Source organism: Heptranchias perlo, chromosome 34, assembly GCF_035084215.1.
Source record: "Heptranchias perlo isolate sHepPer1 chromosome 34, sHepPer1.hap1, whole genome shotgun sequence".
Classification (NCBI taxonomy): domain Eukaryota; kingdom Metazoa; phylum Chordata; class Chondrichthyes; order Hexanchiformes; family Hexanchidae; genus Heptranchias; species Heptranchias perlo.
Window position 1 is genome coordinate 9,019,511 of NC_090358.1, and position 60,948 is coordinate 9,080,458.

Consider the following 60,948-nt stretch of genomic DNA (forward strand, 5'->3'; position numbering starts at 1 on the left):
ACTTCTGATGTTGGCAAATACAACAGAAATGGAAAAATTCCTCGCTCCCGCAGCTGCTATGCTGAAGTTGTTCATTCTTCCTGACGTACAGTTCCATGAACACTGGTCACCCCTGCAATTAATCGTCCCAAGTGGCCAGTCTTCATCAGTGAGCCAAGACTGCGAATGATGGCAGGCTACTCAACTATAGGGGGCATGACAGCTGAGCCCAATTCTATCTGTACTTCATTTCCATATATGCAGTTTCCAGCAGGTGTCACCGGTCAGTGATCGGGGAGGGAACCCTAGCTGATTTTCCTGGCCCCCAACCCTAGGGCCCTGATGTCACCCCAGTTGGGTTCAGCTAACTCAGTTCAATATAAATTTACTTCACCATTTAAAAAAAAATTAATCCAAGATCAAATGTGTCCATTTTTCTTCCACTTGCCTTCCTCTTCACACGGCCACACGCAAACCACAGGAAAACCCCATTCCACAGGCCCATGTTGCTTGCAGGTAGCGCAGGCATGCAAGACTGAGCCAAGCAGGACCCCCCTCCCAACATGAACACCTATCCACCACTTGGCGCCTCCCTTCGGCAACAGGGCTGAGATTAGGTGCTCGGTGCCAGTGCCAGGACCAGGCCCACCTCCCAACGCCCTGTGGCTACGCCATCAATTTTCTGTACAAAAATTGGACTGTTTAAAGATTTCAGGAACAATTGAAAAATGTCTGTGGATGGAGAGGGCTCCGTGGGCCTAAAGGCCTTTTCCCATCCCATGCTACCAGTCTCCTTATATTAAAAAATGGGGTAGATATTGAGCAATATTGGAATGTGCCAGAAAAACAATTCCCCCAAAGGATAGTGAACATATGGAACAAGCTCCCAAAGATTGGAGTTGATTTGCTGTCTGTTGGGAAGTGGGATTAAGAATTGAAGAGCTTTAATAACACTACTTGATTTTTTTTTTTCAGAGGACAAAGAAAGAAATTTCTGTTCCTTCAAGTAGGGGATCAACACTGATGGAAGAGGGAAGTCCTTGATAGAAAAATCAGACATGGACTCTGGATAGAGTGGGACTGATGGGTCGAACGGCCTTTCCTCGCGTTCGATATTCTTTCTTTAGCTGGTCATCAGAAAATGACTGGAGCTGTTCTAAGCTTGTTTCAGCTGGTAGCTCGCACACCTCTGACTTAGATTTCAAAGCCCCATTTCAGGCCTTGAGCACATAATCTAGGCTGACATTCCAGTCCATGGTGAAGGACTGCTGCATTGTTGGAAGTGCCATCCTTCGAGGTGGTGTTAAACTGAGGCCACATAACCCTGTTCCAGTGGTTCAGGTGGGCGTCAAAGATCCCATGTCACGATTTGAAGAATAGCTGGGAGGTCCCCCAGTATCCTGGTCAACATTTCTCCCTCAACCAGCACCACCAAAAACTGATTGACTGATCATTCATTATCTCGTTGCTGTGTGCGGGATCTTACTGTCTGAAAAATGGCGGTTGCATGTACCTACATTAGAAATGTCACTGCCCTTTATTGTATGTATGTTTTGAGACATGTCTAAGAGATGTGATAGGGTGCGATATCAATGCAAGTCTTTCTTTCCTAAACATTTACTGTAATCGATCTACCTAACTAAATGACAAAACCCCTTCAATCCTCTGATCACAGTGGTAATTTGTTGTCCCTTTAAAAAATGACTCACAAATTATGACACTCGGTTTCTAACATTTTCTTATGTCTTTTGGATGAGATGTTAAACCGAGGCCCAGTCTGCTCTCTCAGGTGGACGTAAAAGATCCCATGGCACTATTTGAAGAAGAGACAGGGGGTCCTGGCCGATATTTATCCCTCAACCAACATCGCCAAAAAAATGATTATCTGATCATTATCCACATTGCCGTTTGTGGGACCTTGCTGTGCGCAAATTGGCTGCCACGTTTCCTACATTACAACAGTGACTACACTTCAAAAAGCAATTCATTGGCTGTAAAGTGCTTTGGGATGTCCTGAGGTCATGCGAGGTGTTATATAAATGCAAGTCTTTCTTTTTTAAACTACCTATGGTCTTCAAATTGTCGATGAATTGAAATTGTGTGTGTGATATACCTCAACGAAGGGTCGAGGAAAGCTGGCATTGAAAAAGAAAACTTGAAGGCCTTCATATTGGTCTATCAAACAAATCAGGATTATTGCTATGATACAGAGTTTCAGAACTGATATTGAGACACAGAAAGCCAGAAAACATTGTTTTAATCCCCTTTAATTGTTTGCACCAATAATAAAAAAAAAGTCGAGTTAGTCCTTACCTAAATCAGAGATTACAGTGAGTGGAGGACTGTTCGTTGTGCTCTACACACAATACTTCATTTTTTTGTTAGAAGATTTAGAGCATGCAAGTTGTCTGAAATTCAGCACAAGAAGGGTTAGTCCAAAAAGGAACTTCTTTTAATTTCTGTTGTCCTCGTTGGAAAGGCCTTAATTCCTTGTCGGACCTTACGACTCCGTTCCATAGGCACAGGACATTCCCATGATGCTTTATACCAGTCATGCATGCTCCATTGATTAATAAAGTTAGCTTTATTGAGTTTTGTTGGATTTTTTTTTGGTGGAGCGAAGGGTTAGCTGAAATGATGTGACTTGCCTCATTTGCAGGATAAACTAGGCCAATATTATTTACAATCAGAAAAGCCAAGAAACATAGACCATAAAAAGAAACCTTGCTTTACTCCTACTTAACACAAACCCGCAACCTGTAACTGATGATCAGTCATCGACCGGAAACATTAACTCTGTTTCTCTCTCCACAGATGCTGCCTGACCTGCTGAGTATTTTCAGCATTTTCTGTTTTTATAACCCTGTAACTACACCAAGTCTAGAAAAAACACCAGGACGCACAGACATTGGAATTGGATATAAAAGGAAACATTTGCAGGGCTATGGGGAGAAAACAAGGGAGTGGGGTTAATTGGCTAGCTCTTTCAAAGAGCCGACATGGGCACGATGGGCTGAATGGCCTCCTTCTGTGCTGTACGATTCTATGATTCAAAAGTTTTATTTGGAATCCTACTTCAGTCAAGCAAGGACTTTGATCTTAAATTACAATCTGCTGCATGCATCTACTAGTCATTGTTGTAAAATAGCCAATGTTTTCACCAAAGTCCTCCCAAGCTCCCACTGTCAAGCATACACACATTCAGTTGATCATGGTTCCCTTGTTTTTCCAATGGCCTGAGTCAATCGCTGTCCCTGTTTCCACCCTCACCCCCCACTCCCCGATTCCCAGCCACACACACTGACTTAGAACATAAGAAAGAATAGAATGAGACACGGCCATTCAGCCTATCAATCCCGCTCCTCCCACAGACCCTATATAATCTACCCTATCATGGACTCTACCCATATAATCTCCTTCTCCGTGTACAATCTGCCTTATCATGGACTCTACCTCAACAATTTAGTTTTCCTCATAGCCTATGTACAATCTATCCTGTCATTCACTCTACCCCATCCATTTACTTTCCTGAGGCAAAATTCTGTATAAATACTCGCTGACCCCCAAAGGTAATCAGGCAAAACCCCAGAAGCTCATCCATCCTCACATCTTTATTATTCAACTGTGGCCAGCTGTGCTTCACAGATAACAATCCCCCAGCCCCAGCTGAGAGGATCATCGTCCCATGGAGTATTTGATCATTGGGTATTGGCGGCATTAACCTAACATAAAAGCACCTTGAGAAAGTCCCAGGGATCTTACTGTGTATCCAGACATGGACTTCCAGCTTTCCCATTGCCAGTTTAATTTTGCTATTGGGATACACACTCCCTGTACTTGCACTGGTTCAATATCACTCTACTCTACAAATTGCTTCAAACTTTTATATGGACTTAACAGTACAGTATAGAGATTATGACATGGAAAATATAAATGTCATGTCAATGAATCAAGGAGTTAAAATTCTCAGCTAGCAAACTAAGCTACAGACAACCAACATCGAATCTATAGGAGAACTAAGGTGCAAGAAGGTAACAGGTGACCCAAGTTAATAAGTAAGTCAATAAATACCTAAAGGTCACCTGGAAGAACCGTACCTTGTTTTACTAGGGTTTGCCCACAGGCACATTCACAAGACTTTGTGTGTTAAAATCTCATGTATAATTTTAAGGAGCATTTCTGAATGCACATTGTTACCAACATTAATGGTGCACAAACTCTCCTGGTGCGGTACATACGGTCATTCTCAAGTAAGCAGTGCTGACACAGCGAGTGCTCTTGTTTCCCCCACGCTCTCTGATTCCCTGACAGAACAGGGTTGAACTACATACTGGCTATTGAGTAACAAATGCATATGCAAGCTGGCAAAAATATCACCTCCAGGTGTGTCTTATAAGAAGTGTTTAATGTCTCTCTGTGATCATTAAAATGGTGTATGATTAGAACTAACCTCTTCACTAACCCTGTTTTTTAAAAAAATTAGTTGAAGGCGATGCCTTTGTAAGTTGTGACAGCTGTAAACTTGTTTGGAGTTTCCTGCTCTTTGTTATGACTTTGGGTGGGGGGGATGGGAGACTGTAACCTGCCAAACCTTCAATGGGCTCCATTTGTTCTGTCTTTAGTCTCAGGATGTCATTTACATCCATTGCTATCAAACTGACCAGGTGCCCTTCTGCAGACGTTCAGTCTGGACCTGTAGGCCCTATCTGAGGCTGCTCTGACCATCACTGTACACCGCAGTCTTTGGCAGGTGCAGCTGCATGATCTTCCCACTTTAAGATGCACAAATTGTTACAAAGCCGTTCATAATCCCTGAGAAACTCACTGTACAACAAGACGGTTCCACATATTTTGCCCAGTGTCTTGCACATAAAGTGTACCCCAATGCAAGAGGGATAACTAACCCTTAAGGGTCTTAGTAGAGGAGATAATGGGGATAATTTTGACTTTATACGATAGTATAAAACAGGTGATATCAGATCAGCCGCCCGTTATATGTAGCTCCCAATTTTCCAATCCCATTGAAGTCAACAGAAATGAAAACCGGGAGAGGTGTACAAAAGGGCAGCTGATCCGATATCACCTGTTTCACACTCTCGCACAAAGTCAAAATTACCCCCAATAAGTTTAAATCTCAATTAGAGATTCCCCTCTATAATCCAAATCTACAAAGAAAAACCATACAGCTCAATATCTTGTTAATGATGTGGTATAGTGAAAAATCCTTTCTGCTCTGTTACATTAGAGAGAAAGCAGGCTAATATGGCAGCTGAGGTTTTCACTTATTAATCCGTTAGCATTACTCACTAACTTTTCTGTCAAGGGCCACAATCCCAATCGCTTAAGGTTCGTTCTCAAGGATGATGGACCAAGCAGTGATGGGACACAGGTCTGTGCCTTCGATTTCCCACAGGGTGAGCTCCTGATTTCAATCACACTGCTCCATCCAGTTATCAAGTGGTCAGGCACTTCCCCACAGGAAAAGGACCAACAGGCCCAATCGTTTTATTTGATTAGGGCTCTTTCACTCGCTGTATGGAAACTGAGGTAACCCTGCCTCCCAATAGCATTCCCTTGCCTTCTCTTGCTGGTGAGGAAGAGAAGGAGAGGAAGCAGCAGGGATTCCCATTAACGTCCCACAGCAGGGCAAACTGTGACTGGAGGTCCAGAGGCACAAGGGGGCAAGCAAGTCACTCAGGGCCACAGGTGAAGGGGAGCCACGCTACAAATATTATGGGTCCTGTCGCTTTAAAATATGGTCAATTGGTCTCTGCCAATGAAAGGTTATCATAAAGTGAAGCTGGCGTTCCAGTGTGTATAAACATACAGATCAGCGCGTAACACATATTGAATGTTGCTCTATTGCATGCAAGAAGCAAGTGTCTATTCATGGCATCCCAGCAGCTCCACACGGAGAGTGATTCGCTCGTGCCAGGTCTGAGGCAAGATCCGGACAAACTGTGCGTAGAATGGGGGATCAAATATGTTTCTCTTGTGGTTGTAGTTGTCATAGTTCCCCTGGAAAACCTACAGTAATAGTTTCAATAAACAAAGAAAATGTTAATTTTTATTCTGATTACAATATTTCATTCCCCCAATTTCCCCCCTCCCCCCCACCATCTTCTCCTCAAGCGGCCCTGGACTCGTCTGACCACTCCTCACGTGTGATCCTAGATTCCCTCTTTAAACCTCTCCGCCTCTCTCTCCTCCTTAAAACGCTCCTTAAAACCTACCTCTTTGAGCAAGCTTTTGGTCACCTGGCCTAATATCTCCTTATGCGGCTCGGTGTCAAATTTTGTTGGGCCCTTAGTCTGACATCTCATCAGAGGGACAGCTCCTCTGACAATGTGACAGTCCCTCAGCACTGAGCCATCAGCATAGATTACATGCACAAGTCCTGGTCTCCATATTACAAAAAGGATATAGTGGCACTGGAGACGGTGCAAAAAAGATTTACAAGGGTAATACCAGAACTAAGAGGTTATAACTACCAGGAAAGACTGAAGAGGCTGAGGCTCTTTTCTCTAGAAAAGAGAAGGCTGAGAAGTGACCTGATAGAGGTCTTTAAAATAATGAAGGGGTTCAATGGAGTAATCATAAAGATGTTTCCACTTGTGGGGTAGACCAAAACTAAGGGCCATAAATGTAAGATGGTCACTAATAATCCAATAAGGAATTCAAGAGAAACTTCTTTACTCAGAGAGTTGTGAGAATGTGGAATGTGATATCACATGGAATGGTTGAGGCAAATTGCAAAGATGAATTTAAGGGAAAGCTAGATAAGTACATGAGAGAGAAAGGAATAGAAGGATATGTCGATAGGGTGAGATAAAGGAGGCTCGTGTGGAGCATAAACACTGGCATAGACCTGTTGGGCCGAATGGCCTGTTTCTGTGCTGTAAATTCCATATAAAGTCCAGGAGAGGGGCATCAACTCACAATCTGCTCTCTGAGGTGAAACTACCAGTAACATTACAGCTTCCTTTGAAGTTCTTTTGAGTCTAGTTGGACCTTTTAGCACACAGCACCATAAATGCAAAGCACACCATATTGTTTACCTTGTCTGTCTTTGTGATGTTGTCCTGGTAAACAGTCCACAACTGTCCGTCATCGCTGTAGGCAATTTTAAAGGATTCTACATATTGAACTACTCCAAAATCTTTTGCTCCTTGGGTGATGATGCCAGTGACTTTTTTAGGAACCAAAAGATTAAGCTAGAAAAGATACAACAATCCGGATGACACAGTCAGATATCATAGAATGTAAGTCTGGATGATAATAAAAGCCCAATCGAGCTGAGTCCTTCCAAAAGATTGTGTCACAATTGCAAACTTGTGGACTCCATGCAAAATATTTCATTTCTCCCTCCAAATTTTACTCCAATACTCTGCTGCTCCTGAAGGTGCTTTAGTCCGGTTCTGTGGGTGGTGGAAACTCTCTGGTATCTCACTCAAAATGCAATTCTTCCTGTGTGAGCCTAGTAAATGAGTCTTGATGAGCTTATTTGGCCATGGGGGAGGGAACAGATTGGTCAACCTGACTCTGTCCACCCTGAACTCTTGTGGGAGGTGAACAGCCACAGAGGAAAGTGCCAGCTAGATACAACTTTGGGAGACAGAAAGATAATGATGCAAAAACTCAAGTATATCAATCCAACATTATAATCTATGCTAATCAACTCAAACCTGTGTATCCCACAAATGATACTCACATGGTCCTAAAAGGACCTGGAACTATTATGTTCCACACATATTTGGGTATTTATGGTTTTATTTATCCTAATAACTTTATCAGATTTTAAACGTTGGTGACAAATGATGGACTGTTGTTTCCATAGCAACGTGCATTTGAAGTTCACCACTGACTGAGATTTATCTTCCATTATTTCCAGTAGATCTGGGCATGAAACCAGATTATAGGAGGAACACAGGAAAAAGAGGAAGTTATTCAATCGATCGAGCCTGTTCCATCATTGAATTAGCCATGGCAGCTCCATCTTTTTAATCCCAATTCTCTGCCTTCTCTCCACATTACTTAATACCCTTACTTGCCAAGAAAGCACCTATCTCCCTTTTAAACACATCAATTGATTTGGCATTTCTGGCCTTCAGGGCAGTGCATTTCAGACTCTCGCAACCCTTTGTATGAAGACATTTTCCTGGATCCACATTTAACAAGCTCAGCTCGAATTCCAGTTGCATGTTGCAATAGCACCAGAATGTTCCTCCAGAGGGAGAAAAACCACCTACCCAATCCAGTCCCCCAATTTATTTGTTCTCTAAATCCTGAAAAAGTAGACTTGAACTTCAATCACATCCATTTAGTCAAGAAGTTTTAGGAGATACCTGAAGCCACTGCGATTGGTTGTTGAGCTCAGCAGTCCAGGCATTGGTTTTCCCTTGTTTGTCCAGACGTGCTAAGTACGGTGCCCAGGTGAAAGCTTTAATCCCCCACATTTTGTACGTACTGGAAGCAGTAATCTGCTTGTCTTCAATGAACCTTGACTTCATCCCAAGTGGCTCCGAGCAACCTGTTGTGTTTAAATAAACTGTAAACACAAATTTTTATGACAGAATGGGAAGTGCCTCCAAGTCAGTAAAATAAAATAAACCATCTTCTATTCTCTCCTACTATCTTGAAGCCCTTGGTTCCACAAGCATCATATAGCCTCCAATACCTTGTCAAGTGGCCATTCTTCATGTGTAAGACTAGACAGTGAGCTTTGGCCAGCTATTTTTCCCACAGAGTCATCACAACTATGCAGGAGCCTATTCTTACTTAATGTCATGCACATTTCAGCTGGAGTCACTGGACAGTGATCAGAAATAAGAACCCTGATTTTCCACCCTCTAAATCAATGGCACTGAGGCAAACCACGGTAGCCTAAGTACCACTCAGGCTGAAATCAGCTAACTCATTGAACCGAGGACTTTCCTAATCTGTTTCCCTCAGTCACACATTGACTTAACCAGGTCAGCCAGCTGAGCTGTTCATTATTTTCATGTTTAAAAAAAACCCAAATGGCTTTGCAGAACGTTCTGGTCAGACCCTGAAGAGCTGGGAAAGATCGTGCAAACACACTCAGGAAACTAAACAGAGTTTTTCTGGCTGCATTTTTCTCCTCATGGTTTTTTGCCCTTTCTCTTCTGAAGATGCTGATTGATTCCAAGTATATTGTCACAGGTGTTGCTGGGCAAATAGACCACCCAGTACGGTACTGAGCCGTACAGATCAGGAAGGTTTCAGATCTGACACCTGAGTTAGCTGGTCTCAACTGGGAGCAGGAAGTGAGAAAAATGGAGGCAAATAAAGCTTTTGTATCTCCTATCAGCATTCGGCACACAATCAGTCAAAGGGAAAACCAATGATTAAGCCAGAAATACAAATATTAACCAGCAAACACCAGCCCAGTATGTCACCATAGAAAACACCTCATTAGCCGCATGCAGTGCAGCTCCAATCATCCCTGATCGTCAAGTGCAGAGTCAGATCTTTAGTAACAGGCATCAGATTCACACAAAGATACCGGGAACTCAGCTTGTATTGAAAAATGAAATATTCCATTGTTTTAATCGAACAATCACAAAACTGAATGAATAATAGTACCACTTTCTGGCTAAATGTATTTTCAGCATATCGCATAGTAATGTATTAATATTAGGCTGATCCAGCCTCACCTCATTTAGATCACCTTTTATCTGATACATGTTATCTGTCCGACTAACAGAACTAAAGAATAACAGTCCATTTCAATCCTTGGTTACTGTAATACAGCTGCTTTCCACTGATAAATATGTGAGTAACCACCTTAGAGGTGCTGCATTGTGTCCCTACTTATCTGTTCACGGTTGGGTCCAGTCCTACAGTCGTTGAATAAGTCAAATTTTTATTACATGAGATTCCAGGATTTTTGCTGGTGTTTGGGGATCACATTTCATGATTCCAGCTGATTTCATACGCAAAACACAAACCAATGTTCTTACTAACAACCAAATGACCCACAAAATAGAAGGAGATAAGCTTGGTCTGATATTTCCACACAGAACAAGTGCCTGATCTTAGTCTGGCTTTCAAAGTTGGGTGTGAGGCGAAAGTGAGGAGACCCCTCACAGGGAACAAACAACACATGGTCAAAAGGCCAAGTCAACCCTGGGCACTATTTTGGACTTCCCCTACTTCTGTTTAGAAAACAGTATTGGAAAAAGCTTAGCAATCGGTTCTTTGTTGGTTCGAGAATGCTGAATAGTCACAAAGGGCAACATATAGAGCTGGGAAAAAAATAAAGTTGGAAATTGATAAAGCTATTAACTTAGCTCATCTGTGGTGGGTCAGCAGTAGGCACAACAACTGGATTCAGGCTCCTGACTGCGATCCAGTGACCCCCGTTGGATTGTGTGCTTCTGTGAACATTGGGTACGGACAGGACCTGCCTCAGTTATGATTGCCTCCATGTTTGAGTAGCCTGGTGACACTGTTCAGAATTACACTTGAAGAAAGGCCACTTAGCTGAGGTACTCGAGGGGTACTGGTATATGTGGAACCCTACTCCAACAAAGAATCAGCGCCTTCAGGAAAAAGGTAAAATTATTGCTGGGGGGACGGCAAGGTTTTACAATAATTAATGGGGAGAGGGGAATGACAAGGCTCACTGTATTTGATGGTGGGGTGGGGAGGACAAGGTTCACAGTACTTGATGGGGGAAGGGGGGGACAAGGCTCACAGTATTTGATGGTGGGAAGGACAAGGCTCATGGTACTTGATGGGGGAAGGGGGAACAAGGCTCACAGCAATTGCTCACTAAAGCTCTCTCATATATGCTACTTTTTTTCTGTTTGCCTGCCAGTTATTTCAAGTACCTTAATGTCAAATTAGCTGCTTCCAATTAGTAACCCAACACTCACTGTCAATAAGGATGTCAGTGATATTGTATAAACAGATTGGCAGACTTCCTCTGCTCTCCCACTCATCTCACTGCCTCGAGTAATGGGATATCCCATCCTTAACATCACATGGCAGATTCTGAGCAACTGAGAAAGAACAAATAAATAATATTAATGCTTGTGATTATGTAGCACCTTATCAGACGTCTCAAAACACTTCACATACTGTGATTTACTTTGAAGTGTAGTGACCTTTGTTATGTAAGCAAGCGCAGCAGCCACTCTGCACCAGCAATGAGATGAATGGATCAGTCAATCTGTTTGTTTTGATGGCATTGGTTGAGGGAGCAACGTTGCCCTGGACATTGAGAGAACAGCAACACGGGAACAGGCAGATGGGCCTAACTTAAGCAAAAGTGCTACCAACTCTTCCCACCTTCAGATATCTGAGCCAAACTAACCCACATTGAGGCCAAATTCACTAACTCCTTGAAAAAGGAATGGGGTAAATATCTAGTTGTAATGGGATTGGCGGTTATAAGATAAGGACAGACTGATAATCAAATACTTCACAATGGTCCTGTACTGCTGTGGCCTCTGGGGCAGAGAGCAGGTGTCCTTGGTGGTTGAATAGTGGAGATGCGAGGATGGGTGAATATTCTGCAGTTGTGTTGATTACCTTGATGGATAAGGGAGTATTTATACAGAACTTTCCCTTAGGATATTAAACAAGTGGGATAGAGGCCATGATAGGACAGATTGTATATGGTCTATGGAAGGAGATTAAATGGATAGAATAGAGTCCAGGGTAGGGTAGTTTATATATGGTCTGTGGAGGAATAACTCTGATGGCCTTTCCTCATTGCGGGCTTTCTCATGCTTGTATTGATAGCTGGGACAATGACACCAGTGCCCTAGACACTATTAAAAACAGTCAGAAACATTTCAAATCTTGAGTTGATCATTGACCCAATCAGTTTGGGGAGGGGGGGGGGACAGTAAAATAAACAATTTCAACAAACTGTATCCCAACAATCTTACTCTAACCAACAATCTCCTATTAACTAACCATGTCATTCTAACTAACGCCATGCTAACCAACAATCTCACTCTAACCAACAATCTCCCATTAACCAACCATGTAATTCTAACTAATGTCATAATAACTAACAGTCTCACTCTAACCAACAATCTCACACTAACCAACAATGTCACTCTAACTAACATCAAGCTAAGCAACAATCTCACTCTAACTAAATCATACTAATCAACAATCTCATGCTAGCCACATGCTTCATTATGTGTATAAACACCACCTCTAACCCAGGAAAGTGCATTGATATACAGGATGCTACAATGGTTTTCCCCCCTTGTCCCAAAACCCTCGTCAAAGCTGTTAACTGCATTGATACAACAACAGCTGGGCTATGATGGGAATGTTCCCCATTGCCCACCTCCCCCAAAGATTTTTTGGCATGAGATCAGTCTCCTCTTCCGTCCTTCTCCCACCCCCAGCACCAAATCCCAGAATCTGCCGGTTTTCATCAACGCCCCAATTGTTCCTGATCTAAGATTTACCGTTCAGTTCACATCCAATCAGCTCCATGCGCAGTGTGCAGGCTCTCTGACACACCACAGGAATTAGGCGGATGTATTGGGCAATGATGGGTGGGTCAATCAGATTCCTCTTCTGTTCGTTGTTATCCTGGTTTCCGGTAAATAACTGTGGGAACAAGAAAAGGAGGAAATTATGTCAATAAAAATGGCATTGCAATATTACCGAATTATAAAAATACACAACCTAATTGGGGAGAGGCTCTTGCATGTGTGTGCCAGGGAGGAGTACAGTGAGGCACAGTGAAGTTTTAGTTGTTATTTCCCCCCAAATGTCTCGCCTCCTCTCCTAAAGGTGCGGTCTCCTTACTGGGGTCCAGTTTCTCAGTCACTGGCTGCCCTATCTTATCTCAATCCCATGTGGCCATTTCTTTAATGTGACAACAACAACTTGCATTTATATAACATTCCAAGGCACTTCACAGGAGCAATAATCAAACAAAATTTGACACCAAGTCACATAAGGAGATATTAGGACAGGTGACCAAAAGCTTGGTCAAAGACCTAGGACAATGAGTGCTGGCAAGCATTTTGATCATGGGCAACATTACAGCCAAGCTTGACCACACCCTTAACCAACGACCAAGCACGCACACTGGCCAGCAGTAGTCATTAAACAGTGAATAGGAGTTTTCACCACTCTCGCCCAACAGCACTGAAGCCAATTGTAGAACCTCTACTACCACCCCACTGAAATCAGCTAACTCAGAAAAAAACAGCGATTAAACCTGGAATTTTCCTCACTTGAATGGCTCAGTAAAAGAAGAACGAACTTGCATTTATATAGCGCCTTTCACGATCTCAGGACGTTGCAAAGCACTTACAGCCAACAAAGTACTTTTTGAAGTGTAGTCACTGTCGTAATGTAGCAAACATGGCAGTCAAATTGCGCACAGCAAGGTCCCACAAACAGCAATGAGAAATTGACCAGATAATCTGTTTTAGTGATGTTGGTTGAGGGATAAATGTTGGCCAGGTAACCGGGCAGAATTCCCCTGCTCCTCTTTGAAATAATGCTTTGGAATCTTTTACGTCCACCTGAGAGAGCAGACGGGGCCTCGGTTTAACGTCTTGAGTGAAAGACCACACAAGGTAGCATTATTACCAAATGGGCCATCAGACAACAAACAACGTGTCCTTTATAACATTTAGGGTATTTGACTACTTATTGGTATTGGGATTCTGTATGGATGAAATCAAGTGAGCTGACTGGCCTTCATCCAAACTCAACTGTAATCTCATGAAATATATCCCTTTTAACTGTACAGATAGTGTTGCCAACTCTTGTTGGATTTATTCCTGGAGGTTTCATCACATGACCTCCCACTTCCAATGGCCCTGCATAGTCAAACAGCTTTTTTTCCCATTTCCAATATTTCTATAACTAATAAACAAAAGTATTCAAAGAATATATTAAAAAACAATTATTTTTAATGCCCCTATGATTTTTCTCCTGGGTTGCTCACAGCAGTGTCCAGGAGATTAATCTTCCATTGCTGCAGACTCCAGGGCAATCCTTGAGGGTTGGCAACCCAATGTATAAGTTACCCAAGGCTCTACTCATTAAGGCCTTTTAAGAATGCTTCTTTAACAAAGAACTCTGTAATTTGCACTTTACCATTTCTTCATTTTTTCCGCTGCCTATGAAGGTGATGAAGTTTACTCCGTCGAAGCTGTAAGCAATTTTAAACAATTTGATATATTCCGGTGCCCCCACTGCTAAGGCACCCTGTGTGATGACCCCGGTAATTCGCATCTTTCTCAAGAAATTCACCTGCAAAACAAAAACGTAACCTTTCACAAGAACAAAAAAAAAATCTTCCTTCAAAAACATCTAATTATGTTGCAACTTGACCTTTTTAATTCAATAGTCACAGGCCCACCTCACCCCCCCACCACACACACTTTTTGAAGTGCAAAAGTGGTAGATTCTCCCCCTCCCCCTGCGTAAAAGTGGACATTTCTGGACAAGTACAGAGTTGTGTAAAAGGAGAGATGAGGTAATGAGATGTGACGATAGTTAGTGCTGCTTGAGTGGCCATTTTGCAGCACTATAGAGGGAAAACTACAAGGGAATTCTGGATAAGTCCTGAAAACCTGTCTTCACCTCTCTCCTGGAAGTGTAAAAGAATGAAAGAAGTGCCCCTGGTTGCTCAGTGCGCAAATGCACCAACATTGTGGTGCTGAACCATACAGGCCAGGAAAGTCCCAGGTTCAAACATTGGTCAGTACTGAGTTAGCTGTTCTCAGCTGGCCAGCAGTGGGATATGATGATTGGCTTCAATGCCTCTGAGCTATAGAGGGGGGTAAATCCTGTGGGGTCCTAGCTCCAGTGACCCCTGCTGGGGGAAGGTTTCACAAGTGACAGACACTCTTTAGTATCTCACCCATGTGGCCATTCTTGATTTATGAGTCCAGATATGAGAGTTGGCAGATTCAGTGGTATCACTGTCAAGTCCACTTCTGTCCACACAACACACATGCTATAAACATGACACAGTGCAATGGCTGTACAGGGGTTTCCTGGCTTTAAGTGTACTCATTCCTTTGAAGAAATGCAGTAGTTGGGCAAATTAGAATCGCATTCATGAATGTCTAGGCTTAAAAGGCTGGATAAAAGCGAGACCAGACTTTAAAGTTAAGTTCTATGGCTTGACTGTGACATTAGATGATTGACGTCAGGATAAATCAAATATTATGTTACCTTTTAAATGGATGAGGAACTCATTCAGATCTAATACAGCAACAACTTATTGTCATATTCATGTAGTGAAACATTCCAAGGAACTTCACAAATGGGACTGGACACCAACCATGAGTTGGGATGAGCAGTGGGGTCAGTGACTAAATGCAAAGTCAAAAAGGGGCCTTTTGAAGGTGGGAAGAGATCTAGCAAGGCAGAAGGGTTTGGGAACTCCACAGTGCAAGTGTATGATGGCTGATGTCTCTGCTTTGGAAGCTGGGGTCAGGGGGTTGGGGGCATGGGGTGAGGATAGACGGACAGTAGATCAGAGTCAGATGAACAGAAGGTTCAAACTGAGACATAGGGCTTGATCAAACAAAAGCAACATACTGCGGATGCTGGAAATCTGAAATAAAAACAGAAAACGCTGGAAAACACTCAGCAGGTCAGGCAGCACCACCATGATGCCTTGCACCATCATCCCTTTTGTTATTTAATTACTCCTGCCCTTCATCCTATTACAGATTTCTCCCTTCATTCTTTCCTTCCCGCCCGCCCCTCCTTTTCCCTGGCTCTGTATTTGATTAAAAACAGTTCTCTAACATCTTCCAGTTCTGAAGAAAGGTCTTCGACGTGAAATGTTAACTCTATTTCTCTCTCCACAGATGCTGCCTGACCTGCTCAGGGTTTTCCAGCATTTTCTGTTGTTATTGCAGTACTCAAAGTGTAGTCTCATCAGAACACTATATAATTTGATCATGGCTTTCTCTGACTTGTATCCCATGGTGATATAGTTCAACATTCTAATGGCTTTGTTGATTGCTGCTCTGCAATGGTTGGACATTTTGAGCACCAAATCTACTAACATGCCTTGGTCAATTCAAGGGTTTCCTGTAATCCCATTAGTAGAAAGATTCTCTTAGACTCTTTACCTGAAACCAGGGGTTAAGGTCAAAGGTTGCCATACTCCAAGCATTCACAATTCCCTTGTTGTTGAGTCGTGCCAGCTCTGGGCGCCAGCGTTTCAGGCCCAGGAATCCCATGTGCATCGAGGAGGCGGTGATCTGGTGGTCGTCTATCGCTCCCCCCTCCATCCCCAACACAGTTGCACAGGCTGAAATGAGGAGGTCAAAGGAAACTGGTGAATAATTGAGAGCGAGACTTCTTAAAGTTATTGACAAACTCTGGCAAGGGGCCAAAGATCGTGGTACAGGACACCAGCAAATTTGAAAAGTTGGGGGGGGTGGTGGGGGAGAAGCAGGAAGCAGTACTGATTACGTGACACAAGCCTGGATTTGGAAAGCATGAAGATTGTAGGATAAAGGGAAGACTGAGGGAGGGAAGGAGTTCTGATGCTTTGAGAAAAAAAGTAAGTTGGAGTGGGAGACAGTGCGATGAGTCTGGATTTCAAAGCAAGATCGGACCTGGGATGTTCATGACCTGTACGATTCAGTGCCACACTGGGCAGGGCAGTCACCCAATGTCAGCCTTTTTTGCAAAAGAACTGATTGTTACCTGAATTTCCAGGCAGAAAGGACACACAAACCCAATGCTAACACAGAGTTTGTACTGGAGGGCAAGCTAACAACACAATGCTTGTGAGTTTTTCAGTCTGGCTCCTCTACATTCCAATCACTTGCAAAGTTAACAATCCATTGTCTCAGTAAACCCACACCCCAAGAGCAGGGCAGATTCCTTACTGATCGGACTTCTGAACCGAATCGTTCTCAGAAGGAAAACGTGCAGGTGAGAGAATTGCAGCCACTTACATTTATTTCTGTGTGTGTGGAGGCAATTCAGAGCCACAATAAACTAGGAGGAGAGGCAGCATTTACATCACCACACCTACTACAGTGGAGGAATGTTAAAAACATGGGCCCCACAAAGCAAAACTAAGTATGTAACCAACAAAAGAATTGTTTGTAGGGACTTTCAGTATGAGCTTTTCCAAGCTCCTCATTTCTCCTCTAGTTGTATTTTGTTTCTCCAAAATGTCTCCCCTCCTTTCCTGAAGACTGGGGTACAGTTCCACGGGTGCCAACTGTCTTCCAGTACCTCACTCAATTCCTCACACGTAAGATGAGCTGCTGAGTGGTCGCAGACTATTTGACAATGGAGGGCATCATAGCCGAGCTCAATCCTGTCCTCAACTGACATCCGCACATGCAGACTTTCCAGCAGGAGTCACTGGGTAACGATTAATGGGACCTACACAGGGACCTGAGCTGATTTTTTTCCTCTTCCCTAACTCAAGGGCATTGAAGCAGCAAACAAAATAGCACAAAGACATTTAGATCAATACAAGACAATTTTGGTGCTCATCTAGATGAGAGACATCAATACTGGGGAATGAAACACTTTCCATTTTAGGCACCCAGTGTCAGGATCAAATATTTCCAGGTCAAGTACAATACAAGCCAGTTACAGAGTGAAGCTCTCTCTACTCTGTCCCAACAATGTTCATCATAATATAGAATGGGGGGGAAATCACAGATCTCTGTGGAAGGGTGAGTTTGATGGGCTGAATGGCCTCATTCATTTGTACTTAACTTTGTGACAAGAGTGCCCCCAATTGCATCCAGTTCTATTTCTCACACAGGCCATCCTGAGTAAGATTGGCAATTTGTACCAGATGTCAGGCAGTTTTTGTGCTGAACACCCAGGCCAATTCCATGTAGCCAGTAGAGAGGGGAGACTGTCATCCCCTCTGTTTGGTATGGATTTGAAACCAGGTCCTAGAGATGAATAGAAAAGTATCCAACCCACTGCCCCTCCCAGTTCCCACCCAACATAAAGGTTATGAGCTGATGTGTAGCACAAACACTCACTGAGCTGGCAGCTTCTCCCTACATACGGCGAGGGGCAATTACATGAGTAATCTGCATCCAGATCCACACAGTGCCCTCCATTGTTACATGGCTGGGAAGCACAGTCATTGATATCTGAAAAAAAATTGAATATTTGTTAATATTATTTACTTTATTAAAAATACCGCAAACTGTGACCTTCCATCACCCACTCCCTTCACCCCACCATTGGTGACAGAGCCTTTAGACACTCAGCCCCACTAACTGGAATTCCCCTCCCTAAACCCCTCCATCTCGCCATTTCTCTCTCCAAATTTTAAAGCCTCCTTTAAACCAAGCTTTAGGTCAGAATCCCCTAATGCTCCCATCATATTTCAGCATCAGTTCCTTTTTATTTTTCCCTCTGTAAAGGCATTGGGCTGTTACTGGACTAGTAATCCAGAGGCCTGGACTAATAATCCAGAGAATATAGGTTGAAATCCCAATTTGGTACTTTGAAAATTTGAATTCCGGTTTAAAAATCTGGAAACAGTTGGTATCAGTAAAGAGTGACCATGAAGCTATTGGACTATCATAAAAAACCAAATGGTTCACTAGTGTCCTTTAGGGAAGAAAACCTGCTCTCCTTATCTGGTCATAGTATCATAGAATCGTTACAGCACAGAAGGAGGCCATTCGGCCCATCGAGCCTGTGCCAGCTCTTTGTAAGAGCAATCCAGTTAGTCCCATTCCCCTGCTCTTTCTCCGTAGCCCTGCAAATTTTGGTCCGGTCCATATGTGACTCCAGTCCCACACCAACGTGGTTGACTCTTAACTGCCCTCTGAAGTGCCCTAGTAAAACACTCAGTTGTATCAAAAATCTGGGCAACTAGGGATGGGCAATAAATACCGGCCTTGCCCACAGTATTAGGAGCACCACTTCTGTAGATCAGTATTCAACAAAGAGCTTGGTCTCGGTCTCGGTCTCTGCGCAGTAAATTAAATAAGCTACTCTTTGCTTAATTCCCTAAAAAAACAGTACAGGTTAATGTGCTTTGCGATTGCTGTAATATTTTCAGAGGCCATCAGAGCCACAAGACTCTTGGTTATCTTGCAGGAACCTAATTTTCTGACATTAGTTTTGATTCCATCATTCTCGAATCATTAGCTTTCAATCGCTTGTTAAATTGCTCAATGTTCAAATGTCTGGACCAGCAGCTTTCCAAGGAAAGTTTTAATCATCAAGTACAGGCCTGTTAAAACTAGACTGCATTGGTCCCGTGCCCATGTTGTTATAAGCGGAAACCTCTCTTCCAGACATCTCCCTCCCCAAAGTGCTCCATTGTTCTGTAATAAGTAATGTGCAGGATTAAACCAATGACAGCGTCTTTCATAAATTTAAAAGACTCATGGCTCACAAGGGTCCAATTACAAAGGTTTTACTCGAGTCAAGAAACTCCTGGAATGTGGGGTCACCTATTGCCGGGTTCCAATGATCCTATTCAGCTGCTTTTTTGAGGTGAGTGACCGAACAGTTTATAGCTGTCTACAATATGGCCTCAATAGAATACAGAGGGGTAGATGAGCAACAGTTTGTGTTGAGATTACTTATGTTAAGTCATGTTTCTCACTGACAGTCAACGCAATACAACATTTGTTATCCTATAAGTGTCAAGAATGATCGGGTGAAAAGCTGATGTTGCTTTTAATGAACTGGTCGCTGGATAATTTTTGGCATTTTGTGAGTGACCCCGCCAATTCCCGCCCAGTGTCTCCATATTTGACCTCATCTCTACTTGACAACAACTTCAAATCGTTTCTGTCAAGAGAGAATGTGAGTAAGAGAGAGAGAGAGAGAAAGAAAACGACAAACCTTCTGTCTCCCCACAGCACACATCAAATCCCTAGTTCACAGGTTGGACAATTACTCTGCACTTAGACCAGACAACTTGAAGTATAGGAGATCAGGCTGCAATGATCTAACCTCCAATTCATCCTCTTCTTCCCCAACTCTGACTCTAAGGCCCTGAACAGCACAACTAAGATCAAAAACTCAACCAGCAAAGCTGATAGCACTGGGAAAATACAGAGTGAGGTTTATATGCTACTAAAGAGTGAGGCAGATTGCAAAACCCGTTTAAACATGTGGATCAGTGTTTTTTTTTTAAGAGTGAGACAGGTCAAATAGATCACATTTTTAACAGTGAGTGATTTTCAACAGCTGGAGAATCAATTGCAAGAATCCAAAGCCCCACCAATCTCCACAACCAGCATGCAGGTGAAAAGTTATTATATTCCAATTAATACCATGGGGTACTTACACCCCATTCATACTGTGTCTCTCTGTGGTTGAATTTGCCCCAGTTATACTGCAGAGTGGATTCAGAGACCGGCGACAAACCCGAACAATTCACATACAAGTAGTTCTTTGATGTCGAGTTGCCACATGAAATGGACATTTTTGGAATAATGGCTCTACTCTGTTCTATACTGCCCCTCCCCCCTCCCTACACCTGACCCAGTCAGCTGGAAAAAGAGCAATGTAGTCAGAGGCCTAGGAAGTAGGGAGAGGCCTTGGCTGCAGTTCACCATCAGCTGCTCAAAAGTCACCATTGGGACCCCTTCTGGATGGGGATCTTCCCCTAATGTTGACAATAGGAAAATGTTGCCTGCCTGTGCAGGTAGGCCAAGAATTCAGACTTTCCGCAGAAAGTACAAATGGCAAGTGCTATTCATGCTTCGCCACCAGATGCAGGGAAGGAAGCCATTTCTCACTTGCCACAGTGCATCACAGAAATTGCGTATTTCAGGTACCTCATACTGTAAATACTTCCCTTCTCAGTTACCCAATTGAAAAGAAACAATATATACCCTGCAGGTGTCAACGAACTCCCTACAGATAATCTCTGATTGGTTACAGAGATTGTGTTACTCCCTCGGGGCAAGGAGGGAGCGGGAGGATCAGTAAGAGGCTTTTTGTGTAGTAGAAAGTAGAGCCATTTTTCCTACAGCTCCATTTGAAAAGAACAAAGGCCAACTTGTCATCAAAGAACTTCTCTTGGAGAACTATCAGACCTGAGGGACTCTAAAGGGATTCAGCTCGTCCCAGAATGAGGGTCACCTCATTCAGTATAAGTTATTTTGTTAACAGGTACTTTTGCCTTGATCCTAGGCTCCGGCTGTGGCCCTTGGGTGCGTTATCTCCATGCTCTGCTCTGCCATGTTTACCCAGTGTAGTGGGTCTGGCTGTCGAAATGCAAATTTGCTGCACTTGGCATGCATGGTCCCTTTTGCTCCCCTCTGCTCTTCCCTATCTCTGTAATCTCCTCCAGCCCTACCGCCTCCTGCCCCCTTACTCTCCATTCCTCTGACTCCAACCTCTTGTGTATCCCCCCTTCTTATGCCCCACCAGACAGCTGTGTCTTCAGCTGCCCAGGTACCGCACTCTAGAATTCCCTCCCTCAGCCCTTCCAGCTCACTCTCCTCCTTTAAGACCCTTCTTAAAGCTTGGTCAAAGATGTGAGTTTTAAGTTATCCATCTTAATATCTTCTTCTTTAGTTTGCCTCCTTATGCCTCTGTAAAGTGCCTTGGGACATTTTTCTATATTAAAGGCACTAACTAAATGCAAATTGTTGTTGTTCTGCAGACGCTATGAACAATGTGAGTACTGCATGCAGTAGTCAGGCCTGCTTGGAAATCTGATGTTCAGCCAGTCCCACTTCGATAAAATGGAAACAGAGAGACATGTACCCCGTTAACAACTTAACTGCAGCTGGATGCTGGTGAACCAAGAGATTCGTGTGACTCTGTGTGTGGGTTTGAGCATATGTGTATGAACACATGCACATATTCACATGTCTCTACATATGCATGCATATGAGTATGTGTGTATGTCTGTGCGTGGCACGTGTGAGCACACACGTGTGTATGTTTATGCATGTGTGTGCTTACACGTATGTATAGAGCTCTGTTTTCCCTGACATGAGAGCTGGGAGATGGGTATGCGACTTGTCAGTTGGTCCAACAGTGCGCTAAACTGGTGCCTGCAGTATAACCGCACCTTAAGTCCTAGCTCAGCTATTAGCCAGCGATCCCAGCAACAACCAACCCATTGGAACAGCTGCAGGCCATTCAGCCCCTCAAGCCTGTTCCGCCATTCAAATAGATCATGTATTTTAACTCCATCTGCCTGCCTTGGCTCCATATCCCTTAATACCCTTGCCGAACAAATATCTATCAATCTCAGTTTTGAAATTTTCAATTGACCCCCAGCCTCAACAACTTTTTGGGGGAGAGAGTTTCAGATTTCCATTACCCTTTGTGTGAAGAAGTGCTTCCGGACATCACCCCTGAAAGGCATACCTCTAATTTTAAAATTATGCGACCAAAGCTTCCAGCAGCAAGCAACCCACAAAGATTTTTTGTCTGGAACATTTTACAGATTCTTTTGACCATATTCTATGGGCTCTCTGAATTAAATTGTTTTCATAAGATGTTTTCATTCCTTTGCAAAACAGTAAGTCGCCCATGTGAATTCTGCTTTAATTTTTATAAAAGCGTTTTGGTCTCATAGCAAGTTTTTGTTTATTTGTATTCCAAATAAAGATTCATTTAAATACAAGGAGTCAGCTTGGTTTAGTCGGTAACTCCCTTACTTCAGACTTAACAGGCTGTTGGTATAATCTCCCCTCCAGGATTTGAGCACAAAAACGAGACTGACACTTCAGTGCAGTATTGAGGGTGTGCTGTACTGTGAGAGGTGCCACCCTTTGGGGAAGATGTTAAGCCAAGGTCCTGCCTGCGTTTTTTGGTGGATCAGTTATACTGCCCAGAAAGTCTCAGTTCAATCTCTGGTCTGTGCTGATGTTAACTGTTCTCAGCTGGGATGGCAGTAGGAGAGCTCAATTAGCCTTCTTGTCCCCAGGCTATGATGGGGGGAAAAAAAGCCAAGGTTCCTGCTCGTGATCACTACCCAGTGACCCCTGCTGAAAAATGCACGTGTGTGGACATTGGGTGAGGACGTGAGGAGATTTGGCTGTGATGCCGCCATGGTGAAATAGCTTATTATTATGGTGAAAGGTGTTAGCTGTGGCTCAGTGGTAGCACTTTTGCCTCAGAAGGTCGTGGGTTCAAGTCTCACTCCAGAGACTTGAGCACAAAATCTAGGCTAACACTCTAGTGCAGTGCTGAGGGAGTGCTGCACTATCGGAGGTGTCGTCTTCCGGATGAGACATTAAACCGAGGCCCTGTCTGCCTTCTTAGGTGGACATAAAAGATCCCATGGCACTATTTGGAAGAAGAGCAGTGGCGTTCTCCCTGGTGTCTTGGCCAATACTTATCCCTCAACCAACGTCACTAAAACTGTTTATCTGGTCATTATCACATTGCTGTTTGTGGGACCTTGCTGTGCACAAATTGGCTGCCGCACTGCCTACAATGCAACAGTGACTGCACTTCAAAAGTACTTCATTGGCTCTAAAGCACCTTGGGATGTCCTGAGGTCATGAAAGGCACTATAGAAAATGGAAGTGTGTGAATTTGATGTACACTGAGCCATTTTGTAGAAAAAGATGATTATTCACAAATTAAGTGAAATTATATTAGATTTAAAATGAATGGGGACGTGTTGAAAAGAAATGTCAGAAAAAATGCTGAGTGGGAGGATAATGAGATGTGAGGAAGCAGAATGCAGGGCCTGATGCTGAGACTCCACAGATAGCACTTTGCTAAGATTTTAATCCTGTCTCCAATGAGCAGGTGTTCTGGAATCTTGCCAGGTTGTTGAAAACCCTTTTCAAAGCGACTATACATTGAGAGCACGGTAATCTTCTTAAACCCAGAATTCTGTGTTTAGTAAACACCTAGCCACTCTTCAGGAGAAACACTCCTTCAGGCAGCTCATAGAAAGGCCCCAAGGCAAAAAACAGATCTAAAAAGGAAGGATGAAAACAACAGAGAATGCTGGAGATACACTACAGGTCCATCAGCACCTGAAAAGAGAAAAGGCGGGTTTATGTCGTGGGTGGAGACCTTTCATCAGAAATCCATCCAGTTCCGATCCCCACCCGAAATGGTAAACTGTCTTTATACAGATGCTGATGTACCTGCTGTGTATGTCCAGCATTTTGATTTCAGATTTCCACTATTGGCAGTTTTACTTTTTATAAAATGTCGGAAACTTTTCTTCTGATCGTCGACCAATGTCTGGAGCCACAGAGGATGAGCAAACAATTCCAGTTTGAAGAACAGCTCACCTGTCACCAGCTGGGAACTAGTCCAAATATTAAAGATAGAGGCAGAAATGGGAGTCCACCTGAATTTGTGACCATACTAGGACTGATTGTAACCAGATTTGACCGTACCAGGACTGTTGGTACTGGGTCTGATCGTACCAAGACTGGTGCCATATCTAGCCTTACCAGGACTGACCATACCAGGTATGACTGTACCAGGACTAATCGAAATAGGTCTGACAGTACTGGGTCTGAGTGTACCAGGACTGACTGTTCTTTCATAGATACTGTTGAGTTTCTTAATTGTGAAAGTATAAAACTGTGAAATAAAATATAGTTTTATTAAAATCAGTCTCACAGTGTTCATAAAACATCTCACCTTGAATTAACTATTTCCCCCACACAAGCTAACAATTTTCTTCCTTCACATTCATAAAGTGCTGACTCTCACTGGTGTACAATTCCACAGGCCCCTATAGCCCTCACCCAATTGCCATTCTCCATGTATGGGCCTAAACGTGAGTGTCGGCAGACTATACTGCCATAGGTAGGAGGGGTGCCCCAAGTTTCCTCAGTGATCCCGGCCCAAAGGAAGGAGGGATCCACCAGCCAGGATTCCTGCTCCTGATTGTTAAACAGTGACCCCCAATGCTAGGAACTATACCCAAGTGAACATGAAGTAAGGACAAGATTCAGGGTAGGATACACTGCTAACATTCACTGTCTGGTGTTGCACAGGAAGAACAGACCACTTGGGTGAGACACCAAAAGGTAGCCAGCACCTCCGTAATCATACCTAAACCTGAGTCAGTGTATTCAAGAGCAGAAGGGAGAAAATTGTAAAACTTGGCATTTACACTCAATCTGTGCCTTGCACCCAATAGAAAAGCACCATTTTTGTGCCCTTTTGCAATCAGCCCTAAGTACATTGCAATGCTTTGCAATATATCACTGCATAACTTCACCATACATTATTTCACAGTTTTACATTTTCAAAATTAAGGAACCCAACAGCTTTGCGTAAAAGAACGGTCTGACCCGGTACAATCAGACCCCGGTACAGTCAGTCACTTAAATAGTCAGGTCCAATATACAGTCAAACCCAGTGTGGTCAGACTCGCTGTGGTCATTCCTGATATGGTCAGACCCGATACACAGTTAAGACCCTGTGCAATCAGACCCCATAGGGTCTTTCCTGAGATGATCATACTCGGCAGCCTGTTTTACACCACGCCCGATTTTCTTTGGTGTAAAACAGGCTGCCGTTTCATTATCGGCCTGTTTTGTGCTACTGGCGTTGACCAATTTCACCCCCCAAGTGGCTGCATCAAGCAATCCCAGAGTAGGTTCAGCACAGGTTGGCTGCAGAGTAAAGCTCCCTCTACACTACGACCATCAAGCCTCCTTATGTCTGGATCAGCACAGGTCAGATACAGAATAAAGTTCCCTCTAAACCGCACCATGAAGCACTGCCAGGTCTGTTACAGCGCAGGTTAAGATGCATAGTGAAACTCTCTCTACACTGAACCAACAATGTGAGTCGGCCTCAAACTCAAGGCTAACATTTTCCCATTCCCCACACCAACTATCCTGTAGCCTCAGTGAGTTTGCCAATTTAGTACCAATTTATGGAGTTTTGTGCTGTGGTCCCACACCCATTAGCACCTGGATTGAAACTGCCCCAAACTCATTTCAGGTCAGACATTTACAACCAGCAGACAGAGAATTCTTTCATCCCATCAATCTGGGCTGGATTTCAAACTAAATCCCTGAGGTCAAACAACAAGTTTTTTCCTAATTCACCACACGACTCAGTTCCCCATGCACATTATAATATATATTAGGTGCAAGGGGTCACTTCCTAATGTTAAGAAGTCAAAGGAAAGCTCTTCTCCCCTCAGGACGAGTCATTTGTTAGCAGCTGCCCGTCAACTAGAGATGATTGGCTGGATTAATCCGGATTCTTGTGGTTGAGTTGGCTGCAGAGCCCGAGGAATCAAATCTGAAGTCTGCAATGGCCAAATCAAAGTGTCTCAACATGCTCTTTAGTGGGGAAAAATGTGCAGTAAGCTTGAATTCATCTTCACCCTACATTGTAAGATTTAGGTAGTGGAAGCTGAAATCCTGGAGGCTGCATACCAACTCCTATACAAGACTGCACTGGACAATGTGTCAGCCATGGCTCAGTTGGTAGCGCTCTTGCCTCTGAGTCAAAAGGTTGTGGGCTCAAGTCCCTAGGGACTTGAGCACAAAATCTAGCCTGACGCTCCAGTGCTGCACTGTTGGAGGTGCCATCGTTCCGATGAGATGATAAACTCCGAGTGCTCTCTCAGGTGGACATAAAAGATCCCACGGCACTATTTGAAGACGAGCAGGGGAGTTCTCCCTGTTATGCTGGCCAATATATATGCTCAACCAACACCTAAAAAAACAGATCATCTGGTCATTATTGCTGTTTGTGGGGCCTTGCTCTGTGCAAATTGGCTGCCTTGTTTCCTACATTACAAGAGTGATTCCATTTCAAAAAGTACTTCAATGGTTGTAAAGTGCTTTGGGACATCTTGAGGTCATAAAACGAGTTATATAAATGCAAGTCTTTTTTTAATGATAACCACCGCAAGATTTTATTTTTGTCTCCCCATTAACAAGACTGCCAGGAGTCAGATGAATGCATTTCTAAAACAAGGCTTCACATTCTTCTCTCTATCCCCACTAAAGTTCAGGTCATGTTGGATTTGCATTTGGCAACTCCAGCTACAGACCCAGTGATGCGGCCTGCAATATTGGCCCCAGTACTGTCCGGTTGGCCCCAGTACTGTCCGGGTGACTGAGTCCCACAGTATCAGCTCCTACACAACTGTGCTTTATGACTTTACATTAGCTAAATCAACAACAACTTGCAATTATTTAGCACCAATCACCACCTTAAACATCTATTCCCTGCACCATTGGCACACCGTTGCTGCAGTGTGTACTATCTATAGGATGCACTGCAGCAACTCACCAAGGCTTCTTCGACAGCTCCTCTCGAACCCTCGACCTCCGCCAGCTGGAAGGACAAGGGCAGCAGGTGCATGGGAACACCATCTCCTCCAAGTTCTCCCCAAGTCACACACCATCCCAACTTGGACATATATCACCGTTCCTTCATCTTCGCTGGGTCAAAACCCTGGAACACCCTACAGCATTTTTAGGAGTAGCTTCACCACATGGACAGCAGCAGTTCAAAAGGAAGGCCCGCCACCACCTTCTCAAGTAGGGATGGGCAATAAATGCTGGCCTTGCAAGCAACGCCCACATCCCGAGAATGAATAATCAAAAATAATATAGGGAATTGTCCTAAGACACTTTACAAAGAGGGACCAAATGCCAAGCTGGAGTTTGGGAGACAGCTATGGGGAGGCAACCAAAGGTGGTTGAAAATGTAGGATTTGTGACAACTTTTCAGAGTGAGGAGAAATATAGCAAGGCAGGGGCTTCAGAAAGGGAGTTCCAGAGTGCGGGAGAGTAATGGCTAGCGGCTCACCACTGAGGGTGGAACAGACAAAGTAAGGAGAATGCATAGAAAGCCAGATTTGGTAGGACGGAGGATTTTGGACTGCAGATGGTTGAAGAGATAGGATTGGGCAAGGCCATGGAGGGATTTATAGACAAAGAGGATGATTTGGAAATCAGAAAATGCTGGAATCACTCAGTAGGTCAGTCAGCACCCGTTGCAAGAACAGACAAGTTCACATTTCAGGTGTGGATCCTTCAAATGTGGACATGTCTGTTCTATCCACAAGTGTTGACTGAACCTGCTGAGTGTTTCCAGAGTTTTCTGCTTTTGTTTCAGATTTTCAGCATCTGCTTTTTTTTTGTTGTCTGTTTTAATGGTTTGGAAATCAATGAGGCGGGTGATGGAAAGCCAATAAAGTTTGCCACAGACAGTGGTGATGGACCAGAAGGACTTAATCTGGGATGGGATGTGCGCACGGCATTGAAATTTATGTAAGGTGGAGCTGGGGAGGCCATTGAGGAGAGTGTTAGAGCAGTCAAGCTTGCAGGTGTCAAAGACATGGATGAGGGTTTTGGTGGCAGTGAAGATCAGGCAGGAGAGAAGGCAGGCGATATTGTGGATCGGGAAATAGAGAGTCTTGGTGATGGATGAGGTTTGAAAGGCAGAGAGTTTTCACACTGGCAGATTCAACCTGAGTGAGCAGCCCGGAAGGGATTGGAGTAAGGGGCTACAGCGTGTAGTTTATGGGCAGAGGGCTGAGTTAGAGAAAGTTCCAACTCCTTCATAACTTGGACAGGCAGTCAGACAGCACAACAAAATTTATGAAGTCAAGGGTGATGGTGGAGAGGTAAAGCTGGGTATTGTCAGCATACATGTGGAAGCTGACCCCATGATTCCAAGAGGGAATAATGATACAGTGTTATTCATTTAATACGTGACAACCTAACCTATTTCCAGCATTGGGCTGACCATGAGAAATTTGTAACGTGATTGAAAATTTCAGAAATCGCACTTTGAGAACAATCTCTCCTTTATGTCCTTTTCAAACGATTCAGCTGTCTGGTTCTTCTGAAACTATTCTGGGATAAATCCAAGCCCCGAGCGATAGTGACTTCTCCTCTGGAGAGTTTCTTGCTGACTAGTCAGTGTTATCATGGGGCTGTCAGGAGACGCATTGATCACTCTGATCTAGTCCCAGGGTCGAGACTAAATCTCACAGACTCTACAATCAAGAACATTCTTTTATATTTACAAACAGAGATAATGCACAAGTCTGTAGCTCATTTAATTATAGGAATCAAACTTTTTAAAGTGTCGGATGCATAGCTGATTTCCCTTAAAATCAAATGATTCCTCCGCCCTTAGAGAATAATCAATCATAATAGGGATTATAGGGAACATTTTTCAAGGCTCATGAACCCTTGGTAGACTTGAGCACGGGTTAGAATTAGCGCTATAGCCCTATAGAGCCAATTCTGTGACCTGAGCTCCCATTTAGAAAGGCTCTGAATTAGGAGCAGAGCTGGCAAAATTACACTTTATATGCCACTAATCTAACAGATGGGTTCAAAGATCATCACAGACCACCAGAACAGAGCCCAGGTGTTTTACAACCAACTCCTAAACTCCAAGATTACATTATTGCCTTGTAATCAGTACATTTGCTCATTTCATGAGGAATTGAGGGCGGGACTATTCAATTCAGGGACTGTTTTTTTGCCAATAGAGGCTCACAATGTGGACACCAAGGCCATCGCACTCCATGTCAACGGCACACAATGACTGCACCAATAGTTTAACAGCAGTGACGTCGATAGATTCTCCACAGATAATAATTCCCAAATGAGTCACTTCACTTACTTGTTTGACAATGAATGCCCTGGAAGCCAGTGGGGCACTTGCACGTGTACTCACTGAAGACATCTCCTCTACGCTGAAGCGATATCAATTCACACACGCCACTGTTTTGACAGGGATTAGGGTGACAAGGCCCTGCAAGGTAACAAAGAAATAATAGTGGGTAGAAAGTTGTCATTTTAATTGATAGCCTGAAGTTAACCACTCAGCCAATTTGTTGCTAGGTGAAGTAAAATATTGTAGGCCCCAAGCACTTTGTAGTAGACCTCAAGCCATTTACTAGTTGACAATCTCCTATGCTTCATTGGAAGCTTTTCTCAGATTCCTCCCACCCTATAAAAACTGTCCAGCCAGTCCCTTGATGCTCTACAACATGGGCAGTGAACTCAGGAATACAATGGGGCCCAAGTCCATGATCCTGCTCTGCCACTTTAACAGTGACACAGACCAAGGTCATTCAGCCCATCATAGTCCCATTCCCTTGCCCTTTCCCCATACCCTTTTAAATTTTGCTTCTTCAAATTTTGATCCACTTCCCTTTTACAAACTATTATGAATTCTGCTTCCATCTCCGTGTTTGGTTCTAACAATCCTCTGTTTAAAGAGTTTCTCAAAATCTCTCTTTGTTCTTCTAGTGATGAAATTAAATTTATGCCTTTTTAGTCACTGACTCATCAACCAGTGGAGATAGCTTTCCCAGATTTGCCTCATCAAAACCCCTCATAATTTTGAACACCTCTGTCAGACCTCCTCGTAGCCTTCTTTGGTCTAGATCCTAAGCTCTGGTATTCCCTCCCTAAACCTCCCTACCTTTCTTCCTTGAGACGCTCCTTAAAACTTACCTCTTTGACCAAGCTTTTGGTCATCTGCCCTAATATCTCCTTATGTGGTTTGGTGTCAAATCTTGTCTGATAACGCTCCCGTGAAGCGCCTCGGGACATTTTACTATGTTAAAGGTGCTAATATAAATGCATGTTGTTTATTCTGGTGAGGTGGCAAGGAGAGGAGTTTTGGGAGAGCGTACAGGAACGGCGGCTGCAGGTTCTGCCAAAATTCCAAATAACGGCTGGGAGATTCCTCGTAGCTGCTCCTGCTCCGCCACTTCTTCAGAAGTGCGGCGGTAAACCGGAATACGTGCGTAAACGGGCTTTCCAGTGAAGTAACGCCAGTGGAGGGAGAGTAGCTCCGAGGAATTTCCCAGCCAACACGTTTACTCCCTCAATGTATCGGAGACTAAACACAGCACGCAGTGTGGTGCTGACCCATGCAAACGAGGAAGGTTCCTGGCTCCACCATAGGCCTGTGAAGAGGTAACAAATCGGAGCTGGGTTGGCGGTGGGGAACCACAACTAGGCCTTGGTTTTAACTCTGCCCACCTGGTGGAAACTGTGCTGGTACCACCCCTCCACGTTTTTAACTCCCGAGTTTTAGGGAGCATGGAGACCACCCGACGCAAGCAAGTGGGGGCCTCATAAATATTGAAATAGCAGGGACCGATGATGTGATTCGGAAAGTGTGTGCGTGGACTGTAAGTGAAAACTCGACTGGCCTCAGCTGGGGTGGTCGAATAGCAAACTGACACACTCAGGCTCACACATGAGGAATACTCACTTAGACAAGGTACTGAAGGTTCATCAGCATCAGGACAGGAGGGAAAAAACAGTCAGAATTTGGAGGGATTGTAGGGCAACAGCCTTCCTTTTGGGTTAATTACCAGAAAATAGTTGACCTTTCAAGAAAAGCAGCAACGTAAAGACAAGGGACAATGATTCACCTGGAGTGCAACCATCCGCCATTGTTGGCAAATGGCTTGTCATGTTGGACGAAGCAGGTTCTAGGCTAGAAAAATAGCTCTCAGACTCAATATTCAGCTATCGCCATATGCTCAGCTATCCACCTCGCTATGGAAGCTCTGCGCTCACACGCTGCAAGCACAAGAAGCAGAAAGCTCACTTACAACTAGTCAGCTCCAGAGTTGGAAGGTCTCCCTGGAACGAATTTTGCTCAGATTGTTGGAGGGCAAGAAGGCGGGCATCAGAATTGCCTGCCATTTTGAGAAATGCTTCTAGCAATTGCCGTATCGCTACGCTGGCAGCTAGCGTTCAGACACCGGCCGAAGAATGAAAAGGAGTGCAGCAAAACGGGTAAACAGCAGCCAAAGCGGTCAGTGCGCACACACCAAGCAGTAGCTACGATTGCCAAACACTCATTTTAGAGAGACTAAAAAAAAAAGAGGTTTTGGCGTCTTCTGCGAGAGTTCGAGAATCGCTTCGAACCCCACACAAGACTCGTGAAAGTCTGCAGGATGCAGCATGGCCGAGCTTTGAATTTCTGCCCAACAACATTGTTTCTGTTGTCAGAAATCACAGGCAGCTTACCTGAGGATTCGGAGTATGTAGTGACATCGTTATACCTTATGTCTTCCAACGTATACCCGGTAGATTCCTCTGCACCACTTCCTGTTTTGATTGCATTAATAAATTATATTAAAATAAAATAATGTGCGGGTGGAGGGGGGGAGAAGAAACATGGTTGCACAATTACTTCATGTACCACAGGGAGTGATGCGAAGGAACTTCCTGGGTCAAGCTATGATGAAGAAAAAAAGCAAAATGACTTTGTGCAAGTGTCCAATCTCAGCTAGCTCCCCCAAACACAGCCCCGCAACTGTACTATTTCTGACTCCCGAAGTCTTGCTCACAAACACAAGCCAAGAGTAAATCCTAAAGATGTGAAATGCTTGGCTAGCAACAAAGAAAGCGCTTAATCAAAATAAATGTAAATTCATATTGTCATTGGTCCAACGGTTTCTTGAGTGATCCTTTCTCTTATAAGATTGTATCCTCCCCTCCTAAAGGTGCTGACTCTCACTGGCATACATGGCAAAGGTCCCATGGCATTACTGAAGAAGAGCAGGGAGATCTCCTGGTGTCATGACCAACATTCCTCCCTCAACCAACAATGCCAAAACAACACAGATTAACTGGCCAATTATCCCATTTACCACCTGTGAGGTCTTGCTGAGTTAAAAATAGTTGCTGTATTCACCTACATAACAACAGGCACTTTAAAAGTAACTCTTTGGTTGTGAAGTGCTTTGGGATGTCCTGAGTACTTAAAAAGGCACTAGGTAGGTGTTAGTTCTTTCTTTCATAGAATCATAGAATCTTATAGTACATAAGGAGGCCATTTGATTTAGATACGTTGTTAAATTCCAGATAGTTCTAATTAATTATAGCCCCGAGTTCTATTAGTCCAGGCATTGAATTAACAACGTCATGAATGTAACTGTGAATTGGGGGGTGTTGGTTACATGAGTGAAATTGATCCATTTAATGTAAAGTCAACCCACCTGAGTATAATTGTTTATGGAGTGCTCGAGTGTTTATTTGTGTGACTGAATACTGCAAAATCCTTACCTCAGGTCACAAGGAAGATACAAAAGAGAGAGGCTTTTGGCCCATTTTAGCTCATGGATCCAGAATAAAAGACCTCCATTCTCCCATCACATCATCTAACCAACTCTTGAATGAGTCTAAGGTTTTTACCTCCATTACCCTATTCCGGAGACCATTCCAAGGGGCCACTGTGTGTGTGAAGTTCTTCCTGACATCTGTCCTAAACTTTTCTTTCCACAGGCGATGCCCCTTATTCTAGTATCCTGGCATACCTTGGACAGTCAATCTAGAATGAAGGTAGACTTGCAGAGTAGACAGGAGAATATCTGGAAATTGAGAGTTTGGACTCACTGTGGACCTGACCCAGCAGTTAGAGAATAAAATCATTCAGTTTTTAAACTCCACTCAGTAGAGCTGCTCTCGATTCCTCGGTTCCTCCTTAGATGTTGTAACTTATACTATTTTTTACAGGTGGATGTAAAAGATCCCATGGCACTAATTCAAAGAAGAGCAGGGGAGTTCTCCCTGGTGTCCTGGTCAATATTTATCCCTCACCCAACACCTAAAACAGATTATCTGGTCATTATCACATTGCTGTTTGTGGGAGATGCTGTGTGCAAATTGGCAGCCGCGTTTCCTACATTACAACAGTGACTACACTTAAGAACTTCATTGGCTGTGAAGTGCTTTGGGATGTCCTGAGGTTGTAAAAGGCGCTATATAAATGCAAGTCTTTCTTTCTATCTTGTCTCAAGTACGGCACATCAGAAGTTCATAGAATCAAAGTTTGAAAGAATCAACAGAAGGCTTTACCAACAAAGGTCCCCAACTAACAGCTGCATAGGCTTGCTAATCAATGAGATACTGATGGTGCTTGAATGCATCCTTTCTCTAGTCAATTGTGCTCAAGGAGAAGCTATCAGGAACAAGGCCAAGTTCCAGTTACTGGGCAGTGATCTTCTGTTGTTGCATCTGACATTTATTTGCTGTCAATTATTTCTTTAATTTCAATCCAATTTTGGCTGTTTTTGCTTCACAGACTGTGAAATGTTTGAACTAACAAAGTGAAAAAAGATAGGTAACAGCTATGCAGACAGAAACACAAGAACGACCAACTCAAACCTCAGCATCGGTCATGCTGGTTAAGGTCTTTCTCAGGCTTCTTACCTTGCTCTCTCTCAGTGCAGTCTTTCCCAGTAAATCCATCCATGCAGATGCAGAAATAGGGACCTGAAGAGAATCCAGCCAGGCACGTCCCTCCATTCTGGCAAGGGTCGGGGTGACAAGGTTGACCTGTGGATCAAGAAGCAGCATTTCAAAACAATGGCTCTGAAATGCATGGGCCGTAACCTCGGCAGTTACATCGGGATCATGACCACAAGGACCTCCGCCATTGACTCTGCTTGACCAAGCTCATGGGGTTGGGAAATTCCCTTTATTTGTTGGTCACCGCTGGGCACTTGCTTGATTAGTGGCGAAGCTCAGACGCACGCTATGATGAAGAAGCCGCAAATTGCAACAAAGTAGCGGCTGCCCGAGGGGACGGGTGCCACCTGAAAACAAAATAAACTTTCCCCCTGGCAACGCCCTTTGTAATAATTAAACCAAATTGCTGTCTTTCTCTTCAAGGGTTCAGGCCATAATTCTGACCTGCTCAAAGTGGGCCCCACAACTGCCATTCCAAAGGTCTGTATGCTTCCTTTCACGGAGCACACTGGCTGCCAAGGAGAGGCCGGGGATGTGGGAACTCCCAGGCTTGGGAGTCCCTGCCCCCTCTCGATCAATGGCCTTGTTTGGGGTGGGTGGATGGCTTCGGCTGCAACAAATGGTCACTGGAAACTCCTGGGCATGATCAAGACTCAGGACATCTGGGTCTGGGTCTCGGTCTAGTTTGCAGCCCTTCCACTGCATTCCCACCAAAGTTACGGTGGGAGAGTGCCTGAAGGGCCAAGAAATTTTGGCCCAATAACACAGTAAATCTTTGCTCAAAGCTAGTTGTTTCTTTTGATGACAGCAATGGGAGGATAATGGAATTTTTAAGATTTTAATTACAGAAATGCTTTATTCCACGCTAAGGTTGGGTGAAACACTGATACAGATGATACATTATTTACACTTATCATTTATAAAGACAGAAGCGTTATACTATGCAATGCACGATGCATTATTTTGATACGGTGGACCTGTGTCCCTTTAAAGCCACAAAATCTAATTGTTGTTGAATAAACACAGACTCAGGTCACTAAGAGTTTAATTGCTGTTTGGCTAGGAAGCTTTCCAGATGAGAAAATGCTTTCAGCCTGTACCTCAGAAAAACCCAGCATCAAGTGACTGATGTAATTTCTCTTTAAGATTGTTTTGCATCTGTAATCCAGCGGGATGGCTGGAGTTTAATATCCTGAACATGTCTGTCCAAATATGGTGGGTGTATTATAAGGGGAATGGGACTAATTGTGTAGCTCTTTCAAACAGCCGACACAGGCATGATGGGCCGAACAGCCTTCTTCTGTGCTGTATGATTCTAATGAGGTGTAAATGATGGGAATAGGTAATACTATGTATTTCTGATCACTTACGTCATAGCATTGCTGGATATTAGGAACACCATTGTTTCCTGATGTACAGCTTTGCTGTGGGAAGAGGGGATATTAAATTTTTACGGCCTAAAGGGAACTCACTCATCCCCTTAATTTAAAAATTAAAAATATGCTCGTCTGCCTGAAGCAGTGATTTCCCTTCCTCTCTAAAACCTGATCCCTGATGTGGGAATCTAACTGGGAGCCTGTTCGTAGACCCTGACTCCAGGAAATTGGCCTGGGTTAGGAACGCAGGCATGAGACGAGGGGATGTCCCATCTCACTGAAGTGGTTTAACTATAGGGGCCAGGAGGAAAACCAGCTCTACAGTTTTTATCAATATATAGATAGACGTTAAAGGGGAAAAGTGTGAAACAATCATGAAAGATAAATGAGCAACAATATACTTACATATACAATATATATATTATATTATATATATATGCTGTCTTTAATATAACAGGTGTCCCAAGGCATTCATCAGAAAGCAGAAAGTTAAAGGATATTAGTGGAAGTAAATGAAGGCATGGTTGAAGAGGTATATCGAGGGGAGGGGAGAGATTTTGTGAGGCGGAGGGGTTTAGGGAAAGACTTCTAGAGAGTAGGAGCAGAGTGGCTGAAGGCTCTTGCTAAGATGGTGGAATGGGGGAGGAGCAGAGACGGGTCACACAGGAAACCAAAGTCGGAGAAGCAGAGGACGTGAGCCTGAATGAGGGCCTGGAGAAAATTGCAGAAGTGATACATTACATGAGCGAAACTATCCAAATGCTTTTATTCCAGTTCGATTTTTGGCACGGAAATTATATGGTCACTCATGTTAATCAGCGATAGATTTTACAGCAGTGACCGGTTTTTGGTTAACACTTTGCCGAGGGGGAACACTGCCTCTGGGTGGTGAGACGAGGCAATTCGTGTTTCACCAAAGCACAGCTTACACCAGCCAATCAATCACACACCATTGTCAAGAGTGGCCATGGAGACAGGTCCGAACTTCCTGGTTGAAGGAGATAGAGTGACACAGAAGGCTCAAAGTGGGAAATCTGCTTTTTGCTTTTTTGTTTCATTTATTAAACAAAATGGCCCCAAATTTCCTTGGATCCTCACTGTAAATCCAGCAGCACATCGGCATAACCCACCAGAAAGCTGCAGGGGCCCAGTTGCACTGGGTCTCTGCCATTTCTGGGACTTTCAAGCCTGTCTTGTAAAGGACAGAACCTCCGCCTTCCCCTTACAAGACAAATATCAACAGGAAGGTGGAGCTGGGGGCAGAGAATCTCTATGCCCAGAACTCCCCAAAGAGTACCCACTTCTCTGGCTCATACAGGACCTGGGGCAGTATTGGGGCCTGGGGCAGTATTGGAAGTCGACATGCCCAGTGAGAATTGGCAGCCAGGCACAGAATTTTCCCAGCAGCATGGGGCAGACTGGTGCCAGAGATGTGCCCACATTGGCACCAGGTGCCCACTTGCCCCATGCAAATTAGGTGCTCTCCCATTACCCCGCTAACTCCAGCTGGGTCAACACCGAAGGGCACTGGCTAACCACCAGAATTGTAGCTCGTTGATTTTCAATATTTCTAATGGAGTAAACCCGCTGAAAAAAAACACAAAGAGCACTAAGTACACATGTAATGTTTAAAATACCCATTTTAACATTTCACGCAAGCATTTCCATTACTTCTAGGTCACACAGTAGAAATAAAACCCTCTTGCGATTCCATGCGTAGGCTCAGACTCTCTATAACAGAATAATGTGAACTCTTATCTAAACACGTCACAGAGCTGCCGAGAAATCTTGAAACTCAGTCTATTTATTTATAGTTTTTGATTTTGGAAGTCTATGTTTGTATTTCCTCCTCCGCTATCCTGCTAGATATCTCCACCATCGAAAAGTCAATTAAGAAACATTCACAGCAACTAAACAAAGACGTGGCTCATGGGATGACAAGAAAGTGCCAAACACTGGGATTTATTCCCAATAATCAGATACTCCTAGGCACCTTCTCTCATGGGCTAAGTGGGTGCAGGCACTGTGTCATATTGAGCCAGAGAACAGGAAGAACCAGGTTCTCTCCCTGGTCTGTGCTCAGTTAGTTGATCTCAACCAGGCTGCAGTAGGTGGGTGTCAGAATTATCCGGGACCCTGAGATGGAGAGAGGGAAAAGAAAATCAGTCAGGAGTCCCATTCCTGATCGCTACCCGGTGATCCCCTACTGGCATGTGCTGGTGTGTGGAGTTCGGTTGATGTCAGGATGGAGCTCAGTCACGATGCCATCCATGGATGAATAGGTTGCTGACAATAAGGGATAAATTTGACATTCTATGATTCTATGATTTAGCACTCCTGGTGCAGAGTTTTGCGTGATGACCGTGCATTTCAGGAATTTGAGCACAGATATTGTTGTGCCTAGTTCACAGGCCACATGATTTTCTTCTCCATTAAAATGGATGGAAATTAGGGGTCGCAAATCAGCAGGCAGACTTCCTCACCCAAATTTCTGATATGTGCTCCCATAGCGTGAAGTTCTTCAGTGGGAATGCTAAATAGTAAAATTTGTCCCTAACTGGCTCACAGTTGGGTCATGTGCTATGGGGCTGCTTGCGTCCATGGAACTGTACCCCTGAGGGAGGAGTTCCAGCTGCACAGGACTTTCTACCCCCAAACCCCCCCCCCCCCAACTTCCCTGTCCTTCTCTATCCACCCAACCCATTTTCCTAAGTCTTGGGCGCATTCCATATTCACAGCAGGTCCCCGCTTGACAAAGGGAACACAACCGAGGAAAGTCTGGCCGTGCTGCCGCAGGGGACTCTCCTACAGCACGAGAAGGGGCGTCGAGGTGGCAGGTGAAGATTGTAATGAAGGCTCCCACTGAAAGCCTCAGCCACGAGTGAGGCCTTCAACAAGAATGTGTTTGGAGCCGACTGGAGGGAGGGCAGACCATTGCAATGCCCTCTCCCTTCATGGCCTTTACTGCCGCTTCCCGGGGTCTCCTACTATTTTGCACATGGTAGCCACTGGGGGCGGGGGTAAGTGGGGCAAACTGGAGGGAAATCTGCCTGGGACCCAGGCTCTATGCTGCCACCATAGAGATGCATCAGGTGGGGAAAGAGCGGCCAGTGATGGGGGTATGGGAAGGAAATCCCAGTTGGGGAGATGGCAGTGGTCGATCTCACCGCCTGGATTTTCTGTCATTCCCCACTGCAATCCCGCCTGATTATGGGTGGGAGAAGAAATCTCTCCTTCACCCCTCCCCCCCCCCCCCACCCCACTCACCAGTGCCTTCAAGGTGGGAGGGGATAAAAGGGAAGAAAAACCCCTGGAGTCTCATTAACCGGCAACATACTGCACTTGAACAGGTTATTCCAACATCATGACACCATGAACATTATTTTGACTGCAATCATTCTCAAACCATCAAAACAAATCATGATGTCTCTAATTCAGTGAACCACAAAATAGCCACAGATCAGTTACTGTTTTGACACTAACACTGAGAAGCATCGTGAAGCTTTGCATAAAATTCAGAACAAGAAGTGACAAGTACTGCAGACAGTAAACACCGTCAAAGTCACAATTAACATAATACTTTGGCTCTTGTGTCAATGTCTTACAAGATCATGCATCTCCTGTGCGGTTAGTACAGACCATCATGTTCCTAAACAGCTTGCAAGAATTTCCCCTCATTTTGTCAATGAGGATTGAACCAGTTTGGAGTGACTTCAATTGGCTATTTCATTTGGCAACGCTCAGTTTTGTCCAACTGAATTAGTTTTGAGTTCAGGTTGGCCTACAACTTTAAGAATAAAAACAATCAACACACAAACCTGAATGAATGTTTGTGAACCTACGTCACTACAGTCCCATTGTTTCTCTCCCGCTAACATGGCAGCTGACTACCAACGTCCAACCAACAGTAAAGATAAAACAACTGAACATGAGCAATGCCACAGGAGATATATATATATAATTTAATGTTGTATCTTCCATCCTACCTCCAAAATATTAACATAAAAAATAAGTCTGGAGGAAGAAAAGACCATTCAGCCCATCAAACACACTTCATCCTGTCCATACGACAAAATACAAGAGGACATTAATAAACTTGCAGAATGGGTGTATAATTGACAAATGAATTTCAATATGGATAAATATGAGGTAGTGCATTTTGGTAGGAAGAATAAAGAGGCCACACACTGCTTGGATAATAAGAGTCTAAAGGGATCTGGAGGTACACATTTACAAATCATTAAAAGTAGCGACATAGTTTATTAAGGTCGTTAAAAAAAAGCAAACCAAGCACTGGGGTTCATTTCTAGAGAGATAGAATTTAAAAAGGAACCTTGGTTAGACCACACTTGGAGTGCTGTGAACAGTTCTGGTCTCCATATTGTAAAAAGGATGTAGAGGCATTGGAGAGGGTACAAGGATGATACCAAAACTGAGAAGAATACTTATCAGGAAAGGCTGAAGAGGCTGGGGCTCTTTTCTCTACAAAAGAGAAGGCTGAGAGGTGACCTAATAGAGGTCTTTAAGATAATGAAAGGGTTTGACGGGGTAGACGTGATGAAAATGTTTCCACTTGTTGTGGGGGAGTCCAAAACTTGAGGTCATAAATATAAGATAATAAATCCAATAGGGAATTGAGGAGAAACTTCTTTACCCAAAGAGTGATAAGAATGTCGAACGTTCTACCACAAGGAGTAGTTGAGGCAAATAGCATAGATGCATTTAAGGGGAAGCTAGATAAGCACACGAAGGAGAAAGGAATAGAAGGAAATGCTGATAGGGTTAGATGAAGTAGGGAGGGAGGAGGCTTGTGTGGAGCATAAATGCCGGCATAGACCAGTTGAGCCAAATGGCCTGTTTCTGTGCCGTAGACTCAATGTAACTCGATGTATGATTATTCTTTCATGGATCCCCTCCCCCCACCTGTCAATTCCCTATTTTAGGAAATGCTAATGAGGAGATTTTATGCTTTGATCAGATGTTGCACAACACCCAATGAAGATTTACCATCCATTCGTTATAATGGACAGAAAAGTACAGGCTGGGGTTTTGCAATTTCCCAATACGTGCCAAAATGGAAAATGTCCTAAATTCCTTCCTCTACCTCCCCTGAAAAAGCTCAGTGCTATTAATAATCCTCAATTCCCCTTTTCAACAAATGTCAATCTAGTTACAATTGATCCTTTCTCTGGAATAGTCCGCATTCACTATCCTTTGGGAAAATAATTTTTTCTAATCTCAAGATTGTGAATTTGTACTTGTGATCTCTGGTTCTTTACTTCAACACTCTATTTAACCAGCACTATTTTAAGGACTTGCCTCCAGCGATAATAAGTTTGGTCAGCGCCTTTCATTATTTAATTCCTTTCATAACAGAAAGTTAAATTCCTATTTGAGCAAGAATTTGCAAGGAATATATGATTTTAATTATACAATTATAATTGCGTGTTCACTTCAAGTTAGGCTCCTAAATAAAACCAGCCAGAACATGTATTTAATCCCAGTTTATCTTGTATCATACAGAGGCAGTAAACTGTAATTTCTTTTCTTATCTCCATTTTGGGCCCCACGTAAACTTGTGTACATCCCGTACGTCTGCATCATGCAGGAATACTCTACATTGGCTTCCAGAGAGGGAGAATTGGCAGGTTTTCTTACAGTGGATGTCATCCCACAAGTGGCGCCACTTTCAATGATGTCACAATGGAAAAAATTGGGGACAAGAAGGACCAAATGTTCCCCATCAGAAATTTGGATCATTGCCAAAATGGGGCAGAGGACCCGTGGAACTGGGTTTTCCCCCAAATCATTCACCTCCCTTTATATTATGCAATTTTTGAGCTCAAAATGCATAGGAATTTTGGGACATAGTGCGCATCTTTCAGTATACCCACACTGAATTCAGTCTCCGTGCCTACCCGCGTGCGGACGGGATCACAGAAATATCCATCCTCCCCCTCATTTTAAAGCGTGAAAAAATGTGCAGCCAGTTTGAAATCTATGCTCTGAAATATACCTGAGGTTTGTGGGACGATTTGGGTTTAAGATAATGGGACCAGACTATTGACATTTTCTCCTAAATTGAGAGGTGGGAACTTTCAAAACTCACAAACTCTCTTTCAGTATGATGATGCAGCCTGCAATGTACAAATTGCCCAGATAATTTTATGTGGATAAAGTCTCCATACCTTTGGGCTTCAAGAAAGTGGCATGGCAAACATGATCTTACAATCTCAGGGAAAACAGGGCCATCTTGTGCATAGCGGCCTTGAAAACATCACTGATTATCACAGCTAAGTGATAAGGTCTGGTAAGCCTTGGTTTCTCACGTGAAAATTTATACCCTCGCCAATGTAGTTGCTTTGACTTCCACGTAATTGCCTTCAGTCAAGCTTCTTGTTAATACTTGGAGACTCACGACCAAGAGCTGCACTTAGAGACAGTGAATTCACAACAGTGTAATTTCTGATTTGCTTGAACTCGTGTGACCCTGTGACTTCTTTAAAAAATTAGTTAATGAAAGTTCAAGCACCACATGTCACCCTGACATAGAGCTGAACCAGACAGAAAGAGCGATCGACACTTATAATGAACTTCTGGGTAGAGTAATGGAGGTGAAAAACGTAGAATACAGGCCAGAAGGGTGCTGTGATGGGGTACTGTTGAGTCATTCTGGATGGATGAGCTAAGGTGTGGTTAATGATCTTCCTCATCTGTATCTATCTTGTGATCTTGTGAACTGTGTTAAATTTTGACAAAACAATAAGCTGGAGCAGCACGCTCAGATTCTCCCAGTTCACTTATGGTTGGAAATGGGAACCAAATTGAATGGCAGAGCAAAATGGTGATTCTCCTCTCATTTGCCATTAAAACCATAACAAATTTTGGAATAATAACACTTAATTGATTTGAATCGGGCAGATTTTGTTTTTCTTATAGTATGGTTCTGGTTGGCTTTAAATACCAAATTGGTGTCAACAAAAAAAAGCACTGCTGCCTTTTGCAGCTCGTTTAATGATTTTAAAACACTAGTTTTTAGAATTGGCCACATTTTCTGGTTATTTTAGTACCAGGCAGCAAAATTAATGCTTTTAAAAATCTGTGCATGCACTAACAAATTATGTGAACGGATTTTTTTTTTTTCTCACTCAAAATGAGTTGTAACCTTTCATCTCAGCACAGTCGAAGTGTCGAACTCAGCTTTACTTTTGCTCGTTACAGCCTGTTGCTTCTGGCAGCTGCACCTAGCCTCCAAAGCAACAATAGCCAGAATTAGGACAGAGAAGCCATTGGACAGAAATGAGCCATTAAACCCCACTTGGTGCACCTTCAACCTCCTATTTAAAAGGACAGAATGCAACACTTGTTGAGGGAGGCGCACATGCTTGAAGAAACAGTCCTTTTTGTGACTTTTTTTCTTCCTTCCCACGTTATTGGTGGGTTCTGTGCAGATTTGGATCTCTTTGGACATGGCAACAATGGTACTTCTGAACCCTGCCTGGCCAATATCCCAGTTTCACAACCTCCTTCTGTCCACAGCACTGGGAAGCCTTCCAGTCACCTATTGTAAACCAACCATAGATTTTCCCTGGGACATGTAGGAACTCAAGGGCAAATCATACAATGCGGCTTGGTCTGATTCGGCTAAAAGGCAAAATCCGAAAGTTCATAAATTCAATGAATTTTTAAAAAGAAAACATGGGAATCCAAAGGTCCCTTCCCCAAATGAACCTGTCTAAATAGATAGTGGATGTGTTGTCTCTTATATGGGTACAAAGGGTTGGTTGCCAACCTTCCAGGATTATCCTGGAGTCTCCAGGAATTAAAGATTAATCTTCTGGACACTGCTGTCATAAGGGCATTAAAAAGAAATGTATATTTTTTCTTCAACCTTCTCAGATATCCCCGACCATTCCTCCATAATGGTCCACCCCATAGTTTCAGGAAGTCCTTCACCCTCTACCAGTGGCTAACATGTTTCCCTGATACACGAACCACGATGCCACTGAGATTCTTCACAGTCTAAGAATTTAAGAAAGTACAGAACCGGAAAAAGCCTTTTGGTTTATTGAGCCTGTTTTCTTCCCCATAGACCATTGAAGAATTTGTCCTATTGTTGCTACCCAAGCCATCTAACCAAATGAAGCAAAACACAGAATATCTATCTTACATACAAAAATACACATCTTAAGTCAGTTGCCATGACCTATCTTGGGATCAGTACAAAATAAAGGAGCAGGGAGGTCAGAAGATTTCTTTTAAGCAAAGGGCTATTAGAATGTAGAATGGTTTACCACAAGTGGATATTGAAACGGAGTCAATGGCGATATTTAAAAGGGAATGAGATAAACACTTGAGAAAGGAAAATATTAAAGGATATGGGGGAAGAGCATGGAAATTGGATTGGATAGCTCCAAAATGGAGCTAACCCTAGCACAAATACAATGGGCTGAATGGCTTTCCACTGAGTTGTAATGTCAATGATTTCCATGCTCCCAGAAGCTCAGCAGTGCCACACAGCATTGTCTTGAAGATGGAGAAGAGGAGCGAACATTAAACCTCTCACTGCATACTCTGGTTCCTAGTGAGATGAGGATTTGCAGGAGTAATAAATGCTGGTTAGATTCTTAGCCACTCCTTCTGTACTACTCCAACATCCATGTTCTTCAAATTTCTTTCTTTGAAAATCAAAAAATAGAGTTTTATAAACTATACAAATTCACCAATAACTCCACCAATACCAAACCTTAAATGTGATTAACTCCAAAATCCTTCAGACTTAATCAACAACAGGAAGCTCTCAAAAAGAGTTTAACTCATGTGTATCCTCATAACGAATATTCCAGGGTAGGCTAACAAGCCGGGTTTCTGTTAGCTTTAACCAATTGATGGAACAAAAGTGGATTTTAAGATCTGAGCTATTTGAGTTAGCAATCCTTTAACAAAAGACATCTGTGATATGCTAAGTTCATAATAAATGGTATGAATTTGTACATGAAAAATCTCAACCAGCTGCTTTCCCGGTGAAAGCTCACAGTAACAGCCCCGTAATGCTCCTCTGTTGTCCAATGTTGGCATTGGCTAACTGGTACATATACACTGCAGGAAAAATCACACTTAACTCAATATACCACATTATACAGTGCAAAATGCTCTCTCCAGACACAACCCAAGTTTGGAAAGGCAGAACCTACAATTGCACTGCTGAGTGTGTTTTACAGTTCAAGTGGATCCATGTCTGAAAAGATCACACCCACTATTACATTTGACTAAAATCCTAGTGACAATAATGTAATCATTTATGGAGAGGGGTTTACACTGAGAAGTGTAGGTAACCGTACAAGAAAGGCCTTCAGTACAATAAGGCCATGACAGAGACAACACAAGTTAATTGCAATATTTTCCTCCTCAACTACTCTGCCACTTCAGATCATCTAAAACAGCAGGTAAGTCACCACCTTGCAAGTAACACTAATGCATTTCTCTCTCACAATGTTGTTCTTGATGTAATTTGCAAAATCACATCTGAGGGGATTGGCTGTGCTTCCTTTTTATTTTATTTATAAAGGTATTTTGCAGAAGTATGAGGATGGAAATAACAATCTTAATAGTACAAAAAAAGTCAAGAAACTGTATTATTATATATACTGAAATCAAACAAATACGACATGGAGAGCCATGTAATTTTAACCTAATACATTCGGCAGAAAACTGAGGAGATTGGATCGACCACTCATTTTACACCCTGCCCCTCCCTAACTCTATACCCCCCTCCAGCCCTACCACCCTCCGCGAAATCTGCGTTCCTCCAATTCTGGCCTCTTGCCTCTCCCCGATTTCCTTCACCCCACCACTGGCGATCGTGCCTTCAGCCATCTAGGCCCCAAGCTCTGGAACTCCCTCCTTAAACCTCTCTGCCTCCCTACCTCTCTCCTCCTTTAAGAGGCTCCTTAAATCTTTGATCAAGCTTTTGCTCACCTGTCCTAAAATCTCCTTATGTAGCTCGGTGTCAAATTATGTCTGATAACGCTCCTGTGAAGTGCCTTGGGACGTTTTACTATGTTAAGGGCGCTATATAAATTCAAGATGTTGTTGTTGTACAGCAACCAGCTACATCAAAATTAACTTACCAGATTTCAATAGAGTGTAAACTTAGGCGGGGTGTAAAATGGGCTGTCAACCTGATCGCGTCAATGTCCTGCTGGGTCAGTTAGGTTAAAATTACACCCAATATCCATTTTAACAGTCATGTCGCAAACCCTGAATTCAAACAATGAATTTACTGGAATGAAGGTCATTTGCCATTCAATATGGCAAGGACCCCCATGTCATCTACAAATTCTGATGTTTAAGCTCTGGGTAACTGTAAAGATATACTGAGCCAGGCTGAATCCCCAGAGGCCAGCTAACCATGCAGGGTCCGAGACAGAAGCTTGCCCCAAACTGATGAATCCAAAATTATGCTCTTGAAAAGGAGAGAAAATAAAAAGATGCAACTGCTGAAAAGGGGTCACCCATACAAGACAAAATAAAGAAACCCCAACAGTTCTGTACCCAACCAGCCCAACCACAGAAACCCCCAACTCACAATAAGAGAAGGGTGCGATTGGACTCTGCCTCTTTAAAGCATTTTCCAACATTGTTATGGAGCCAGCAGATATTAAAGTAGAGCTGCAAACAGGTGGCTTTCTCTACCTGTAGCCAGGGTGGAACATCTTTCACCACATGGGGTTGAGTGAGGGCTTTGCGGTGATGGAAAAAGTTACTTCAAAGGCATTCACAAATTAAATCTGTGAGCTGTATCTTTAGTCTCAGGTTAGACTGGATGTTGAGGGTGCAAGGATCAGAGTGGCATGTTCTATCCCAATAGGAGCTGCTGCAGTAATAATGCCCCAAGACCCCACTAAATTGCATAAAGGTAGTCGAATTGTGTGACTTTGATATCGGGATTGACAAACTAAACCATTTGCTTCCTGCCATGAGGCAGCTTATCAATAAATAACATATTAACTAGCATGACATTAACCCTCATCACCCTGCCCATCTCCGTGCCTCAAGTGGATAAGGTGTTGAGGCCGTGAACAGGTTTTGACTGTGATATGCGACCAATTTAGGTCAATCCACTCAGAGCCATGGGGCTCAATTTGGGCTGATTAAGATTTATCTACCTGCGATGCAGATACAAATGTCACTCATTCCCTGGGACTGGGTGAGCTTCCATGTGTTAGTTCAACTGAATAGCCATCCACTAAGATCAAGAATGTTTAGTGTTTATTATTGACAGACGTGCAATTTATATTCCAATGAGATCTCATTTATATTCAACATGTTTCCACTACAAGTAACTGAACATTCTCAAAGGGGTAAGATCAACTTGATTTATCCTGTCCTACTCTTTTCACCCTTGGTGCTGCTCCATACTATGAACCTTGGCCCTTCATTAGGTATCTCAATAAAAAGAACTAACAGCTGGTCAAGGCAATGGGTAACAGCCATACAGACAAGAAAAGCCTCAGATTAGATCCCCAGTCTGTGGGCCAGCTGGGGGCATCTGTGGGTGGAAATGGGAAAAAATAAAGTCAGGATCCCCACTGCTATTGCTATCCAATGACACCCTGCTTGAAATTAGAGAGGTAAAGGATTCAGATCAGCTGTGATGCCTCCAAACTGACACCTGAAGAATATGTTGTGGAGATGCCGGTGATGGACTGGGGTGGACAAATGTAAGGAATCTTACAACACCAGGTTATAGTCCAACAGTTGGACTATAACCTGGTGTTGTAAGATTCCTTACACCTGAAGAATAGAGAGGAGAGGAGAAAAGAAAAGAGACAAAACAAATGGAAAATTGGAGGGAAAAAAATGGCTTCGAATCTTAAAAGAAGCTTATGATTTTCTCACTATTCGACCCTGGCTGCCGCCACCCTATCCCCCTTCCACTTCTCCCGCCCCCTTAACACTTACACCCCTATCAACACAGCAACCACTGTGCACCATAAAGTATTTGATTTAAGAACAGGTGTGGGTCTGTTTACCCATAGTGTAAAGACTGAGTCTATGAAGTGTCCTCTTTGAACTACTATTCCCAACTAATCCCCGACACAACCTATATTTGCATCTCTGTCTGAACTCTGCATGTTTGCCTCTGTGTTGTGTTCTGTGAATGAACTTGGATTTCAAACAGGTACATTTTACTACCAGTGATCTATCTGACTGTGAATCGGTTTTGTTATTTTTCTAAGCACCTGGTGCTGTGGGGACTGAAGAACTGATTTTATTTATTTCCACCAATTTTCTTCCCTCCTCCCAGGAGATGGGTGACAGGTTCCAAGACTAATGGTCACCCTCAGCCAAGTAGTTATTCTTCAACTTTGATAATAGGCAGCTATTTGACCGCAGGGGCCATCACAGCCAAACCTGCTCCTGTGCTTACCTGATGTCCATTCACACACTTTTGAAACAGTGTCACTGGATAGCGATCAGGATTGAAGGCCCTGGGTGATGTTCCTCTCCCTAACCCGGGGATGTTGAGGCAAACTGTACCACCTACCACCTCCCCATCTGAAAGAAGCTAACTCAGAACAATCCAGGGAGCAACTATGTGGCCATCCTAGGCTGCACGGCTCAACTGCTCAGTGACTTGACCTGCTGATATTTCTGGGAGTCAAATATTGAAATTCTGCCTTCAACAATCCATCACTAAACTGGGTGACCTGCACCTCATACTAATTAACTGTACGTGATGCGTTTAACACATGTGATCAGACACTATATAAATTCAAGGTCTCTTCCTACAACTTGGTGGTTTCAATGCCGGGCTAGTGACTTCCTGAAGAGAGCTGACTTCTTCCAGAATAAATCTCTGCTCCATCTCACTGGGCTCAGCTCAAAGATCACAGCTTTAAAATGCACTTCACCAGCAGTTTAATGATTATAGCAATGACGGAAGTGGGTGACCAAAGGCTAAAATTTTCATGACCACATTTATTATGGCGAACATGCTCCGTTCCAGCTGGCTCGAAGGCAAATCAAGCCGATTAATTTAACTCTCTGTTGATTACGGCAATTAAATGTAGTTAAGCGATTATAATTAGTCCTTGACGTAACTCTCTCAGCAAAAAGCAGCCAACTCCTTCTCTCCTTTTAACAAATTTTGTTCTTGCACGTTTCTCTTTATTTTACATTTTTTTTGGCCATTCTGTCCATGCCCAGCAATGGCTTGAACTTGAATAACCTGCTGCCCGCCCCCATCTCACAGCATTGATTTCAGTCGTCATGCAAATTCTTTACACTGAACAATTATGAGTAACTTTAATGGAATGAAAATCATGGGGACTGTGTATCCGAATTGCTGACTTATGTTTCCAGTGGGTGAAGCTCCATGCCGGGGTTGCAAATTCATATAATTGCCCCTTAACTCTACATCTATACCTAAAAATTACGAGGGGTGAAATTGGTCTTCGGTAGTTATGCAAAGTGGGCAATAGCGAATCACAGCCCATTTTACACCCCGCCCGATTTACTTTTCCATTGGGGCCAATGAGGAGAAAATCGAACGGGGTGCAAAACGGCTGCAGATTCGCTATCACCCAAGTCCAGTTTCACCCCCTCCCCCCATGTGTCTAGCGCGCCTGTCGCACTCCACATCGCTGATTCCAGGGCCTAAATTTTAACCCCACGAACGGTGGGACGGTAAAAATTGTAAAAAAAAAATAAAAACCGAAACTCGACCTGCCTACTTCTGGTTTTAATGGAGGCAGGTCGAGGGGCGGGCAACCAATCCGCTCTCAGGAGGCGGGTCGGTCACTGAAAGCTTTTAAGGAGGCTGTGGGCCTCCATTTTTACAGCTTTTTTTATTTTTAACTCCTGGGGGCTGGGATTCCCGGGCCTTCTGCTTCACGTCACGTAAGAGGAGGCGAGAAGGCCCAGCTCAGCAAGTATGTGCCTTTATTGCACTGCCTGTGGGCCAGGAGGAGCAGGAGTGCTTCCTCCAGGACCAACAAGCCTACCTGCAGCGGCCCCCCGGCCACCACAATCTCCGACACCCCACCCACGATCTCCAACCCCAAAATCTGCAACCCCCCGACCCCCAATGACCGACCCTGATGATCCCTGACCCCCCCCAATGACCGACCTCTGACCCCGAAGCTCCCCATTTAAGACTTACCTGTTCGCAACAGCTTCCTGACTTTTCTCCCGTCCGACTGACTGACAGCCTGTCCATCAGGCTGGCCTGTCGGGCAGGAAACCGACAAACAAAAAGTTGTCCTTACATCAAAATCATAAGGACGTCTGAGAAACCCGTAGTTCCAGGTTTCCGGTCAGGAATTCCTCCCCCCCCCCACCCCCGACAACAGCCCTCTTCCCGGCTCCGGGTTAAAATTTACCCCCAGATATCAGACTCCAGGGCCTAATTTTTAACCTGGAACAGGGCGGTGGAGGGGTGAAGAATGCTGACTCGAAACCCGGAAGTAGGGTTTCCCAGATGTCCTTACGATACAATTTTGTCGTAAGGACATCTTTTTTTTTCTCTCGGTTTCCTGCCCAATAGGCCAGCCTGATTGTTTGGCTGGCCGTCAGTTGGATGGGAGAAGAGCCAGGAAGCGGGTGGGAGCAGGTAAGTCTTAGATGTGGGGGGGGTGGTCAGGGTCAGGGGTCATTTGGGGTCGGTCATCAGGGGGTTGGGAGTCATCGGGGTCAGTCATCGGGGGTGCTGAGAGTCATTGGGGGGTCAGGAGTCATCGGGGGGGGTCGGAAGTCGTCAGGAGTCATCGGAGGTCGGTCATTGGTGGGTCAGGGGTCATCGGGGGTCGGTCATCAGGGGATCAGGAGTCACCGGGTGCTGGACGGGTGTCATCAGAGGGGTTGGTCATCGAGGGGGGTTGGAGACCGTGAAGTTGGAGATCGTTGGGGGGGGGGGGCGGGGGGGGGAGCGTGGAGATCGTGGGGATTCGGGTCAGAGATCATGGGGGCGGAGGATTCACTGCAGATAGTCTTATTGGGCCTGGGGGAAACACTCCTGCTCCTCCTGGCCCACAAGCAGTGCGATAAAGGCACTTGATGAGTGTCCACGGGCACCAATCATCCTCTGTAACCTTGCCCAAGTAGCTATTCTCCATGTGTAAGCCTACATAGTGAGCTTCAGCAGGTTCTTAAACCATGTTGGACATTAGGGCTGGGTCCCATACTTGCCCTCACTCAACATCAACACATGGGCACTTTCCAGCTGGGGTCACTGGATAGTGATCAAATGCGGGAGCCCTCACTGACCTCTGCCCTTCTCAGCCCAGAGAAGTGATCCCAATGCTGCTCCAGCTGAGATCAGCTAGCTCAGCATGGGCTGGGGATTGAACTTGAGGCATTTTGTCTATATATCTCACATTCATACCCACTGAGCCATTACAGATTACAGCACTTGAAGTTATAACATTTCCACTGTGGCATTAAAATAGTCATTAACGCATCTCTTTTTTTTTAAATGACATAAAATGTCAAAAGGTATTACCAAATAAACAGCAGTCACATTTAAACACTATGCAAGAAGTGAAACTCAGTGCAATTAAACATTGCATGACTGCGGTGGGTCTGTGAAATGGTTTGTAAATTAATTGGGAAAGACAAACCCAAAACCAGAAATGTCCATTACATTTTTTCCTAGGTACTGTAAAATTACAACACCAGTAAAATCAATTTTCGTGTAGCATGTGGCTCTTTTCATACCCCTGGGCATACCGCTGGGTATGTGTAAGTAGGATTTGAATCAAGCTTACTGAGCAGAAAACTATGATTCACATCTGTGGTTCCCTTAAGGGCGAATTAAAGCAAGTACTTCTGCAGGGGGCCAATGTGCTGCAATTATTTTTCTATATAAAAATGCTTTAACTGTTCAAAGGCCTGTGTTGTCTCATATATATGTACATATATTGTGTTGAAACAAAGGTTCAGATTGGGAAGTCGTAGTGTGCTGTATACTTCTGCCACGGTTTCAAAAATCATAGTAGGATGTTGCATGTTGTGCAACTTCACCATACAAAGAGACATTACAATGCAGCGGGTGGAAAAGAGGGCCCAGCCACAACTATTGACAGAGGACATTGAAAACGAATCCAAAAAACTGTCTGATGAACCCCAGGAAGAGTCTGACGGCAGGGTCCAATAAAAAAGGCTTTCGACTAAGTGCTTTATGCCCCCAATGCACAAATAGTCTAATTCACATTTGCAGAATGCACTGTATCTATATTGTTGTCTGTCCTTCCTCAACTACCGTGGATACCAATCCATTCATTCGTTGCTATCTTATTCTGCCTGTCATAGACGAACTCACTGAACAAGGTTGAAATTAAATCCAGTGTTACATGGAACAAAGGTTTTGGTTTTACTTTTTACAATAACAGTGCATCCTTTTTATTCTAAATTTTTGAACACAAAAGTGCAGTGAATTTTTTCAGTCCCTAACTCCAAAACAACTCTCATCCGAGTTCTTGAAACTGGGAGTTGTTGTGGAGCAATCGTTGCACATTGTAAGCTTGTCATATCAGGGCAACATCTTTGGAATGTCTTCATGACCAGTGAATATTTTTTTCCTTTCCACATTCATCTTGATTCTTCAGGTGAGGCTTTGCAGACTACTTCAAGGGCACTGGTAACATCATTAGGAAGTGTGGCTTGGATCGTTGACAGCACGTTTGCAAGAATACCAAGGCACTGACTCAGTCCAACCACATGCTTGCTGGGTTCCACCAAACCAGGCTGGACTAGATCTGCAAAGAGTCCTAATGATTAAATCCAATCTAGATGATGACCAGAGATTTTTCTTCTGTAAACTGTATGGATTGTCATAGTTTCATCAAAACAACATGAACTTTAAGAAACTGAGGAAGTAGTAGCAGTACTATAGTGATGGCTATCATTTTTTGGACGCTACCTATGCCTTTCCACACAACATTTGGGATGATGGAAAATCAAGACTCATAGGCAGCCAACTGGCCTCCCTAGAGACCTCCACCTTTGGATCAACCCTTGATTTTAGTTGCCTTGGCAGCTTACCCTACCTATCTTGATGCATCGTCTCGAGCTGTGTTGGGCAGCCCCGAAATAACTTTTGCTGGTTCAGTTCTCCGAACATCAGATCACTGGAAACAGTGAGGTTGAAGAAAAACATTGACATAGATTTTGCTGATAGATGGATCTGCTCCAAATACCAATGTATTCAGTGCCAAGCGGCAGCCAGATGGGAAAACAGCAACCTTGCACCATGGTGGAAACTCCTGACTTTGCACAAAGATTAACACAGTGCCAGGGAAGGACAAAACCGAGCTCAGTAAGCTGGCAGTACCCAAATTGCTGCATTAAAGATTGCTCCCAACACTTACATGCCATGTACAGCACTATACACAGATACAGATATTTTTCTCTGCATTAGTTTTAACATATTTGTAGGCATGCTGTTTAAAAATGCATTTATGTCATTAAAACTAATGTGTAGAAGAAAATGTTAAGCAGAGGTGGGGGGCAGTAGAGTACATGGGATTTCCAAATATGTATGAAAGTAGAGTTACAAGCAGAAGTAGCACCTTCTCATCTCATTCCAAGAGCAGAACAGGGACAATCAGTACAATTCCAGTGTTATTGGCACATCATTGCAGGGCTACAACACAGAAAGATGTTTGCATAAAATGTCCAGAGAGAGAGGTGTAAAAATAAACCATACACCAAATAAATAACTAGACACTGAGCCATGCAGTTCAGCAGGGTCCCTGGTCTATGCTGAGTTAACTGATCTCAGTTTAGGTGGCAGTAGGGGCAGTGTAATTGGTCCCACTGACCCTGGGAGAAGAAAAATTAGCCAGGATTCACAAGATCACACAATAATTACAACGGAGAAAGGTCATTCAGTCATCTTCGCTGATTCATCCAGAATTACCCTATAATCCCCCAATTACAGCATCCACTAAGTTCCTCAATGATTCCTGGGGTTTTGCCTCTATTACTCTACCCATTCAATGTATTAATCACTCTTTCTGTGAAGAAAATCTTCCCGGTACCACTCCTAACTGCATTTTACTTGTTTGAACCTGTGACCCCTTATCTTAATCTTGCAATTTAAAGTGATTTTCCAGATTTACTTTCTCCATAAAATTTATGATCTTATATAACTCAATCACCCCCTTTCAAGTACGAAAAGCTTAAATTTCTCTTGTCTTTTCTCATAATTCAAACCTTTAAGATTAGTGGGGTAATTTTAACTCCAAAAAACGGGTAAGTCGGGGGCTGTGGGCACTAAAAATTGTGGATTTTTGGAGCGGGACCGCATCCCGGCTCCAATGCGCCTACTTCCGGGATTGACCCAGGCGCGTTTGGATGCGCGCACAACAGGACACCTGAAAGTCCCACCCCCAATTAAAACCAGTGGGCCGATACTTAAAGGGGCAATGTACCTCATTGCGATAGTTGAGGTACTTAATTTTTTGTGTATTACAAAAGTAAAACAAATTTAATCTTACCTGTTGGGGTTTCCCATCGCTTCCGATTCACATCAGGTGAAAGCAAGCAGGAAGGGCCAGATCCATGAGACGAGTGCCTTTATTGCACTGTTTGTGGGCTAGGAGGAGGAAGCGTGCTTCTTCCAGGCCCAACAAGCTCACCTGCCACGACGTGACCCCGCTTACGACCAATCCCCCCACCCGCCCCCCCCCGATGCTGGAACCCCCCCACCCTCAATGCCGGACCCCCGATCTTATCCAAGGCCCACCCGATGTTGTCCACATTCCCCCACCCATCCGATTTCTTCCAGGGCCCACGATCTCTCTCCCCCCCACCCCCCACCCTCCGCTTTGCGGCTCCTTTCCCTCCCAACAGGCAGCCAGCCTGTCAAACTGGCTGCCTGGGAAACCTGGAAGCACTGCGATCGCAGATTGCAACACACTCATTTGGTTTCCGGGTTCCCTGAGTTCCCCGCTCCCAGTTAAAATCATGCCCTAGGTATCAGCCTTGTGGTTGTTCTATGTCTTGCCTGCAGTGTTTGAATGTCTCCCTTGTGCTTCAGTGACCAGAGCACCATGCAATTTGATGACAGCTTCTTCTGATGTGTATTCTATTGATTTGGCTATGTAGTTCAACATTCTATTGGCTTTGTTGGTTGCTGTTCTACATTGGTTGGACATGTTGAGCGTAAAGTCTACCAAGACTCTTTTTGCAACTTCATCCTTAGCCATTTCAACACCATTCAGGGAGCGCCTGTTCCTGTTTGATGGTAAGTGACCCCAGATGGAAAGTACGTGCATGGATGCTGGCTGAAGGCAGAATCAGGCTCAGGCATGAAGAATGGGCTTTTGGGAAGGTTATCATACGCCAAATGGCACCTGTGGAACGGTACCCCAACAAGGATTGAATAGCTTCAGGAGAAGTGGAGTGGGGAGAAAAATTAGAGGGGGGAATCAGACAATTCTTTATTTAGCAGATTTGCTGTATAAGAACAATTAAACCAAAAATACAGCTTGGAACACATTGCATCAATTTACTCCCCACGACCTCCACTATATATTTTTATCTATGCAATTTGCAAAAGTATCATTCATATTTAGCAAATTGCACATATAATTATGGAGCAGATTGGGCTGAACAAAATATATTGGACACACCATCCTTATAATTTGTGTCTTTTCGTTTAAGTACATAACAAGATTATTATATACTACTGCACATCAGCAAAAGGATGTTTTTCAAAAATATTTTCATCACATTAGTTAAAACCGTCTTCAGCTACAGAAATCTCTTGTTTAAATATGGTCATACCATTGAATACTTTTTTTCTCTTGGTAGCAGATGAGTTCATGTAAAGAAATACCATTCTTACCGTATCTTTTTATGGTTCATGGCTCCTGCTCCTGGCTATTAACCAGTGACCCCTACTGGAAATTGTTAGGTAAGGGAGTGACCAGCTTTGGCTGAGATGCCGCTCATAGTTGAATAGTCTGTCGACAATTACTGTCTTGGCTCACACATGGGGCACCACTACGCATGAAGGTTAATTTTTCATTTTTGGGTGACGTCCATCATTTTTGATGAAGGATGTCACCCAAAACCCAACCACCTTCTCAGATTGTGGCCAAACAATTGGGCATTTCCAGCATTTTCGGACTTTATTTTAGATTTCCAGCATTTCTGACTCGCTACTAAAGGGGATCATCGTTGAAGTGCCAATCATTATTAATAAACTTTCTAAACTGAGTACCACAATCCCACAGCCAAGCCAAAGTGCCATGTCGAGGATAGCTTCACTTTTTAAAAAAACTGTAAATCAGTATGAGACAGAATATTCTTCTTCCATGAAATGATGGACGTCATTTATCCACTAAAGACACAGTCACATTCTCCTCTATAGTGAAGGAATCAAGGTAAATGGCTCCGATCAAAAAGCTGATGCGCTTTACTTCTTTTAATAAGACTGATTCGGGACCCAAGCCAAATGATAAGCTGGTTAGAATGTCAGTTTTGCTGTGGCCATCCGGTGCTGGTAATGTTACATTATAACTAGCTGGTGACAAGATAAGTTCTTGACATCTGAGGCTGCACCCGTCTTTGACAGCCTTATGCTATGAAGAATGCCTGGTACGTTCAGCAAATCTATACAGCCCATAATAATAATCTTTTGCATTCTGTCTGAAATATTCAAGTTACAATGTGGAAGTCCAAACAGTTTGGCTCACTAAATGTTTACTTCTAGGTTATTAACTGCATTTGTCCAACCCCAACCCAGGACTTGAACTCATAATCTAGCCTAAATACCACAGAGCAGTACTGAGGGCTTGCTGCATTGCCAGAACTGCCATCCCTCAGGTGACCAGTTAAACTGAGGCTCTGTCTGTTCCAGTGGGTGTTGAAAATCCCATGGTGCTATTTGAAGAAGAGGAGGGAGTTCTTCTGGAGTCTTGGCCAATATTCCACCCCTCAACCAACACCATGAAAAAAAAACAGATTAAGTGATCATTCACTTACTGCTGTTTGTGCGATCTTGCAGTGTGCAAAATGGCAAAATGACTGTTGCATCTGTCTACATAACAACAATGGCCTGCACTTCAAAATAATTCATTGTGTGTGAAGCACATTTGAACATTTCTGAGATACCTGATCATTTGTTGTATAAATGCAAGTTTTTCTTTTTGTCCTTTAGCTGTTACTTTTACTAATTGCTCTTTTAAGGGAAGGACACCATCTCGGGTCAATCTAAACTCTATTGTGCTTTAGGACCAGTTCTACAGTTATCCTGCACTTTTGGTCCTTGAACAGCTAAGAGCAATATACTACCATAGTGCACTCTCAAGCAAACAGAATCATTACCCACTATCAAATCGATGCAGCATAACTGAAAGGCAGTATGAGTTTCTGGATTGCATGTCCCATAATGCACCATGGAATGGCACACACATGTCATCAGGTTGTTGTGCATTGCATTATGAAGTGATCCACCTGTGCATCCTGTAACTTTTTTAACCAGCAGAGGTGAGGGGAGCAGGGTTGCCAGGGTAACTGGCCTGATTTTCCCAAATCCACATTTCGAAGGTAGGTACCAGCACCATCTTGGGACAGTAAGTGTCACTGAGGCAGTAGATTCTCTTGTCTTTGTTTTTGTTCCCTGACGTTATTGGGGGGGGAGGGGGAGGTAGTTCTGTGAGAGAGATGATAAACACACACCCAGGCAGCAGCATTGTAGCCAGACAGCTTCTCTCACATAAAATTGTTTAGATCTTTCTGTCATATCTACTGTACATTTTCTAACCTTGTGCTACATACAGAGATATTAAATGAATCACTGAAAGATTTATGGATCATGTCCAAGATTACAATCAGAGTGAGAGAAACACAGATAATGAACAATATTGAATTCTGTCTGCTTGTGTCCTACAGATTACAAGATACTCCCACCAGAAAAGTTTCTGCAGTTTTAGAACTACAAAAAACTTCAAACAAGGATTCTGTCCTTTGAAAACTCCTCAAATTTTGTTCCTGCTTTCATTTCATGTTAAGATGAAACCTGATTTTGTTTCAATTGTTTTTGGTTTTTGGAAGATTCTGACAAAATAAACTGCTTCTCGAGCTACATCTGGGTGGGGATTTTTCATCTAAATGCTTACAGGTCATGCGTGTGTCAGTACAACTCATATCTGTCATGGTCTATCTCCCTACTAGCTCAATCTGGGCTGCATCAGCAAATGAAACAAGCTGAAACTTTACAAAGAAAATATATGCAGCAAAAATATTTAACAAAATCACTCAGTCTGGTGCCCAAGTTGAATTTTATTCTGTTCTGTTCATAGCTGCCTCTGTTAGCATAAAGCAAATATGTATTTTGTGATCTAAGTTACATGTTAAAAAATCCTTTTTGTGTAATTGGTTGGCCCTTTGGCACATCGCATTGGGACCGTCATCACATGTCACCACAGTGGCAGAATGGAGGTCCACACTTGTGATCCTTCACACATTGAGCTTCCACTTCCTTGCTATTGTGGCAAAGTGCCAAATGAAGCCGGGTACTTCACTACAGCACCAAAATAACTAGTAAAACTACCTCTTCAACTTCATTAAAACTGGTCTCAGGTCAGGGCCATGAACTAGTCACCTGCTTATTATCTTCAAGTTCCTTCTTTGTTGTTTTGGCTATCAGATAATAACTTCAAGATACAGATTTCAACAAATTTACATTACTGCCATTATTCATACTTTGAATGAAAATACATCTGTCCCAATCCACTGACTCTTGCTGAGGTGCAGTGCAATGGGCACCATCTGCTCTCCACTACCATACCAAATGGCCATTTTTCATTTGGGAGCCCAGATGGTAAGTATCAACAAGCTATTCAATCACAGGGCGAGTATCACCAATCCAATGTCATCTCCACCCAATTCTGTGCTCCCTTCTCCCACCTCTGCTCCACCATAAGTAGCTTTAGCGATCACATCCCCACACTCTAGAATTCAGTTCCTAAATCCCTCTGCCTCGTCCACCTTCAATAGTCTCTACAGAGTCTACCTCTAGAGGCTTTTATCTAATAGCTAAAGCAACAAGAAAAAACCCATTGGTCACCTTCCCAAACTGTTCTGCCAACTCCTGCTCGGTGTCTGACCCCCACCCCTTGTGCAATGTTTGGACGTTTTTCTCCATTAAAGATGCTACATAAGTGCATGTTGCTCTTGTTGACATTTGCACACAGGCACTTTCCAGTTGTTACTGGATAGTGATCAGAAGGAACCGTGGCTGATTTCAACCCCACAGATGCTGAGGGCAATAATCCTTTTTAATAACACTCAGGCTGAATGTTAGTTGTGGAAATATTTACTTATTTCTTTGCCAGAGTGCCTGGGATGATGAAATTGAATAGAGGTACGGTTTTGTAGAGGTTGTATAAATTCTATCCTTCAGTCATCCAGCATCCAATAGTGCAGGCACACCTTAATACTGCCCATTCATGTCAAACACAAGGAGCTCACATCGGTGTAGCTACAGAAACAAAAGTCAAGACCACCTGTTTACAATTTGCACAAAAGAAGAATGGAAATTGCAGAATGTGACCCCCCACAACATCAAGTAAAGGTCTCAGATTCACGTATCATAAAACAGAATGTGGCTTACTCAGTACTGTAAACGAATTTAGGGAATAGCAGTCCCTTTGTATATTGTGGGCAAGGTCACTGGTTTCTCATTTTCAAAACAGAAGGATTGTGGAATGTGATTCTCAAAACACCGGAAAAAATTCCTGAATCCTATGAAGTAAAAATAGAACCTGGCTCTTTCAGTAACATAAAGTCAGTAGTCCTGGAAATAATTTCCAAGGAAGTGAATCATTCCGTATGTCCTAGTTAGTCAGAAATTCCTGATTCATCTTTGAGCCCTCCCTAAGCAGGCTAGAAAAATCTACTTTCCCTTCAGCTGGGTTGAAATAGGATCGTCCTCCCTAGTTGACATGTGGTTTATCCTAACTTTTTATAGACTGTAAATCCGAATTAGCAACGGTAGATCATTTCAATGCAGAGAACTGCTTGTTTACATCTCACTGGAAACTGAGCACAAGTCCCTGCAAAAAAACAAATTGTAAAGCAAAATAGGAAACTGGCAGAGGTGAATCTCACCAGGGCTACGTTTTTCAAACAGCTTCTTGTTATTCTACCAGTTAAGAAATGATCTCATCTCACAGGGTGAATAATACTGCAAGGAATTAAAAGGGGGGATGGGTGGATTTTAGTCGAGATTATTATAGTAAAATTTTCTGTTACAGAGAACAATCTGGGAGTAAAAGGATTATCTCTGGGGAAAAAAAACTCAATGAAATCTAAAGCAGAAAAATGCCTCAAATTCTCAGGAGTTTGTTGAAGTTTATAAAGATCAGCAGGTCCTTACCACTTGATCCCAGGACGAAAGAGTAAGTGATGAGTAAAGCGGCGCAAAACTTCGGGGTGTAGCTTCCCATCCTCTTTCCTCGCTTGTCTCTCGGTGTTTGTCCTCAACAGTTTGTAAAGAGAAAGATGGAAAAAAGCCGGAGCTGTCAAGAGCTGATATCGCAGATTACGGGACACGTGCCTTTCTGTGCATCCAATTATCTTGCTGACTTGGAAACCCAGTCTCAGGCTCCAGCCCAATGCGTCAACTGGGAGCCGCACTCAGCAAACGGTCACACAGAGGAGGAGATTTCCTCTGCTTGCAACTCGTTCACTTTCTGCCTCTCACACTCTCGCTCTCACTTTCTCGCTCTTTCCTCAATCTTTTTCATTCTACTTTGCACACTTTAGTGACATCGTTTTTTGGCACCAGGAATCTTATACTCCAGAGTCTCGTTTCTGTCTGTCTCTGTTATTAACACAGTATATATTTAACGTAATCATAACAGCTGATTCAATTAAACATAATTAGTGCTTCTGCTTTATGAATCAAATATTGTTTTCATTACATGGGATTCCAGGATTTTTATCAACGTTTTGGGGATTGCATTCCATAATTACATTAAATTCTCAAGCAAGTAATCTTGAAAATAATGGATAAGTGTTAGGGAAAATGGTTGAGGTGCCATTATTTAAACTTAGGAGTGATGTTTCAGTGGTTTATAACTGTCCTGAACTCAGGGATAATATTGCGTTTGGGGTGAAATTGTAATTTGCAATATCAGCATATGAACACATTAACATATTTACATGAACACAATATATTTCTTTATTTTGCAATGTTGTGCTCATGCAGATGAGGAATTTTAGTGCTGTGGAATGAAACACTTTCCCACTTAGGACATGTAGTGTTAGGATCAAGCACTCCCTAATCAGATATACGTCATGGGTAAAATAGAGAATAAAAATGCCTCTACACTACCCGATCAAGCACTCCTGCTTCAATTAATCAGATACACCACAGGTAGGATACAGAGACCCTTTACACTTTAGAGGGAGTAAGT

At 43.4% G+C, this 60,948-nt stretch overlaps 1 protein-coding gene across 4 annotated transcripts; it reads right to left on the reverse strand.

Moving 5' to 3' along the window:
- Positions 1-2,230: 2,230 nt before the first annotated feature.
- mfge8b (milk fat globule EGF and factor V/VIII domain containing b) lies at positions 2,231-60,096 on the reverse strand. 4 transcript variants are annotated; one of them, XM_067971392.1, is made up of 11 exons: positions 59,907-60,096; positions 34,098-34,223; positions 31,911-31,991; positions 29,536-29,667; positions 17,985-18,098; positions 16,089-16,270; positions 14,092-14,247; positions 12,438-12,582; positions 8,325-8,527; positions 7,038-7,193; positions 2,231-6,006 (listed from the first exon to the last, which is right to left on the reverse strand). In XM_067971392.1, the coding sequence occupies exons 1-11, from the start codon at positions 59,974-59,976 to the stop codon at positions 5,863-5,865; spliced, it is 1,509 nt and encodes a 502-aa protein (XP_067827493.1). In that variant the 5' UTR covers positions 59,977-60,096; the 3' UTR covers positions 2,231-5,862. The 4 variants fall into 4 exon arrangements, with proteins under 4 accessions (XP_067827493.1, XP_067827494.1, XP_067827495.1 ...); XM_067971393.1 differs by having other exon boundaries at positions 8,325-8,509; positions 59,907-60,093; XM_067971394.1 differs by lacking the exon at positions 31,911-31,991 and having other exon boundaries at positions 59,907-60,094.
- Positions 60,097-60,948: the final 852 nt, after the last annotated feature.

Bases quoted from the DNA above. Each gene is read 5' to 3' on its own strand.
- mfge8b (XM_067971392.1), bottom strand. From the start codon at position 59,976: ATGGGAAGCTACACCCCGAAGTTTTGCGCCGCTTTACTCATCACTTAC. The intron at 7,194-8,324 runs GTATCTCCTAAA...TATCTTTTCTAG, and splicing joins ACCAATCGCAGTGGCTTCAG to CTTAATCTTTTGGTTCCTAA. The intron at 6,007-7,037 runs GTAAACAATATG...CTATTACTGTAG, and splicing joins ACATCACAAAGACAGACAAG to GTTTTCCAGGGGAACTATGA.